The sequence below is a fragment of the Panthera tigris genome, chromosome C2 (assembly GCF_018350195.1).
Source record: "Panthera tigris isolate Pti1 chromosome C2, P.tigris_Pti1_mat1.1, whole genome shotgun sequence".
NCBI lineage: Eukaryota > Metazoa > Chordata > Mammalia > Carnivora > Felidae > Panthera > Panthera tigris.
The window spans coordinates 58774536-58845964 of record NC_056668.1 but is presented as its reverse complement, the minus strand read 5'-3'; the positions used below and the strand labels follow the sequence as shown (position 1 = coordinate 58845964).

Here is a 71429-nt window from a genome sequence, read left to right as displayed (position 1 = left end):
GATTCCGGGGCCATTTATTCCTCGCAGTAACTGGTAGTCTCACGGATCATTGGCGTTGATGTTGATGTACACATCACTAGGCAAAACAAATTCCCTTGTAGAGCTGCAATGGAAATTATATATAGAGTCCAAGAGGGAACTGTCAAAGTCCAGGAAAATCCGCCAAATCAGTACTAAAGGGGATTCAGTCCGGTGGATGGGATGTTGCAATAACACTTTCTGTGTTCTTGTAATATTCTGACTGACATCATGTTTCCAGGTGATCCGGGTGAAGTAGCATCCTCTCCAAAGGATCTAGCTTCCTGCCTAGGCAGGGTGTCAGGGTTTAGATTCAGAATAGGATTTAAATCCCAGTGGGGAAAAGGAATGTGGATTGGGGAACCAAGCAGCCACCTAGTCTTGCAGATTGCGCAAACAGAACATGGAAGTGAGACAGGACTTGTATTGATCGAAGGGCATCGCTCCTCCCAGAGAACTGTGGAAATCCCACCCTCGGTCTAGTTGCACAGCAAGGAGGTTAGGATGTATTTTGCTAAACTGTAGAAGCCAGGGGAGGCCGATAAATGAGGACCGTATTCATATACTGTACTATTATCTACCCTCCTGTATAATACTGTAGTGTATGTTATCCAATAGATGATAAGGCATCCCTGCTAGATTCCATCATTTGTTAATTCATCAAATATGTAATGAGCACCTATTATATGCCAGGCACTGCACTAGGTGCTGGAGATATTATCAGTGAGTAAATAAAAAGAGTTTCTGTCCTCATGTTATTGTCTTGATAATAATGTGATAAATACTAATTAATTTACAATAAATAAAAGACTATATTAGATAACAAATACTTAGGAAATAGCTAAAGCTGAGTCACATGGGTGTGTGTGTGTGTGTGTGTGTGTGTGTGTGTAGAGCTGTCAGGGTGTTGCATTTTAGTGTGATCCTCACTGAACAGGTAATATTTGAGTGCAGACTGATGGAGATGAGAGAAGCATTCCAGATGTAAATGCAAAGGCTCAGAGGCAAGAGTGTGTATGGCTTATTTGAAGAACAGCAAGGAGGTCAATGCGGCCAGAATGCAGTAAACGAGGATGGATGTTGGCAGTGACTCTAGCTATTCCTATCAAATTAGTCTGTATATAAACATTTGAAGTGAATTATGTTGTTTTTCACTGTTCGGCATCCCTTGCACATAGAGGAACCATCTGCTCCCACTCTATGTAGTTCTGTTGGGACTATCGATAATAGAACTCCTCCTGATTACAGGAGATCGGGTTTGGCCATATATTGTATGTATTATGAGAATAATGACTATGTGAGTAATGTGCAAGTGACCCCAACCGAACCAGTCATTATGTTGAAGTTGGATGGGCAACTGGCTCTGCCATTGAGTCAGAGCTGAAATGTGAGTCCAGCACTCATGATGGCCATTCTCCCTAGCTATGTGGAGGACACCCACAGTGCTTTAAGAGACAATGACACAAACATACAAAGAAAAACAATATTGAGAGGCAGCGTGACTCCTGATGAACTATGTTGAATATCATGTTCTGTCCCTCAGCTCTTCAATCACACGAGTCAATATGTTCCTCTCCTTGCTTTTACTGGACCTGATTTGACATGGATTTGACTGCAACCAAGACTCCTGATGAATACAGTATTATAAAATGCTGTGTGGTTCTTCATGTAAATCCACAGCCATCAGACTACAATGTGGGATAGTTGGACGGTCCTATGTAAATTTCAACCCTATTAAAGAGGAGACATGGTAAAGCTTTAGGGCTGCTGGTTTGGCAGGCCAAAGTGTTATTTTCCTGGGGTTTCTGGGTGTCTCAGTTGGTTAAGCATCCGACTCTCGATCTCCTCTGGGGTCATGATCTCATGGTTCTTGGGATGGGGCCCTGAGTCAGGTGCTGTGCTAACAGCGCAGAGTCTGCTTGGGATTCTTTCTCTGCTCCCCCCCTCCTCTTTCTCAAAATAAACAAATAAACTTAAAAACAAATGTTACTCTCCCTAATGTAATGGCTGGACTTCAGGGAGTTCAAGTCTCCCTTCCACTTAGGATATTTCCTCATTCAGTGGGTATTTATGATCTTTGGTAAACATCAGTAATCAAGTACACTGTAAAAATTAACTGAGTTATCCTCCTGAGAAAAACTACCTTCTGTTTGACAGCTTAGGAGATAGTTACCGCAAAGTTAACAAGATTTTACTATTTAGTATGACTTGAAGAGGTATTACATACTTTGCATACATTCCTTAGCATCAGCTTTTATTGCTACAGTCTATCCGGCCTAAATGCCATACTGTTACTCTGCCATGTTCATCTAATGAGGATGAGAGGAACAGAAGTAGAACAGTGGCAAGATCTTATCATTAGGACAGGGTTATCTCAAGTGTTCCATCAGTGACATCTGTCTCTATAATGATTGGCCATTAGTCCCAGAGTGATCTCAATTTATGTTCAAATTCTATAGGTGCCAAGTTTAGGGAATTCATCTAAGATGCCAAGAAGGCAAACATTGTATGCCTAAATAGAATCAATGACATCAGGGAGTCAGCAAGTCATACACATAGATTAACTCTTATCTTGGACTAAAAATGATTTGCATGCTCTGACAGAAGCCAAGGCAGGGATTCTAGGAAAACTGACTTCTAGATGCAATATTCTAGGTAATAGATACAGTTAATCTAGGTAATAGATTAGGTCTCAGTGTCCAGTTTACACAATACATTTTCCTACCATACTCTCCCCTTGCTTTAACAACAGTAATTAACATGTATTAAGTGCCTGCTATGCATTTACCCAGAATACCCAGAATTGATCTAGGTGCCAGGAATAAAATATAAGAACATCATGGGCACAACCTAATTGGGACTCAAACTCTTGTATTAGGAGGAAAATACTGGGGGGAAGGAAGAAAGAAGAGGCATTAAATGAATGAGAGTAACATGAGAGAACTTATCACCTGTAACTTAAGTTGCTTAAATTGTAATAACTACCATCTGAATGAATGCTATAAATTAAAAAAAAATTTTTTTAACATTTTTTTTATTTTTGAGGGACAAAGAGACAAAGCATGAGCAGGAAAGGGGCAGAGAAAGAGGAAGACACAGAGGAAAGAGGAAGACAAAGCAGGTTCCAGGCTTCGAGTTGTCAACACAGAGCCCAATGCAGGGCTCGAACCCATGAACCACAAGATCATGACCCGAGCTGAAGTTGAACACTCGACCAGCTGAGCCACCCAGGCACCCTGAATGCCATAAATTTAAAATGCATTTAATTATGCTTTTCTCAAGTTTTCTGTGCAACAGCTCATTTCATTTAAAAAAAAATGTACATTAGATATCCCTTAACATGTTGACCCTAATTTATGGTGCACACATGCAACATGATGTATGACTTATTTCTCTAATTTTCTGATTGGATTATAAATTATTATTCTTGAAATTTATTATTTTGCCATTACTCAAAAAACAGCAGAGATGTGTTTCCTGTGATCCTCTTCTTTGGGAACTCAACAAATAATTTAGTTTCACTTTATATTTCATTAATGTATCTTTAGAGAATATCTCTAACTTCAGAAAGGGTATTTCCTTCAGAGAAGCCTTTTGAGCTTTCTTTTAAGGTTGTGCCTGCTGTACCACCAGATTTCTTTAAAGCGATGTGGAGATTAAATAGCAGACAGTGCTCATGTGTAGGAGGTGAGTTCTTAGAATGATTTGGGTTTGGAGGAAGGGTAGTGTAGAGCTTCACTTCCTTCAGGGTTGTTTTTCTCAATAGAAAAAAATTGTTTTAGGTAGTCAATTTTTCTCATTGGTAATTGTGTGTTTGATCTTCCTGCCATATTACTGCTATTAAAATATTTTTGAACACTCTTCAACTTGTGTTTTTATATTATTCAGGGTTTTTTTGTTTTTTTGTTTTTTTTGCCAGAAAAAAAAAAACATGGATTTTCCTGTTCTCACGGATAACTTCCTTAACATTTAAATTTTTATTGCCTAAGAGACAAGGTTATTTTAATGGGTAAATTTACCTTATAGTATATCTCTAATCTATATCTTCATTGCTTTATTGTGAATGAATGGTTTGTTCTCTGGCACCCTGGGTAGATGAGATGGCTTTCCAGAGGCAGAGATGTTGACATGCATTCAGACTGTTTAATCCACTTACGGATAGATTTTGTTAGGGGTCCTCAAGACTACTACTCCCCAGATTTGGTGATTCACTAGGAGGACTCCCAGGACTCAGCATGTGATTGTACTTGTGGCTATGACTCGTCATAGTGAAAGTATACAAAGCAAAACTGTTAAAGGGAAAGGTATTCAAGGTAAAGTCTGGAAGAAATGAGCCACAAACTTCTATGAGTCCTCTCCCAGTGAGTTGCATAGGATCCACCTGGTTCTTCCAGTATTGTGTGAAATGTCTACCAGGAATGCTTGCTTGAGCCTAGACTCCAGCATTTGTATCACAGGCTGGTCATGTAGGCACACAGTGCCTGTGAAACTGACTGTACTCACTGAAATTCCAGATTCTCAGAAGGAAAGCTGGTGCATGGCATAAACCTTATTGTTTGTACAAACAGCAGAGGTACAGTGAGCCACTGTTATCACTTAGGGAAAGTTTTCTAATCACGTTCCCAGACACCAGCCAAGCACCAATCTGTAAACAAGCCTTTCTGGGGACTACAGTCACAAGCCTGCTATGTTAATTCTTTTCTGTACGTAGATTAAAAGGTAAACAATTTAAAAACGAGAAGTTTCTCATCTATACTTACGATGAGACTGTTTACTCGCAGGGTAAGTTATATTCTGGGTTCTGCTCTAAATACAAATGATTTCTCTGGAAATTTTCGAGAAAAGTGAGACAAACCTGCTCTAGTCTTTTTAGTGGAACATGGAAAAACTAGAGCTTTGTGGGAGGTAGTTGCATCAGCTCCCTGTAATGAAGTATGGGACCTCTAAACAGCAGTTTACACTAAACATCGGTGGTTGACTTGGTACGAACAGCAGATCCTAGGTTGACTAGGTATTTCCTGGTGTATTTAGCTGGAGTTGAGTGCACCTAGGTCCTTGAACATTCCCTCCAATCTGCTTACTCACCCCCTTCATGGGTTGGATAATACATTATAAAAGATTTTTTATGATTACTTTTAGAAAACAGTAACACCCAGGATAGAGATACCGCGCAGTTAGTTACCTGATAGGCAGGGTCTCATGGGTGGAGGGCAAAGAAGGAGTGGTTAAGCATAGAATGTAATGCTAGATAGTCTTCATGCTGTGATGTACCCTTCTATTGCCTAAACCAGTACAAACCAGGGCCCAGACTTTTACTCTTCTCCCCAGATATTTGTTATTTGCTAGGGTAGCTAACTGATTTTACCACTATCATATGAACTCACAGTCTCACTTTATGAACACAGAAGGAAAAAAAAAAATCATTCTAGAAGTAGTAGAGTGCACAGACCTGGCGCACAAAGAATTTAAAATAAAAGCAGTAAATATCCTCTGAGAGATATGGGAGAATATAGGAAATATGAAACAGAAAACTTCAAAGAAGAACAAATTAGAGATACTGGATATCAATATATTATTGTTGAAGTAAAGATATCAGTGGATGGGTTTAATTACTGGATAGCAGAATGAATACAGCTAAAGAGCAAAATAGGTGGACAATCACACTGGAGAATCTTTTAAGGAAGAGATAAAATTAGGAAGCAGTAATAAGATAAAAAATAAAAAAGCTAAGAACTGCTGGGGATAGGAGAGGCATTGTTAATATTGGTATGATTGGAGTCACTGTAAAATAAATGGAAGGATGTTAGTATTTGAAAAATAATTATTGAAAATTTCTGGAATGGAAGATGTAAGAACCTTGGTTTGAAATGGTTCATACAGGGGCCCCTGGATGACTGGCTCAACCGGTTAAGCATCTGACTAGGTTTCGGCTCAGGCCATGATCTCATGGTTTTGTAAGTTTGAGTCCCTCATTGGGCTCCATGCTGACAGTGCGGAGCCTGCTTGGATTCTCTGTCTCCCTCTCTCTCTCTGCCCCTCTCCCACTCACACTGTCTCTGTGCCTCTCTCAAAATAAATAAATAAACTTAAGAAATAAGAGCTCATACAACAGAATAGATGAGAAAACTTTATACCTAGATATATTAAAATTGACACTTCAGAGCACCAAAGTCAAAAAGCAACTTAAAAGTTTCTAGAGGATAAATACAGGTCAACTACTAAGCAACAAAAGTCAGCCTGAACTTTTTGAGTAGCAACACTGGATGCAAGAAAAGACTAAGTAGCATTTTTAAAGTGTTGAAGAAAACGAAAATCAAACTTAGTAAATTTCATTGACTAAGCAGTGACATCCAAAAACATATTCTAAAATCCAGAACTAAAACTCTAGTCTAGACCAACGCTACTTAAAGGGTCAATCCAAGAATAGTTTGTTATCCATCTGGATGAGATAAGGGGCTTAGGCAGGAATGTAAATCAATATGCTGTTTCTTTTATTGAGAAAATCTTGCTAAGAAAAAAACAAAAGTCAGCAAGACTAAATTGTATGCTTGGTAATACAGTTGATTTACATCACTCAAAGCTTTTTTTTTTTTTTTTTTTTTTTTTTTATTCACAAACTGGTATCAGTTTGTGGACCAGTGCTGGTTCATGGACCACATTTTCAGTAGCACTGCTCTGGATGATATTAGCATAGGATGAGTGTGGATGGTTGTATACAAAACCATAAGGACAATAGAGTGAGCTTAGAGATTTGTCTTTGTTTTTTGGTGGAGAGATTTAGATACTGATAAACTTTAAAACTTCATAGGGAAAAAAAAATAATAAATATGAACTTATTAAGTTGGACTACCCACCATAAGACTATAAACAGGAAGTATTAGGAAAAGATAAGTAAATAAACTTAAAAAGTATGAGAAATAGATAATTAGAAATATCATGGCTGAAATAAGACCTAATATCACAGCAATATAATAAATATAGTCTAAACCAATAAAATGATGATTTTTATATTGATAAAAAAATACGACAGCAAAATACCAGTTTCAAATCTACCAGACAAATCCATATGTTGTCTTGGAGTCAAAGTTTAAAATAAAAATATGTAGACTTTTATCTTCTTTTAAACTATTTAATAAACAGAAATAGGAGGCAGCTGAGGTGATTAATATCTAGAATAAAAGGAAATTTACTATTTTATATATATGTATATATATATGTATATGTATATATATGTATATATATATACACGTATATATGTATATATATATATATACATACTTATACATATACATGTATATATATACATATATATATATATAGTTAACCCAAATAGAGAATATATATATATATATAACCCAAATAGAGAATATATATATATATATATATATATATATATATAGTTAAGCCAAATAGAGAAAAAGCTAGGCAAAGCATATGAATGGTCAGTTCACTAAGGGAGAAACTAAATTGTGTAGAAATAAGAAAAGGATTTATGACATAATTATATAATGGCTTATGAGTTATATATGTTTTATGACTTCCAAACATAGATAGACCATTAAGAGAACACCCAGCCTTACATAATAGTAATTAAATTTGTCTATCTTTGATTTCTTGCCAGCATATGTTCTTATACAAACCACAGGTTTACATTAGAAAAATTTTTGTTTCAAAGGTATATTTATTAAGGTAGGAGGATAGAACATATTTTATTTAACAATTTTTTACCTTGACTTATAACTTTAAAATACTCGGATATGCATATGTGGGCCTATACCTGCACTCTCACCTGACTCCACAAATATTAGGGGTGGGGCTGATAAAGAAGTAGAATTATAAAAGAAAATCATAGCAGGCTTTTATAGACATTGTGGAGGCTATACAATTACCACAGTGTTAAATGATGTATTAATTTCCTATTGCTGCTGCAACAAAGTACCACAAACTTAGCGACTTATAACAACACAGATTTATTGTCTTACAGTTCTGGAAGTCAGAAGTCTGAAACGGCTTTAACTGGGTTACAATCAAGGTGCCAGCAAGGCTGTGTTCCTTCTGGAAGCTCCAGAGGAGAATCGGCTTCCTTGCCTTTACCGGCTTCTAGAGAAGCCTGAAGTCCTTGGCTCATGATTCCTTCTTCCATCTTCCTCCATGATGCCTACAGCATCTTCCATCTCTCTTTTTGACGCTGCCTTTCTGCCCTCCCCCTTTCCCTTATGAGGACCTTTATGGTTATATCGGCCCCACCCAGATAAGACAAAATAATCTCTCCCTTTCAAACTCCTTAATTTAATCACATTTGCAAAATCCCTTTTGCCATCTCAGGTAACACATGCATGTGTTTGTGTCTAGGGAATAGGACCTGTATGTCTTTCGTGAAGACATTACTATGTTCGCCACAAATGGAGCATGGAATGGGAAGGCAAGTGGAAATTGGAGACCTTAGAGGAATATTTTCACTTTTTACTTTAAAAAAAAAAAATTTTTTTTAACGTTTATTTATTTTTTGAGACAGAGAGAGACAGAGCATGAATGGGGTAGGGTCAGAGAGAGGGAGACACAGAATCTGAAAGAGGCTCCAGGCTCTGAGCTGTCAGCACAGAGCCCGACGCGGGGCTCGAACTCACGGCCCCGAGATCATGACCTGAGCCAAAGTCGGCCACTTAACTGACTGAGCCACCCAGGCGCCCCTTCACGTTTTACTTTATATCATTTTATACTACAGTTTAAATTGTTTTTGCCAAGAAGATGTTACTTTTATAATAATAGCTATTTAAAAATATTTGCTCCCTTAGTCATTTTTGTTTCTTTTTATAGAAAGTAATTTTTATATCATGCATCTCTTTGCTTTGTAGAAACATTATTTCTATGGACTCTTGAAGTCATCGGGCTGGAATAATCCCACTTAAGAGACACCCAAATTGGTGTATATAGAGCATAATTGAATTACTTAATATTTGTACTTCCAGGGAATATCTTTTGGAAGAAGAAAAATAGTAAGACATTAAAAAATGAAAAAGATGTTTAGGAAATATTTGAGCATGTCGCTTTCCCCAAACTAGTTCCAATGTGTGTATTGAGTCTTATTCATTAATACTGATATCTCAGGAGACAAGGAGTTGTTATTTGCTTCCAAATAGGCCTAAAACAAGTATTAAGTTTTGTACTCAATGACATATTCCTAATGCCATCTTGGACAATTCTGCCTTGATGACTGCTCTGTGACCTGAAGCCTTCTTGGGTACAGGACTTCCACTCCCACATTCTTTCCTTTTGTTCAGCCACAACCTTTAAGTATACCCTCCAGGCATAACACTGTGATCTGCTCTTAGCCGTCATTATAGTGTATTTTCCTCTTTTCCTGATCTTTTCTTATCATCAGCCAGATTTAAACAGTCATAAAACACATTATCTTGAAACAGAAAAATTTTAAAACATGTACAATGAACAAAGATAAGCAAAGCAGCCAGATCTTCAGGTCATTACCTACTTCCTTTCTTGCAAAGGTAGCTCCCCAAAGTCAGGGGGTCCTCCGTCTGGATGGAAGTGTCTTGAGATAGATATTGTGATAGTGATTGGCCTTTGAAGATAGAGGGATGACGGCTTGTGTTTCCGGTGCTATTGTTTCTGGGGTTCTCATTTTGAAGAATTAGAATTTATAGATCAGCTTGTGGTGTAAGCTCATCTTTGGTTCATTCTCACCAGGGTTGCTGAAACCAGTAGGGGCTCAGTCACAACTGGTTGACTCACTTTTTGGACAAATATGTTAGAAGCAGGGCCTGCTTCTCATTGGTCTGATTGCTTTATCACTGTCAGCCAACTAAAATATAGAAACACTAAATAATAATAATAAAAAAGATCTTATCTACCTTTTCTCAGCACGGCAAATTCAACATGTGAACATTAAAAAAAAATTTTTTTTTACATTTATTTATTTTTGAGAGACAGAGAGGGACAGAGCACAAGTGGGGGAGGGGCAGAAAGAGAGAGGGAGACACAGAATCTGAAGCAGGCTCCAGGCTGTGAGCTGTCAGCACAGAGCCTGACGCGGGGCTCGAACTCACAAACCTTGAGATCATGACCTGAGCTGAAGCTGGACGCTTAACCACCCAGGCACCCCAACATCTAAACCTTTTTAAGTCTCATAACCTGTTTCTTTCCCTCCAAAGGTAAGATAATCTTAAGAGTATTCTTTAGAAAATTCCCCTAGACACACTTTCAAATCATGTTAAACCACTCCAAAACTATTGGCAGCATATTAAATAAAAATAATTTAAGAAGAAGAAATGAAGCATACAAGAAAGATCGCTAGTAGGAAAGCAGTCAATGAAAAATAATTTAGAGAGATGTTAATGCAGCAAAAGCTACTCAAGGAAAAATATCTTAATGTAGGACTTCTGACTTTAAATTTTTTTTACATTTGTTGAACGGAATAGCTGAGCTTTTACATTTCATTGACATAATCAATGCAACAGGTGACCAAAATAAACAAAGATTTGAATAGAGCAGACTGAGGGAAGTTGTATGAAATGCAGCTGATGCCAAACACAGGGTTCTTCAGTTCCTGTTGTCTATCTTTTCGCTGCTGTCCAAAAGTTAAGTGACATAGTGACTGATTTTTAAAAGCCATGCTTTTGAATTCATAATTTTATCCTCTTTTCCTTTCTTCTTTCTTTCTTTCTTTCTTTCTTTCTTTCTTTCTTTCTTTCTTTCTTTTTCTTTCTTTCTTTTCTTTCTAATCCAATATAGTGAAGACTGGTAAAGTGTTCAAGTTCAGGAAATATTTAGATGCATAATCAAAAAGAGTTGTTGAGGGGCTTTGAGAGATGAGGAATAGTAAAGAAGCAAGGGATGAGACTTCTATATCTGGAAATGGCAGACAGAAATTTAGACCAACTTTCCCAGTGAAGAAAGGTAGAAAATAATAATAACTATTATGAGTATAATTCCGCTGGAATTTATCTGGGAACCTGCAAGCTAACAAAGAATTACCTGGCCAAGATCGAGAAAAAAAATACGGATTGGGGCAGATGGCATTTGGAACTGCTTTTACTTTGGGATATTTCTTGATATAGACAAACTGACTAAAAGATTAAGGAGTGTTTTGACAGCTTCTTGGGGCAAGAGAGAGGAGGGAAGAAGGGGGAGAAAATAAAACCATTCCTCACATAGACTGCAATCTAGCTTTGAGACATCTGGTGGTTTATAAAATCTGTCGTTAAAATTGGTTTAAGACAGGGATGCCTGGGTGGCTCAGTCAGTTGAGAGTCCAACTTCGGCTCAGGTCATGATCTCGCAGTCCGTGAGTTTGAGCCCTGCCTTGGGCTCTGTGCTGACAGTTCAGAGCCTGGAGCCTGCTTCAGATTCTGTGTCTCCCTCTCTCTCTGCCCCTCTCCTGCTCGTGCTCTGTCTCTGTCAAAAATAAATAAACATTAAAAAAATTTTTTTAATTTTTTTTTTAACATTTATTTATTTTTGAGACAGGGAGAGACAGAGCATGAACGGGGGAGGGTCACAGAGAGAGGGAGACACAGAATCTGAAACAGGCTCCAGGCTCTGAGCTGTCAGCACAGAGCCCGATGCGGGGCTCGAACTCACGGACCTCGAGATCATGACCTGAGCCGAAGCTGGATGCCTAACTGACTGAGCCACCCAGGTGCCCCCCCAAAAAATTTTTAAATAAAAAAAATTGGATTAAAATGATCCCAGGTTGCTAAATTCACAGATAACTGGCAGAAATAAATGAAATTTGTCTCTGGAGGAAGATAAAATCATTATGGGGCCTCAAATTATTTCCACGGTTTGAAAAACAAAACTCATTAACCGGCACATGAGGAGACCAACTTCACAGAAGGAACCAGAAGAAACAATGGATAATATTTATCCACAGCCACTCTCAATATTGGAGTTATCAGCAACTTTAAAATATCCTTTTAGTGTTCAAAGAGACAAAAAGTAAAATTAAAAGTTTTGGTGGAGAACTAGAAATTATAACAATGACAGCAGATTTGAAAAAAAAAAAAAAAGGAATCAAATAAACATAGATAGAACAGGAAAAAAAGAATAATAGTAACCAAAAACTAAGTGGCAAAACTGAAGTGTGAATTGGAGTTCAACTTAAGGGGCCATATCTTAACAGCTATTTTCAAAACTAGGAAAAAATTTCTAACATTTTTTAAACTTCCAAATTTAACTCCTTAAAGTTCAACCGACTTAGACTGCTTTCTAGTTATTCATTGAAAACATGACATCATCTTATAAAAGATAGGCAGCATGGTAAAAATGTAATTTGGAAACAAAAATTTTAGGTTGCTGATATAGTAAAAACATGACAGTTCAACAAAACATTTGTTATTCTCCTGAAAAAGGTCCATTATAAATTAAGTGAAATCACAGACAGGTATCAGCTTTTCATGTTTCACATTATTTTACTAGAAAGACAAAAATCATTTATTATTAATACTGTCTGAGATATTTAAGATGATCCCATTTGACTCATTCTGGAGTATTTCTTTTTCAAATTTACTGTCCCTTTTTGACTCTAGTAATTGGGGCATTTTAGAGATCAGATGATACCTCTCTTTTTTTAGAATAATTTGCCTGAATGTCAGTTTTTAGCTAAGGTATATGACTTAGCTTTTCATTCTTTTCAGTTCATTTTTGTATTCTTCTGGACTTCCCCTTCCCAGTTGTCACTCATAGATGAAAATAACATAACTGCCTCTAAAGTCCACCTTCATCCCCCACTGTGAGAATTGCCATCTGTTCCTGAAGTTGCCAAAATCATCACTGAAGATTCACCCGAGGGTGCCCAAAGGGAATGAAGAGTCTCAAACACTTGATTGAGGGGCTGGCTGGGAATGTTTAGAAAGGGGTAATGGTGGAGGGACTCCCAGCTATCCTTCCTTCTAATGCCATGGGCAAGTCCTCCTCTGGCCAACTCCCCTCCCCATCCCACATGTCTAGTTTCTCTTTGGGGAGGTGGAATGTGGGGACATGGGCAGAAGGTGTAGTGTGAGTAGCCCCTGGGAAGGGGAGGGTGCTGGGATCAGGGTGGGATCACTTTTTCCTCTGCATCTTAATGCAGAGTTCTCCAAGCTTACATTTTCAAGAAGATTTCTATTTAGTAATTTGGCTTCTTGGGAGTGAAAGACAATTTGTTGAGTGGCATACTACTGTACTTGAGACCAGAGTTAGATTACATTATTTTCCAACATTTATCCACATGGCAGATGTTGTGAGGTACCACCCGATTCCTTCAGTGAAGGATTTTTTGCTCCAGTGTTGGTAGTATTGTCAGTTAAAGTCAGCCCCTTCATGGATTGCCTCAGCCAAGGCCATGCTCTTTCTTAGAGCTATATCTAGTGACTGATAAATGTGGTAGTATAAAAATAGGTCCATTTTAGCATAACAGAGGGCAACTCTAAAGGGCAGTTCAAGCTCCAAAGCTCCCCATGGGGTTAGCTGAACTTGTTGTGGGCCTACCTTATAGTTTTATTTCTGGCTCTGCCCACCCCAATTTCTGTTCCTTCAATTTCACAAGTGATGAGTTTAAGGTTATTCCTTAATAAACATCTTTCACACTAAACTCTGTTTTAGAGCTTGTTTTCCAGGATACTCGACCTATGACAATTTTACTTCAAATTTTCGTAGAATGAGGCATGGAATCCATATTCCATCCACCCATCCATCCATGCATCCATCCACCTAACCATCCATCTATTCACTAATCCATCCATTTCTTTACACTACTGTTTTTATTAAGCCATCCTGACATCTCAGAAGATTATTATTCTTTTCAATAATATTTCTTTAGGTCATAATATCTCTACTACTCATCAAATAGTCATTTGTTATGTTTAACTAGCTTCCAAAATATGTAAATAAATATGCAGTGTGAGGTATGCAATCAAAATCACATCAAAACATTACCAAAATCTCAAAGTGCTGCTGTTACTCAATTTATGAAGTTTATGAAAACATCAGCACCAAATTATCTCCAGGGGGCAGCAGAGTAATCTATATGCAAATAAAAGATTATAGATAGAGCAGTTTCTTTTTTCTCTTTTCTTGCTCCCTTCCTTGCTGCTTCTTTTCCTCCTTCTCTCTCCCCATTTTTCCCCACTCTTCTCTCTCTCTCTCTCTCTCTCTCTCTCTCTCTCTCTCTCTCTCTTCAAAATAGACAACTATGAAGTTATAAGAGTGTCCAACTGGGAAAAGGAATGAGTGAATAGATGAATGATTTAGGAGAGGTGAGAAGTGTAGGAGATGTATTGGAGACAAGGCAGAGAGTTAAAAGAAAAAAAAAAGGTAATAAATAAATTACTTACATACCTAAGGGGTAGACTTCGGAGCGAAATTTCCTGGGCTGAATCCTGTCTCGATCACTCATTAGCTGTGTGACTGGACAATTTACTTAACCCCTCTGGGTTCAGTTTCCTCAACTGTAAAATGGGGATAATAAGGGGATAATAATATGTACTTCACAAGGTTGTAAGAGGATTAAGTGAGGACATATTTATGAAGTGTTTAGAACTAGGGCTTAGATGCTAAGCCAGAGGTTGCACATATGTTGTTTACTATGGATATAATAAGTGAAGTCTAGAGTTAATATTTAAAAAAATATAAAATGCGGTTACTGATTTCTCTGATCTGGTTTTATTTGCTGATGTTGCATACATTTTATTTTTGAACATTTCCAAATTTTGCTTTTTATATAATCTGTGAATTTGTATTAAAAAATGATAATTTGTTTTGAGAGAGAGAGAAAGCACAAGTGAGTGAGGGACAGAGAGAGAGGGAATTCCATGAGGGGCAAAGAGAGAGAGAAAGAGAGAGAAGCAGGGGTCCCCTGAAGCGGGGCTCAAGCTCACCCAAAATGGGGCTTGAATGTACCAACTTTGAGATCATGACCTGAGCTGAAGTCAGATCCTTAACTGACTGAGCCACCCAGGGGCCCTCAAAAAATAATGATTAACTCTCATGTGATATATTTTATGTCAAACTCTTTAAGAAGAATTATAGAAGTGACATAGCATTGGATGTCAAATTGGAAGTGAAATTTTTCAAGGTAAATATCAATGTAATAGTAGAATGGAAAAAAAAATACAAATAACATTTTGTAAGACTCTTTTAAGTTTCTCAGCAGTACGTTAAATGACCGTGCATGGAAGAAGATCCAGGATTTCAGATGAGTTTGAATCCTTAGAGTTTGAATCAATGAAAACTGCAGAGAGATGAATTGAAGAGCGTGAAATAGGGTATGGCCAAGAGAGCAGCCATTTCATGCAATCATATATTGAATCATCAAGCCTCAATGATAGTGGTAATTCATTAGCTTCAAATCTCTAACCTTTGTGCCATGAGGGCAGGGTGAATGTAAAATAAACACTGGAATGTTGTGGAGTTTGAGTTCCTTGAAATTCTTTACACTTCTAGGCATTCTGAAATGTCTTTCACCTCTGTGAAATCATTATGTTGGTACTTGGGGGGTAATAGTAGGACAGGGTAGATTGAGGGATTTGGGACTAAGTGTTTAGTAGTGTGTTTATGTGAAGGTGTGTGTGTGTGTGTGTGTGTGTGTGTGTGTGCATGTGTATATGGAAGGGTAAGTTAAGCCGTGTGTAGAAGCCAGAGAGCTCACAGAAAGTAAAAATGATACGGCAAGTACATATTGGTCCATTTTTGCAAGAATACACATCCAGAAAATTCAGCTAAGAAAGGAGAAGCAGGTAGGTACTTGAGTTCTAGGCAGTCAAGACTCAAATCCAGGAGGAGAAAGGACAGACAATGGAGAAAGGGGTCAGGGGTAAAAGACCATTAGAGTCTGTGCAGTAAGTATTCAAGATCCATGCAAACTTCTACATAATGGACAAGGGAGCAACATCTTCCTAACTGACTTCAGTTGTTGCTAAGTATGAATCTGACATTGGAGACAACTGACTGGAAAACGTTTACTTCAAAAGCATTTATAGGCAGGTAAACGAATTTTTGAGTAAATCAACAGAGCAAATTTGAGGGCATTATACCTTAAAGCTGCTCTAACTTACTGAAACTTACTAAACCTTTTTGTTTTGGCTACCACAACATTAACCAATATAATGTTGTTTTCTTTGTCTCTCATGTGCTTGATTCTTTTTCTTAAAATTTTAGTTCCAGTATAGTTAATACAATGTTACATTAGTTTCAGTGTACAATATAGTGACCCAACATTTCTATATATTTCTCAGTGCTCATCATGGTAAAGCACTTTTTAATCCCCATCATCTCTTTTACCCTCCCCTCCCCACTCCCATTTAGTAACCATCAGTTTGTTCTCTGTAGTTAAGAGTCTGTTTCTTGGTTTGTCTCTCTCTCTCTTTTTTCCCTTTGCTCATTTGTTTTGTTTCTTAAATTCCACATATGAGTGAGATCATATGGTATTTGTCTTTTTCTGGCTGACTTATTTCATTTAGTGTTATACTCTTTAGCTCTATCCATGTTGCAAATGTCAAGATATCATTCTTTTTTATGACTGACTAATATTCTATTATATATATGGACACTTGGGCTGCTTCCACATGTTGGCTATTGTAAATAATGTTGCAGTACACATAGGGGTGCATATATCCCTTTAAATTAGTGGGGTTTATTATTTTGGGAGTAAATATTTATTATTTATTATTTATTATTTTGGGGGTAAATACCCAGTAGTGCAATTATTGGATCATTGGGTAGTTCCATTTTTAACTTTTTGAGGAACCTCCATACTGTTTTCCACAGTGGCTGCACCAGCTGGCATTCCCACCAACAGTGCATGGAGTTCCCATTTCTTCACATTTTCTCCATCACTTTTGTTTATTGTGTTGTTGATTTTAGCCATTCTGACAGGTGTGAGATGCTATTTCATTGTAGTTTTTTTTTTTTTTTGTAATTTTGACTTGCATTTCCCTGATGATGTTGAGCATTTTTTCATGTGTCTGTTGGCCATGTGTATGTCTTCTTTTGAGAAACATCTGTTCATGTCTTCTGCCTATTTTTAAATTGGTTTATTTGGGTTTTTTTTGGCATTGAGTTCTATAAGTTCTTTATACATTTTGTATACTAACCCTTTCTTGCTTATGTCATTTGTAAATATTCTCTCCCATTCAGTAGGTTGCCTTTTAGTTTTGTTGTTTCTTTTAAAAATTTTTTTTAAACGTTTATTTATTTTTGAGAAACAGAGAGACAGTGTGAGTGGGGAAGGGCAGAGAGAGAGAGGGAGACACAGATTCCAAAGCAGGCTCCAGGCTCTGAGCTGTCAGCACAGGGCCCAATGCGGGGCTCAAACCCACAAACTATGAAATGACCTGAGCTGAAGTTGGAAGCTCAACCGACTGAGCCACCCAGGTGTGCCCCAACTTTGTTGACTGTTTCTTTAGCTGTGCTTTTTGTTTTGATGTAGTTCTCATGTGCACTGATTCTTTTTTTTAAATTTTTTTTTACATTTATTTATTTTTGAGAAACAGAGTGAGACAAAACGTGAGCGGGGGAGGAGCAGAGAGAGAAGGAGATATAGAATCTGAAGCAGGCTCCATGCAAGCAGTCAGCACAGAGCCTGATGTGGGGCTCGAACCCACAAACTGTGAGATCATGACCTGAGCCGAAGTTGGATGCTCAACTGACTGAGCCACCCAGGTGCCCCCATGTGCACTGATTCTTAGGTGGCAGTATTGAAGAGGCATTAGAAGGCTGAGGGGGTAAAAGGTTTGGGTTTCTGGTTTGAGCAACACCTTTCTCTTGATTCTGTCTTGCTCTTCCGCCCTACTTTTGTGTTCCTGTGCCAAGGGGCACAGCTAAGGAGAATCTGGGGACTTGAGACTTTTTTCAAAGAGGTGCATTTACTAGACAAGCACATTTTTCTCTTATTATATTGATTTTCATGGCATATCTTTGGTGGATGATTATGCTAGCAATCTCTTGGTCCCTTCATTGTTTTTCCAAGCACTTGCTCTCATTGAGAGGTAAGGGTAAGAGTTGGCAGGTTAGGGAGTGGGGTTTGGGGTGAAGGAGGTAAAGGAATGGGGAAGAAAGTCTCATCTTCCCTATCTGCTTTGAGAATTCTGTTTTTGACACCATTCTCTTGACTCTTAAACTGCTAATTTATAGATGTGGTCTGACTAAGATGGGAATGTGAGACTTGTCTATGAAATTTGTTGTCCTGGAAGTGAAACCAAAGGAGTTGAGTGGAGGGAACACAGGGCTAAGCCAACATGAAACTCGAGTTTTACTCCTCACTATGTCACTGGGTCACTTTGAGATCTTAGGCAGGCCAGTTAGCCTTTCTGTGCTTTAGTTTGGACCGTTGGCATTGAATTGGAATTAAAATATATGATCATCACACTTTTTTGATGATATGAGAAAATGCGCATGTGAACATAATATTAAGTGGAAAGAATAGGTTACAGAATTGAGTAAGAAACTTGCCTAGTATCATCGGACTAGTAATTGCCCAGCAGAGGTTCAGCCCTAGATCTGTTATCAAAACCCATGATCTTAACCTCTGAACCTGAGCCACTATGTGGTAGAAACCAGAATGCTTTATTTTAAATGACATTTCATCACTGATTTTCCAACACCAGGTGAAATATTAGACAGCAGGGAAGTTGTTTTTGCTATAGTCCACCATTGTTAGACAGCACATATGTTCAAATACTCCATGCCCTCAGTGCCTGATTTCACTATCTCAGTCACATTGGTTCACGGGAAGGAAAGGTTGAGAAAGGGAAGAGAAAGGGAAGTGTGTGTGTGTGTGTGTGTGTGTGTGTGTGTGTGTATATATATATATATATATATATATATATATATATATATATACTTTAATGTTTGGCAAGAGGGAATATGAAACTGCTAACCTAAAAGAAAAAAGTGCATGTTGTTTAATCTTTTTCCTGTTTGCGACATTTTCTTCCCCTTCCTGGGGAATTTTGCCTTGGGGTAGAAAATTCTTAGCATGTAGAGGATTTCTTTCCTCCCAAACATAATCTAAATGAATATGAACTGACCACATTAAAGCAGGTTTTTTTTGATAAGTCTGAATTTTTTTGATAAGTTAGATATGTGATAGCTAACAGTGGGTGTTTATTTGTAATTTGGTTCAAATGATCAGTCTGGCTCTTCAAAGGTGAAAGTAAATGGGAGTAAGTACACAATTGTGAGTGGCAGAGTAATGGCCCCCCAAGGTGTCCATGTCCTAAACTCTGAAACTTGTAAATAGGTAAGCTTACAGGGGACAAGGGACTTTGCAGATGTGATTAAGTTGAGGATTTTGAGATGGGGAGATTATCCTGGATTATCTGGGTAGTCAGTCCAATGTACTCACAAGGGTCTTTATAAAGAAGGAGACAGGAGGGTTACCAACCGAGGAGATGTGACAAGGGAACAGAGGTGGGGATGATGTAACCACAAGCCAAGGAATGCTGGTGACCCCTGGAAGTGGGAAAAGGCAATGAACTGGTTCTCTCCATGTGTCCAGAAAGAACAGAGCCTTGCTGACGCCTTACTTTTAGTCCCATAAAATCCATTTTGGACTTCTGACCTTTGTCATGTATGATAAATTCATGTTGTCTTAAGCCACGAGGTTTGTGGGAATTAGTTACAGTACCAGTAGGAAACTAAGACAATTCCGATTCTTCTAGAGTTGTTGACATTAGAGACAGTGATTTCACCCAAGAATATTCAAGGGAGGGTGTTTTATTCCAAACTTTATTACTGAGGCCGTACCCCTCTTCATTTGGAGAAAGTTACTGTGACTAGGAAATTTAAAGGGATGGGTCAGAACAGATAAATAATCCTGTGTTGCTTTGCAATCCAGGCTTAGACAAATCTGTTTATCTTGGGCGCATGCAGTGCCTTACTGTAAAGTTGATCTGTGTAGAGCAGAAGTAAGAGAGGGACCAATGAGCTGACAGAGTCAATCAATCTGCTTCCTCCGTCTCTGCTTCAGTGCTTCATACAGGAAATCTATTGCTGTGTCAAGTTCCAGAGAAGAGTTTCTTTCATTCCAAGTTGCCAACCAGCCTCAGACACAGAGTTGAAGCAAGAGGCCAGAAGAAAAGGAGTGTCCTGCTGCAGATGGGCTAAGAGGATCCAGCACAGAGCAGCTGACCAGAGAGAGCCTCGCCATGTCTGCAGTTCCTCTCATACCTGTGTGGAGGCAAAGTACCAAGTAAAGGGCAGAAAGCAAGACATCAGAAATGCCCTGCACTTTGAGGACTTTTGGCCTATGGCTTCTACTGATTTTGACTGTCTCCTTAGTGGCTGGTAAGTCTGAATTCTGTTTGAAGAGCAACAGGAGAACGACTGGTGAGAAACCTGGCTCAGCTTTTGCTGAGTTTTCTTTGCCTTTCTTGTGGAGCAACGCAAGATACTGCAATGACAAGAGATGGGAGAGGGTGTTACTTTTGGATTTATTTCACTTTGTTGTCCTTACTTTGCTCTTTGTCTTACTTATTTTACTTCGTATCCTATTGCCTTTTAAGTATCTCTATAATTTGCCTCACTGTCCACTTCCTTATTTCCCCATGCTCCCTCCCCCCCTTTTCTGAACGAGGGAGAATAGATGAAATGTATTTTAGTAGCAACCCAGGTCATCTAGGTTCTTTTGACCCTCTTCTCTCTCTCTCTCTCTCTCTCTCTCTCTCAAAAAAACAAAAATTGAATAATAATCCCACCTCCACTTGGGTCAATGTTGTTAACAGTATAAATTAGGAAAGTTTATGGCTTTTGGTAACCGCCTATGGCCAGGTGCCTTTTAAAAATATAACACAGTTTAGTGGTGCATCTGGGATGGGTGTCTGTATTTACCTTTAAGATGTGTAGGCTGTAAAAGACACTTTCTGGATGAAAGGACACACTCTTCAACATCTAGGTTCCTGTAGGAGTTTGTAAAACACTTAGGGCAATTGTGGGGGTGTCCAGGTTTCATTACAGAGGGTTGGTAGGAGTTGATGTGGGAGGGAGTTTTCAGGTTTCACTTTTAGTAAATGGGAGCAGCTGCAAGGGAGCAGTGTAGTTGGCTTTAAATTTTATAATTTTATAATCGAAAAAAGAAAAGACTGAAGTATTGCCTACATTCCAGCAAAAGAAAAAAAGTCTGTTTTCCACATGATAACTTAGTGACGAACACAAGAAAAATAACCATATAGTATTCCTGTACTTTTCTACATTTGATCTTAGCTAAAAGGCCAAGAAGCGATTATTCCTCTACTTTTCTAGGCAGCATTTTCACATACTTTTTGTCCTTTGATCTGTAAAGCAAACCAGTGAAGTAGGCATGGAAGACACTTTTCCATTTTATAAAGGTGAATTGATTTATCCAACACTATTAGTTTGTGGCAGAGTCACACCCGGTCTGGTCTGGAAGCATCGCTAGACATTTGAAGAAGCATTATGCTTTTCACTAAAAAGTACCACTATTTATAACACCACTGAAAAAAGTTATGCCTCGACTTAGTTATAAGCTTAATAGACTACTCACTTAAAAACACATCTGGTGTTCTAAATCTTTCACTAGTTGAGATCTAATAGTAGAAAGCTCTTAGGGAAACCATGCAGGACCCAACTTGGCAAGGAAGGCAGCTAGGCAAGGAGCTATTTATCACTCATGTCAAATTGCGTTATGGCTCTTGGGTAAAGGAAAAAAAAAAAAACAGGATGAAAACGTAATTGATCATTTTGAATTCTAATGGTTTAAAGGTGTGAATTTTAAAACTATTTCCGAATACAACCAGAAGATTTACTGCATAAATCAAATCTCTGAAAGCTGTGCTCGTATAATTATAAAGTTATCCAAATATTTGGAATCAAGATACCAAAGACCAAATTATATTAGATACAGAAATGTGCATGATAAATTCACCGTGAAATAATTTAGTATAATGAGAAACAAACTACTCGGGGCATGACTTTATGTCTTTATTACTAATACTGCATAGTTATTAATACTGCTTAACAGTATTTTGGCAAACATAACACTTTTTTGTGCAAGATAAATTCACAAAGGTGCGTAAGAGCAGACTCAATGTAAAACATGGCATTTAAAAAATCTATTTATTTTTCTGTTGACTTATTTGTTTATAAATTCAAGCAACGTGGTTGTTGGTAGACGAAGTTTATTAAGAAAGCTCCTGAGGGCGGGGAACGAATACAATCTAAATCATCCACTGTACAGCAAGGCTTTCCAACTGGTCTTCTGGTCTTCTTCCCTCATCTGTATTCTACATATTTTTCTTGCTTTAAAATTATATTTTGCTATTCTAATCAATGTGATTCTACCTTTTATAAGTCACTGTTATTAAGGACGTGGTTACTAAAAAGGACTCCTTCTCCACCTTTTTCTCTTCGTCGGGCTAATTTTGATCATTTATCATTATCTTCCACGAGGGGGCAGGCAGTAACAAGAAAAGGAAATAAAAATCAAAACAGGGCTGTTGGTAGATTCGATGGCTTGCAGATGAAAAAAAAAAAGATTAAAAGTAATTGCAAAAAAAGAAGGGGTTAGTCTTCATAAATTTCAGTCCTCTATTCCTTTTCTATCTTGTGATAGTTGTGAATTTACATAATGTTTTCCCCTAACCCTCCATGCTTAATTAATAAAGTAATAAAAAGTCTTTATTAAGAACACTGAATTATTTATGGAGGGTGTGTGTGCGAGCGTGTGAAGAGTGCCTAAAAGTTATTCGGAATATAAACTAGGGAGATGAAGCTGAGATGAAATAATTGGAGAACATTTTAAATCCGTCAGTCTTGAAATTAACTATGAATCTAGTAAAAACCCAAAGATGGGAGAAATTACAGTAGGTTGGAGATGTTAAAGTTTTAATGGAGGAAATGGGTCTTGAATGATAGGCTTGGATAGATGGGGGAAGGCAGATATACACATTGGGAGGAAGAGATGTGCGGCATGAACAAAGGCAACTTGCTCAGGGACAGAAAGAACTCTACCTTGATGGAACAGAGATTGTGTGCTACATGATAGTGGGAAATAAGACTGAATTCCAGGGGTACTTGATAGCTCGACAGAGGAACTTGGATACTGTGCAGTAAGCATTGAGGACCATCTGTTGTTTTGTGAAGCAGGCTCCAGGCTCTAAGCTGTCAGCACAGAGCCCGACGCAGGGTTCGAACTCACAAACCCTGAGATCATGACCTCAGTCGAAGTCAGAAGCTTAAATGACTGAGCCATCAGGCGCCCCAGATATATTATATTATTAAATGCTCTTTGCTTCCAAATTTGATTAATGAATTGAATATTTTGGTGCTTTTCATTTTCTCAATAAGATCTCAATCTCCTTTCCCCAAATTTCTAAATTCTTACATATCTCTCTGTGTTGGGTTTAAAGGTTCATCATAAGGTATAATTTTATCCACCAGCTATGTCATATTTAAGACATTGCTTACTCTCTTTAGACAATAATTTCCTCATTTGTGAAATGAAGGAGATGTATGACAGCTTTTGAGAAGTGTTTTTAGACAGGAAGGACTTTAGAAACCTTCAAATTAAATTCTTACATTTTATACAGGGGCAAATCAAGTCCAGCATCGGTCAAGGAATTACTAAAGATATCACCCAACTTTTTTGTAAATGAACTATGCTTGAAACTCATCTGTAGTACCAAAAATATAGGGTAAAAGAGATGTGGCAAGTGTGTGTGGGAAAATCTATGATTTTTAAATGTGATGCACTTGAAATGACAGGAGGCATTTGCGTGGGGGAGAGATAGCATCTAAAGGGTTGAGATTCTTGTTCAGGAAAAATAAGTCAAGGCTAAAATGTGGGTCAGTTAGTCTGTCAGTTAATAAGTAAGGGTGTGTCTGACATGTGTCAGACACTGTGCTTAATGCTGGGGATACCTGAACAAGATAGAAAATCATGTTCTCACAAAGCTTAGAGTCTCCTAGGAAATGTAGGCATGAAAGAAATCAGTGCCCAAGATTAAATAATGCATAGGTGCATAAGAAGAAAGAGAAGGTGGAATTGGTAAATCTAGTCTGGTCTGAGGGGCAGGGAGGACTTCTGTTTGGAAGGTGATGTGTAAGATGAAGATGAGCAGAAAAGAGCTAGGCGGGAAGAGTTGAGGGATGAGCATTCTAGGCAAGTCAAATAGCTTGTAGGAAGGGCAGAGGGAGCTGAACTATGACTGCAGAGCTAAAACAAGGAGAAGTCAACTGTCTAGAGGCCTAGTTGGGGCTCTGGGGATGATAAGAAAAGGTGCAGAGAGAAAGATTGGCTGATGAGACTTCGGGCAATGCCTGCATTAACGTAGCTAAAGAGAAAGGCTTGCGGAGAAGACAGAGAGGGAGACACAGACTGGCAAAACACAGGAGTAGTGGTACAGGCTAACAAGAGGGTTTTACAAGGAAAGGAAAGTGGTTAATAGCGTCAAAATCTTCCAAATAACCCAGGAGCATGAGCACTGAAGAAAGGCCACAAGTCTGACTGTAAGGTAGCTGGTGACCTTCAAAATTGTGTTCTGAATAGAAAGGTGTAGGAACCACAAGGTTGCTGGTATTGAGGAGAGAGTGGGTGTGGAGGAAATTGAGCCTGTGGTCCAGACCACTCAATTCTAGACACTTGGCAGTAACAAAAGGAGAAAGGATCATAGCTAGAAGGAGAAAGCAGCAACATTTTTTTTTTCTTTCAATCAACATGGGGGAAACCTGTGTGTGTTCAAAGGGTATCATTTGAGAATATTCAGTGATTCAGTAAAGGCACTTCTCCAAACTGGGTGTGTGCACATGTGAGCTGTTAGTTGTTTAATGATTTATTTTCTTTTTCCTTGCCATTTTGTTAGTTTGCCCTGAAATACTACCTTTTCCCAAAGGTTTAACTATTGTATGAGAATATCTGGCTATAGAATCCATTTTATGGTATTGATAATTTTTTGGAAAAAATGCCCAGGTCAACATAATGAAACCTAGTGATTTTTCTTCTCCAAAAAAATCACTCAATCTATCTATCATTCATTGGCTCCCTCCTAGATGTTCCCCAAGGATTATCCTGAACCAGTACATAAACTGGTTGACAGAATCACCTGTATAGCCTAAATTATTAAAGATGCTGTGATGCCATCTCAGACCTACTTAATTGGAATTATTAGGGTACAGAGTCTGAGATCTTGGCTTTCACAAATCTTTGCAAGTAGTTCTGCTGGGAGCCTGGATTTAAACACTGTCTTAGGTAATTTTCACCCAAACTCTTCCTGTTGTCTCTCATATTCAGCAAATGGCTGCTCGCTTCTGACTTACCTATCATCCAATGTGGACTTCTTTAACTTCCCCAAATGATGACCCTTCTGAGAGTGGAGACCTTACCCTTTGCATTGCCAGAGCTCTGCACAGCTACCTGACGCTAAGTAGTTATTCTCCGAAAACGTTTGTCAACATGAGCTTCCTCAAAATGTCTCTCGTGTCTGTAACTTCTTTTGCCCTTTCTGCTTCTGTCTTAGAGACTAAGTGTCAGTCTTTTCAAAAGCACTGCCCCCCACCCCCTGACCCCTCTTTGGCCTCATGTCCTGCTGGTACTTCTAGGATTCTGCTTTACTGTCTGCCTTGTAAGTTCTAGCTCTCCCTCTTTCTATCTTCAAATATGCTATGCTCTTCTCTATCAGATAGCTTCTTGGTTCTCAGTTCCAAATATCATCCCGCGCTCTCTCTCAGGTTTGAGAAAGCCACTTGTCATTCTCCCATACTTCCAAGGCTGAAATTCTTGAAAGAATAAGTCTACCTTTGTTGAGAGTTTCTTTTGCTTGGCTCCTTTCAATCTTGCGTTCATCCCTCTGTACTAACACTACTCTCTTACAGCTCCTAAAGGTCTCTGACCACCTTCTTGTTAGAAAATCACGCTCCTAGTCCTTACTTTAAGACGTTTCCTGAATGATTTGATTTTGATGATTCCTTTCTTGAAATCTCCTCCCTGGTGTAAGGCATTGCATTTCTTTTTTCTTCATTGTTTTTCCTACCTTTGCTTCCTCCAACAGCTTCCTCATTATGAATGTTTCCCACTCTGGCTTAGGCCTCTTCTCTAATTTCCACCTCAGAGACTGCAATTTGGCAGCCCATGGGCGAGACCTGGCTTGCAGGCACGTTCAGTTGGCTCATGTAACATTTTTAAAAATCTGAATTAGTTGCCAATACTTTAAAATTGGGAGATTTTACCCAACACCCCTGACCTAGTGTCTAGGGTTGTTGTGAGGATTAAGTTAAATTTTGTATATAAAGCACTTAAACCTGGGTCTGAATTTTACATTCAATAGATGGTATCTTAATTATAATTTTGCAGTTTTCAAGTATCTTTCATAGATACTATTTTTGAAACTTATTTAATTAGGCCTTACAGATCAACAACTTTCTTGTTGTTTTCAGTTTTTTTTTGGAATTAAGAACTATGCTGGAATTAATATCCTAGTAAATATATCTCTGTATATCAATATGCACGGATATTCACTATCCACTCAGCACATTGTCCCTTGTGATCACTAATACACATTTGTACAACATCTGCCCTGGATCAGGGACCAAATCTGTTTCTATTAACTGGTTTAAGGCTATGTGATGGTAACTGCTGGAAAAAAAATTACCCCAACAATATACGATTTATTAGCATGGTGTCCTAACCCACTGATACAGGCTTTGTGATGATATCATTGTGGAAACTAGGGTCAAATTTATTATTTACCACAATTCTTTTTTCTTTCTAAATTTTATTTATCCATTGAATTCATTATTGAATTCTTATGTTTTAGAGCTTGTTACTTAAACTTTTCTCACTCTTCCTTTTTGTAAACCATCTGGGTGTTGTATTTCTCTCTCTCTATTGTATCTGAAGAGCATAATTATAGTTACCAGCTAAGCCAATTTTCAACATATGACTTAACTTTATCTTTTGTTGTCCTGTTCATATCTTTTGCCCATTTTTCATTTGGGATGTCCATCTCTTTTTTTATTGGTTTATGTGTTTTCTGTATATTTTTTTGAGGATATTAGCCTTTTTTAACACCAATGTTCACAATATTCCATAGGTGTTTGCTAATGTTAGCTTACACATTGTTTTTCTTTTTTGCCATATAGAAGTTTTAAATTATTTCTATAGTCATCTTTCTCAATATTTTATTTTATAGTTTATATTTTGTACCAGGGTTAAAAAAGGTTTCTTTACTTACAGCGACAACTGTCCCAGTCTGCCTGAAACTTTCCTGGTTTTAGCACTGAATGTCCTTTGTCCCAGGAAACCCCTCATTCCCTGGCAAACCGAGATGTTACTCACTCCATGTCCCATTTAAGATTAAAAAAATATATTATCTGTGTTTTCTTCTAGTCTATCTATCTATCTATCTATCTATCTATGTATCTATCTTCTATCTATTATCTATTATTTAAATCTTTGGTTCATTGTATTTATATTTGTGTGAGAAGTGAGATAGCAATCTGTTTTTTTCCTAAATGAAAAGCTAGTTTTCCTAATACCATTTATCAATGATATAAATAATTATCCTTCCCTTTATGAATTGAATGACTACTGTTATCAGATACTACATTCTTATATGTATAGATGAAGCATTGAGGTTCAGGGAGTAATCTGTGCAAGACTGCAGAGGTAATAAATGGAAGAAACAAAATATTAATTGATTTTCTTACTCTAATTTTGGTGCTTTTCTGAATTTGTCTTTGTTAGAACTTTGGGTTTCCACCCATTATTTTGTTTATTGAACACCTAATTAGGTGTTGTCTGCTACCACATTAATACCTTTGAAAATGTAAATCACTTTCATAAATTAAAGCATAAGAACACAGCATCCTTGACGCTATGATACAAGGATCAATTGCTCACATTGTTATGTCAAAAAAATGTAAGTACTAATTATACTTTTTGTGTTTTTTGAACTTACTATTTTAATTTTCTTTTATATTAATGTATATATTGCAGAGTGCATTACATACGTGCATTTCAAAGAACAGATGTACGGTGAATGTTAACGTAAGTTAAGAAATAGACTATTGCCCGTTCTTCCCCAATTATACCCCTCAACCTTTGCTGTAAGGGTAGCCATATTTTTTGGAATGATCATTCCCTGCCTTTCTTTATATTTTGCCAGATATATATCTGGCCCCAAACAATGACATCTATTTTGCTTTTTTTTGTATTGTCATAGATGATATCATACTGTGTATATTATTTTATAGCTGCTTTCATTTGCTGAATATTATGTTTGAGATTTACTCATGTTTAAGTTTGTAGTTATAGCACTTTAACATAAATATTTTTATCCTAAAATTTCTTTTTTTTTAAACATTTATTTATTTTTGAGACAGAGAGAGACAGAGCATGAACGGGGGAGGGTCAGAGAGAGAGGGAGACACAGAATCTGAAACAGGCTCCAGGCTCTGAGCTATCAGCACAGAGCCCAACGCGGGGCTCGAACTCACGGACCGCGAGATCATGACTTGAGCTGAAGTCGGACGCTTAACCTACTGAGTCACCCAGGTGCCCCTATCCTAAAATTTCAAATGCTTTCAAAATAGTTTTTTTCCTTGGAAAAACTCCAAGTGCAGAAATAACAAATATGACTTTAAAATAAGAAATCTCTTATTTTGCATTTCAGTTTCTTTCTTTTTCAGAAGGAAGGATTCATGATCATTGAAATATTAAGCTTTAATACAAATGAAGAAGAAAGTTTTCATTTTAAAAACATGTTACATTTCACATTGCTAAAACGGCAAACTTCTATTTTTCTTTTCTGTTCTCTTTCTGCAGGAAGATACATTTGTCCCAGGAAAAAAAGTTCAGAAATCATGATATGAAATAGCATAATAGCAAAAGATGAGATTCCCTTTTTTTGGCCCTGGTCTTTCTTCAGATCCTAGTTGTCTATAGGCTGTCCAGGCACATGTTGTCTGCACATAATAGTACTTTTATTTAGGATATTCTTCTCTCTCTGTCTCTGTCTCTTTCTCTCTTTCAATCGGCTTCTTGTCTATTGGATCTTGTATTAATTACCTATTGTTCCATTATAAATTATCCCCAAACAAATATTTATTTTCTCACAGAAACCCAAGAATGTGTGTGTGTGTGTGAGAGAGAGAGAGAGAGAGAGAGCACATCAGGACAGAAACCACAGTCTTTTTATAAGTAACTCTCAACAGTGACATCTATCACTTTGCTATATTCTATTTGTTAAGTGAATGAGTGAGTCTAATCCACAGTCAAGAACTTTCTTGTTGTTTTCAAGGAGAAAGTTTTACAGACATGAACACTAAGAAGAGAGAACACTGGGAACCATCTTGGGCATCGCCCACCACCTCAATACTAGGATAAGTTGCTCATGATACATTTTTCACACTTCATTTATCGCTATTGCAATTTCACATAATTATTTATTTGGTTGATGTCTATTGTCCCCAGCAGATTGAAATTCCATGATAAATAGGGATTTATTAAGTGCCTAACCATTGTAATTGAGTAAATAATTAAGGAATATTATTGTAGCTTCCAATTTCCCTCTACCAGTCCAAAAGCTCTAATATAGGGGTTCACTCAGGTGCCATTTGAATGAAAACTACTGTGATCATAATCTGATCCTTATATTAGTAGGTAGAAAAGAAAACATTTCCTTTATTTCCAAAATTTATCATAACATTAACACATTTGTCTTCAGGTACTATTAGTAGAGAAAAGGTTCACATGAGCTTTTATTCCAAGCATTCCTTGTTTGCTATTTATAAATAACAGAATTTTGGGGAAAATTGGTGATGCTTGCAATTATTCCTACAGGATGATACTGCTTTTTAATTATATATCGGAAATAAAATTATAATTTAGGCTCCCTTCTCCAAAAGTTATGAAGTTCATGGATTTTTTTGTTGAATATCATGGACTTTCCCTAGTTCCTAGATCACAATGTGAAAACCACTTCATCAGAGCAGAAATACAGTTAGCCTATTTGGGTGACAATTCATTCTCAGGACCTCTGAGAAAGGACACAATTCCACAACTTCTTATTGAATCCATTTGTAACTGTTGGGAAATAATACTTTTAGGTCTAACCTACATCCATAATATGCATTTCTATAAAATACAACACAAACATTTACTAACTAAAATGTTAATGTTGGTATTTTAAGCTTTCTGGAGCCAGAAGATTGAAAGTTAAGGTTTCTGTATTGTACTGACTACTGTACTGCTGATTAGAAAAAGTTATGTGCTTAGTGTAGCTAAATAAAGGTTGTTCTGGCAATGTAATTTGAATTTATGAGTCTTTGTATGATTAAGGTCTCAGCCTCAAAGTTGCATTTATTTTAGTTTATCTTATTTTATTTTTCAGGCTCAGTAATGAAAATATTTATGTATTTATTTATTTATTATTTTTTCCCTTGAAAACTCCTGTAATGTTTAATTTTTTCTCTTTTTAAAAATTTTTAAATTTTATTTAGATCCAAGTTAGCTAACATATAGTGATTTCGGGAATAGAATTTAGTGATTCATCACTTACATATAACACCCAGTGCTTCTCCCAGCAGTTGCCCTCCTTAATGCCCATCACCCGTTTAGCCCATCCCCCCACCCAATACCCCTCCAGCAACCCTCAGTTTGTTCTCTGTATTTAAGAGTCTCTTATAGTTTACCTCCCAGTCTCTTTTTATCTTATTTTTTCAAAGTTGCATTTATTTTAAACGAAACCTTGAATCTTTGGTGAAGTATACTCAGGGTTTAATACCCTGAGGATTTAATACCTGTTTGCAATGTGCTTTGAATCCCTTTCATCAGTTATTCTTTACTTATTAACTAAGAATGATAGTCTGTTTTGTGGAGGGGAAAACTAGAGCATGTGCATTTATTCAATTACCTAAAATGATTCAGGAAAGCAGAGTAAGAAGTAAAACTCATGTCCTTCCTGTTTTGCAGCCAATGCTTGACCCACGATGGTCCAGAACTGTATTTGTTATAATAACTTGCAGAGTTTTGAAGTTTGAAAGCTTGAAACATCAAATGAAGAATGAAATAACTCTATTATTTGGTTTTCCTTGAGTAAGATATCAGAAGATTCCCACAGATTTCATTGTATTGAAATATATTTCAATGTATTCTGTGTTATGTTTTTAAAAATAGTAAATTAATTAAATATTAATATCAATAAAATTTACAAAGACCATAATAAACAATAAGAATGACTTCTAATTAGTTAGTACTGGCTTTGAGGCCCCAAGTCCTAGAAAGAAATGTCAAAAGAAATGTAAAAATAAAACTATACCACACGATTCTTTTTTGCATAGATATGAGTATCTTATTAGAGCATAGCCAAATATTTTAGGCTCCAGTTTTGCCCTCATTAAAGCATTCTTTTAGCTTAAAACTCATTGTATTAGCCTCCTCACTGCTTTGTTTGCATTCTGCCTGAGAAACCTCCAAATGAATGAAAAGGCAAGAAATCTTTAACTTTTTTTGTTTCCCGTTTCCACACCTTAGAAATAATACACGAATCTTAGCAACTGTAGAAACTTTTTGAGTATAACACAGTCCACGTTCTATTTAGGTTACTAACAGTTACTCACACAGGAGTTTTTATTGGGAGTGGAGATTTATCAACAATGCCTATCTCTCACTTTTTTAGTCAGGAGAACACAGCCAACCACAGGATTTTAGAATAGTTAAAAACTGTTTAACCTCACACACAAAAAAACCTGTGCTCTTTCTGAGAGCTTTTTTCTTTTTCCCCCTGAGAGCCTTCTCCCCCCTCCCCCCCCACTGGAGGAAGCCTTTAGAGTATGGCTTTGCACAGTCATGCCCATACAATGTCTGTTATGTGGGTGGATGGTATATGCTTTCTCAGGCATATGACAATGACGATTTGGGAAAGGAAACTTCTGGTGCTCAAAGTGAGTAAGAGGTTTCATTTGTACTAAAATCACAAAACAATCTTATTTCTACTGATGCTTTTGACTTAGATGGAAAAGTTTTGTTTTTTTTTTAAACATTGTTTTCAGTGTCAAGGGTTTTTCCACCTGCATTTTGTTTTGTGTTTGTTTGTGTGGATGCATCTTCTAATGTTACATGTGTTAAAATCTCATGTTTCTGATACTGTATTTAATTAAACTGAGGGGCAATTTGTATGCAGTTAACTGCGTCTATTCAAAAGTTACAGTTTGTGAGTCATCACAAACAAGATACAGAACATTTTCATTGTTCCCCAAATATTCTTCCATGTATGTTTGCAGTCCATCCTTGCCTTTGTCTTCATCTGCAGGCAACCACTGATGTGTTGTTTGGCACCACAGATGAGTTAGCATTTTATGTTAGTAGCATTCTTTCGTGTGGTGTATACTGTATTCTCTTTGTGTCTGCTTGTTTCATTCAACAGAATGAGTTTCAGAATCATCAATGTTGTGTGTTCCTTTTGTTACTGAGTATTATTCCAGTGTATGGACAATTTATCCACATACATGTTGATTGGTATTTAGGTTGTGTCCAGGTTTGGCTATTATGATTGAAGGTGCTATGAACATTCATGCACAAGTCTTTGTGGGGACATATATTTTCGTTTCTTTTGAGTAAATATCTAGGATTGAAATGGTCAGGTTATATGGTGGGCACGTGTTTGACTTTTTAAAAAACAGCCAGATATTTTCCAGTGTAGTTTCTACTATCACCAACAATATGATTATTGGGGATAATTAAAGATTTTTTTTTTTTTGCAATTTATCCTTAAGTTAAAATCTACTAGAGGCACACAGTCAAATTGCTGTGTTTTGAAAGTCAGTTGGAATAGCTGCTCTCTATGTGGTCATGCAACCAATTATAACAAATGCAGTTGGGTACATTTGTTTCACTTTGCTTTATAATCTTAGTGCTTACAAATAGCTTGGTTATGCTTTCTTTAAAAAAGTTTTTTAATGTTGATTTATTTTTAAAAGAGAGAGAGAAAGAGAGAGACAGAGTGTGAATGGGAGAGGGTCAGAGACAGAGGGAGACACAGAATCTAAAGTAGGCTCCAGGCTCTGAGCTGTCAGCACAAAGCCCAATGCAGGGCTCAAACCCATGAACTGGGAGATCATGACCTGAGCCAAAGTCAGATGCTTAACTGACTGAGCCACCCAGATGCCCCAAATATTTGGTTACGCTTTCTAATTATGTAAAATGGCTACCTGATTCCAAAGTCAAATCTATTAAACCAGGTATATTCAGAGACATATTATTTCTATTCCTGTTCCCATTTTATCCATTTAGTTTTGAAATTATAAGCAAGGAAAGAAAGAACACACATGTATCCCTCCCATGGGATTAATGGTAGTGTAATATATACAATTTTATGTATCCTGCTTTTCTCACTTAACAATACTTCTTGGAGATCATGCCATAATAGTTTATAGAGCTTTCTTTTGTTCTTTTTTTTTTAAACTTAAGAAAAAGTTTATTTGTTTATTTTTGAGAGAGAGAGGGTGTGTGAGTGGGGAAGGGACAGAGAAACAGGGAAAGAGAGAATCCCAAGCAGGCTCCACATTGATCAGCATGGAGCCCGATGCTCCATGAGCATCAGCGTGGAGCCCAATTAACCATGAGATCATGACCTGAGCTGAAATCAAGAGTCAGATGCCTAACTGACTGAGCCATCCACGAGCCCCTAGCTACCCCTCATTCTTTTTAAAAGTTTCATTACGCTTCATTTTCTGGATGTACCATAGTTTAGAACACTAATCCCCAATGAATAGCCATTGAGTTACTTTTAAAAATCTTCCAATTACAATGTTGTAATGAAGAGATTTGTGCATATATTCTTTTCATACTTTTGCCTGTGTATCTTTAGGATAGATCCTGACAATTGGTATTGCTGGGTTAAAAGAAAAATTCATATGTAATTTTGCTATATTTTTCCAAATTTTCCTCTGTTGAAGTTGTAACATTTTACATTCCCATGAGCCTATCGACATGCCTATCTCACTATAGCTCCAAAGTATTGTCAAATTTTTAGACTTTGGCAGCATAATAGGTGAGAAATGGTATTTCTGTATAGTTTTAATTTGCATTTCTTTTGCTATGAATAATGTTTAGTATCTTTCTATATGACTAAGAGACTTTTGTACTTCTTTTTCTGCAAACTAACTGTTCATATCTTGTTACAGTTTGCTATAAAGTTGTGTTGACTTTTATCTTTTTAATGCAGCTTGAGCTAGCTACATGCCAGGTAGCTGTGCAAAGCACTCATCTAAGCATGTGGAAAGAAAAACATAGATGAAACTCCCTACCTTCATGGAGCTTACAGTCTACTGAGGGAGTGATAGCCCACGAATTTCGACCCTCCTGAATGATTTCCATTCAGATCCAGAATTCATAATGGTTGTGTTCATAGGCCATTAAAATCTTAATTCCATGGACTTGTCATTTGATGTGCTCTTTCCGATCTTTGTCTCTCAGTGTTTCCCCCACAACATGATTTGGGCTTGCTTCTTCAACTCTCTTAATTTGGACTGATTTGGGTAGTGTATTTATTCTAGCGCATTTCTTAGGATCCAACCTTTGCTTTCTATACACTGAGGTAGGACCTAGTTGCATAAGAATAATTGGGCAATTAGAGCAGCTGACAAGCTGGGTGGGTGGCTTTGGCCAAACTGCTTCATTACTGTTGAGTCTGCATTTCTTTATCTGTAAAATGCGGTTATAAATACCTGTCAGCATGGAGAGGCTGTAATAAATAACATCTGCTAGTTATCCCAAGTTTCTTCCTAGTGTAAGTGTTCAAAAATTGTTATTTTAAAACAATGTTTTATTGAAGAAAATGGTCGTTAATGGGAGCAGTGGATTCAAAATTTCTCCAGAAAAAACACTGTGCATTAAATTTTACTCTAAAATGTGTCTCTTTGCCGATCAGGTACATTTACTGTAGATGTATTAGAAGTGTATCATTTCCTTGTGAACACTTTCTAGGCATTTTGTGCCTTCCACAGTGAGAACCTGCCACTATCTCACCTCAACTCTAATTATACATCTGTTTTTTTCTCACTTAAAGGCAATTCTGAACTATTTGTAATTCCTTGAAAATCCCATGTGGCTTCATATCTTCTTCTAAATGACTTTCTTTCTGTGTGCAAAAAAGATTTCCTTCTATCTTCCTGCAGAACTCTTCATCTACTGAGATGCAGTTCAAATATCATCTGTTGTAGGGAGTCTTCCCCAGTCTCCTACCCCTGCTCTCTTAAACATTTCTTCTTTTTAACTCCTGGACGTTATGTATACTTCTGTCACCACTCTGAAAACTTTACCTTATAATTATGTACATAGCTGCTTCCTCATCTGGATCTTAAGCTCTTGGAGAGTAGAGGGCATCGTTTACTATGATGTCTCTATGCCTGGTGAATACTTTGCCAGGAGTTGCCGCTCAAAAAAATGTTTATTGGCAATTCCCACTTAGAGTGGGATTCCCACAAGGCAATTCCCACTTGCCTTGCAAAATTTGAACTTAACAGTCAGTTGTCTTTGTGATGTAATTTCAACAATGCTTAGAAATCCTTTTTTGTTCCATACTAGAACCCAATGAATATATCACTACTAAACTTTCTTGAACTACTCACTGGTGCCTAAACAGTCTGTAATACATAGTACCCTCCCCCACCCCTTTTCTTCACAATTGGAGGTAGACTAAATGCACATAAGCCAGAATGAAGAAATAGTTTGACTTGAGGGGTGCCTGGGTGGCTCAGTCGGTTAAGTGACTGACTTCGGCTCAGATCATGATCTCACAGTTCATGAGTTCAAGCCCCACATCAGGCTCTGTGCTGACAGCTCGGAGCCTGGAGCCTGCTTCGGATTTCTCTGCCCCTCCCCTGTTCTCTCTCTGTCTTTCTCAGAAAGTAAAATAAACATTAAACAAAATTAAGAAAAAAAGAAATACTTTGACTTGAATGTAAAGACAGGAGGGTGCAGACCCTCTGGATCTAAGGTAGGGGTATGCCAAACAGGTAGGAAGTTCAGGCCAAAAATTCATCCTGGGGCAAATTGTTCTGAGACTTGCTTGCCTGTCATAATTTATGTTTTTATTGGTAACCGCAATCCAAACATGGCCTGAAGAACATGAAAAAAGTGTGATTTTAAGTAGGAGTCAGAAATACTAATGTGTATTCCTCTGATTACCCCATCTGTCTTTTTGGAATGTGTAAATGCAGAAATGAGAACTCTGGTTACACCAAGCAACGGATTAAGGCCAAAAATGAGCAAGGACAATGACAGTGCAGGTAATGATCATCTTTTAATGACAATTCTACTAGACATGGGCTTGATGCTGGCAAAATTTTCATGTTTTAGGATCTTGAATTCTTATACGTATTTATAGACTGTATTGTCTAAAACTGTCTACATAAAATATTTATTTTATTATTTAAGACTGCTCCTAAATTTTTCATTCTAAAATTATTTCTGTGCTTCTTTAATACAGAATATGCTTTATTAGTCAAGAATGTGATCCCTAAACGGACCAATGGCATATCAAAAATTTTTTCATTTAATTTTTAAAACATGTTATTATGTTTCAAACATGGATTTAAAAAATTAGGTCTTAGCAGATATTAGTAATTTATTTTCTGTGTTCCTCACCCAGGTCTACTGTCTCCCAAAGTTGCCATTACAGTTAGTTTTTTTAATTTTTACTTTAAAATTTTATTTTTGTTATATATCTTACTTCATTAAAAAATAATTCCAGCCTTTCCTGGAAATGCATTCCTGGACTTATAAATATACTTTCTAATTTCATTCAATTACTCATTATCTAGAAAATTTCAGTTTCAGGTCAACTACAGAGTAAAATATATTTTAAAAAGTATAAGTAAAATAATTATATAAACTATAAATCTAACGGTTGGGGACAATGCATAGATGGTGCCCCCTCCCCAAAATGGTAGGTTGAATGTCATCCCTCTTCCCCCAAAGAAATATCCAGTTAGCACCTGTGAGTGTGGCCATATTTGGAAAACGGGTCTTCGAAGATGTTATTAAGCTAAAGCTCTTGAGATGAGATCACCCTGGATGAGAGTTGGGCCCTAAAGCCATGACAAGAGTCCTCAGAAGGGAAGAGAAAAGACAGGAAGAAGGCAGTGTGAAGAAGGAGGCAGAGATTGAAATGATACATCTACAAGCCAACAAACACCAAGGATTGCTAGCAGCCACCGAAAGCTGGAAGAAGCAAGAAAGGATTCTTCCCTAAAGGTGTTGGAAGAAACACAGCTCTGCTGACCCCTTGAATCAGACTTCTGGCTTCCAGAAATATAAGGGGGAACATTTCTATTGTATTATGTGACCACGTTGGTTATTATATGTTAAGGCAGCCTGAAGGGACTAACATAGTGAGTAATTAAGTTACTTTTGTACTATAGATATATGTAAAAAAACACAATTCACATTTCTCTATCTCTCCACACACACACACACACACACACACACACACACACCACATTGTGAAAGAGTTAAATTGGACTTCTGACATTAACAATGTGAATTTATAATCTTTGTTTAATGTACATTTATTTTTGAGAGACAGACAGAGCATGAGGAGGGGGAGGGGCAGAGAGAGAGGCAGACGCATCATCAGAAGCAAGTTCCAGGTTCTGAGCTGTCAGCACAGAGCCTGATGTGGGGCTCGAACTCATGAACTGTGATATGACCTAAGCCGAAGTTGGACACTTACCCAATTGAGCCACCCAGGTGCCCCGAAAACTATAACCTTTCTGAACTTCCAGGAAAAATTTGGTTTCAGATAAAGAAATTAAAGAAAAAAATCACAGGACTATTCATTGATCAGAAGTTTTACACATTTATTTTGCTACTTTGATGTATACAGAGCTTCAAGGAAGACTGCGTAAGAATGGTTTCTATTTTCAGTGAAGATGTGATACTTGATATGAAGTCAGCCTTCTTGGGCAACTAGCTGCCAGTCGAGATAATAAAACTAAAGGATTCATATATCAACAATTAATGAAACTTAAAAAGTATTTCCAACATCATAAAAATAATCAGGAATATTTGTGAAAACAAGTATTTTTTTTCTCCCTCTTCTGAAAATAATTATTTTGCACACTTAAGAGTACCTAAGAACTTGTGGGTTTTATCTTTGGTATGAGAAGTTTCAGGGGTAATTGACTGGTATTTCTTCTCAGGGCATTCTTTGGAAGGAGTAATATTTTGCTCAATTGTAGGAGGGTTTGGTATCTGATTCTAGAGGCAGATTTCTCCATGCACCTCCACTCACTGGAATACCTTTATTAACCAGAAGGTCTCTTTCTTTCTTGTTTTTTTATTTACTTTAAGTTTTTTATTTATTTTGAGAGAGAGAGAGATGCAAGGAGGGGCAGAGAGAGAGGGAGAAAAAGAATGCCAAACAGGCTCCACACTGTCAGTGCAGAGCCAGCTGTGGGGCTCAAACTCATGAACCGTGAGATCATGACCTGAGCTGAAATGGAGAGTCAGATGCTCAACTGACTGAGCCACCCAGGCGCCCCAGCAGAGGTCTCTTTCACACTCCAGCCTACTGGGAGATCATTCAACACAATGCTTGAAAACTTCTCTCAAATCAGTTACGAAAACATCACTTAATGCAAGACCAGGCTCTTCTAAGAGAATCCCATACGATCCAGACATGGATTTAGTTATATCTGCTAAGAACTAACTTGCTAATATTCCCACATGAGATGGCTAAAATGAGAAGCCGGTGAAATGGTAAAAAGATAACAGTTTGTAGCATGAACATTATGTACTTTATCACTAAAAGTAACAATGTCTACAGGGCATATGAAGTAAAATCCAAAGGATACAAGAAAACCCTTTAAAGGTATCAATCATGACTAAATTCTTTGAACTTTCCATAGACAACAGTCTGTATCTTTAAAATAGGAGGAGTTCTCAGGGCTGTAGAGGCCAAAACGCCCATGAGAGAAATCCCTCATGTACTGAACTAACCTTTGTCTGTCATGGTGGCCTTAATCACCAGACAGTTCCCTTAGCTAGGGATGGGGGGGGGGCGCTCATTGCAGTTTCTTATTCATATCAGTCCTCTTAGTTGCCCTCAACACTTCACTTAAGGCAAGGAAAAAGGAAGGAAAGAAGGAAAGGATGAGAAGGAAGGAAAGAAGGAATGATGAGAAGGAAGGAAGGCAAGAGGGAAAGAAGGAAAGAGTTACCATTTATGGTAAAAATAAAATGGGAAATTTACTTCACTTGAGGGAGAACTTGGAGTTGTCAGTGGAGATTTGGTTTATTTTTTACACATAATGATGGGATAACTTCTAATTTCTTCTTTGTAAAGCTTTTTGTGGAATTAGGTTACAGTTAACTAATTTTCTGTCATGTTGTATGTATGATGTGGATAAACAGTGGCTTGCACTCCATTTAAGTCTCTAAAATTGCTTTCATGTACTTTTCTCTCAACCTTTTCTAGCTTCAACCAACAGTTCACTTATGGACAGACAACAGAATAGTTTCATACTTCCTGTGGAAGGTAATGTTTTTTAATTTTTTTCTAGAGGCCAGAACTAAAGGGAAAAAGTGTTGAACTTCCTTAGCAACACGGTTGATGGGCTGGTCAGGGGGCCATCCTGAGCCTGGTTGAAGAGTATGGTGGTCTGAGTGCCGAGGTGTGAGGGACCCTGAATGACCCCGGGCCGAAGTCGGACGCTTAACCGACTGAGCCACCCAGGCGCCCCCTTTTTTTTTTTTGGAGAAGCGACGGTGGACGACTAACTGAACTACGTGGGGAGGCTAAAGGATGATGAGGATTTTAAAACCAACGAAACCAACCAACCAACCAAGATCTGTTCTCCTCTAGAATTCTCTCCACTTCTCCTCCTGTCCTTGAGGATAAGAATGTCACTCCCCTGGTGGCATAGGAAAGACATGGGGGGGGGGCGCTTCCAGGGAGAAAAGGAGGAGTATGGTGGTCTGAGTGCCGAGGTGTGAGGGACCCTGAATGACCCCCAGGCAGTGCACATTCCGTCTGAGGATTATGGAGCTCTCCCTGTCAGGCACTGTGCTAGGCCATGGGGGAACACGGGGACAAACAAGAGTAGCTAGAGCCCCACAGCGCCCTAAGGGGCTCATTTCGCGGGGGAGCCCAGATGTCAGCACAGATGGCATTTGACGGAGGAGATGAGCACTCACATCAAGTGTGCTGGGAGTGTAGAGGAGAAGGCGAAGCAGCAAGGCTCTGAGAAGGCTTCATGGCAGGGGCAGCGTGTGAAATGGCTCTTAGGGGAAGAGGAGCGTTTTCGTGGACAAAGAGTGGTCTGTAGGCCACCCCAGTCTGCAGGAACGATGTGAGGAAAGACCCAGATATGCAGCGGTGCTTGGTGTTTTCTTTGCGAAGTGTGGGGGTGACTGAGGGGTGATAAGATGGCAAAGGTGAGTCCATCTGCAAAAGAGGGCTTTCAAAGGCAACACAAGACATGTAAGTACTGTCTTCGGGCATGGAGAGGTCTCTGAGGGGTGTTAGATGGAGGGGATCACACCCGTGTCCCAGAATCCTGGACCTGCTGCAAGGTCAGGTGTGAACCGAAGAGGGGAGAGATTGGAGACGGACACAGACATCAGGAGACTTCTGCAGGAATCCAGGTGTGTGGTGATGGGGTCGTAATCTAAGATCTGGCAGTGAGGACAGAAAGGAAAAGCCCCAAATCTCATAGGGATTGGTCTGTGTGCAGAAGGGCTGGAGGAGACTGGAGGAGAGTCATAGACACAGGATGCAGAGAAGCTGGAAGGTGACTGCTGGTTCTGGAGCCAATAGGAGAATCCACCCGCTATCTCCCTGTGATGCAGGAGGTGAAATGACGGTAGCTGATCACAGGGCTGTGAGATCATATTTGTTAGACAGGTGCCAACCCCACTGAGTTTGGGGGAGTGACTGGTCACTGGCAAATTATCGCAACAGGTGTGAATAGAGAAAGAGGAGGACAAAGAAAGGGTGACTGACAGGAATCACAGAAGTCCCATCACAGGTGAAGGGGGATTGCTGGAGGGTCCTAGAGCAGAGGAAGGTGAAAGAACAGAGATTGTCCATGGTGCTTGGGATGCTCACCCTGGGAGCTACTTCTCTGGAGACAGCGCCCCTGTTAAAATGTGTACGATTATTTGATTATCTAGTAATTTCCTTTAAAAGAATAGAGTCTGATCTTGAGGCTCAATATCGGGCAAAATATTAAAACCTTAGACTGTTCACAAGCAGAGGTGCAAACCCCTGAGAACACAAAAAAACATTTACAACGTCCTCCTCACCAGCCTTTTCCCTTTCTGGTTTCATCTTTAGCATCCTGCCCTTGAGCACCTGAATGTTCACCCACACCCACCTCTAGCTGCTCTCCAAGCAGCCACCTTCGTTCTTATTTATAACCTTGGCGAAGGTGCATTTTCCCTGTGCATGCGGGTTGCCACTTAAGTCATGGATTTAACTGCTCTTTTAGATCTGCTTTCAAATCCTCCCCCTTGCTTCACATAGTTATGGGATTGTGATTTGTTTGTGAAATGCAAGCGTGTGAGTTCATCACACAAGAAGCAAGTGACACCAGAAGAGGAGAGGAGAGATTTCAACCGCAGGGTTTAGCACTCACAAGCGCCATCTGGGTAGCAGCTTTGCCCTCTCACAGCTGGTTTTGCTCATGTGAGAGTGATGAGCTCCCTGCCACTCACCTGAGTCACTGGTGCGTCCCAAGTGATGCCCCCAATCCGCTCTCAGCAAACCCCTCCCAGCCATGGACACATTATTTTGGTTTGTGAGAGAGCCAGAGCTTATATATTGCAGAATACTTGTAGGTTGCAGGGCTTAATTTTTACTTCAAAAGATGGACAGAAGGAGTGAACTTCTCCCTTTATTCCTCGTAATTAGGTAGAAAGTCAGACACAATCTGTGAGCTAAGTTCACAGGCGGACTGTTTGGCAGGATACGTGTGATTCAAAGGGAAGGAAGGATGGAAGATCTTGTTGATTTTATGACTGTGTGATTCTCCAAATAAAAACAACTCAAAAACTGTGCAGCTTGGTCAACCGGAATGCCATGCTATTTATAATGAAAGTACCACATGCTTCTTATATTTATGTTTGTCTGAATTCCCACCTTTGGGGATAGGCATTTCATTCTGACATTAAGTGATTTATTGTCTCGCACTGAAACGTAGGAGAGAAAATTTTTCTCCTGGCTCAACTTTTCCACTTTTTATCCTGAGAAGCTTGAGTTATTAGAGAAACCTAATAGTCTCTATGGCCAAAATATTAGATATAATGATTTTGTCCATTAATTTTATATTGTGTTTTTTGTTTGTTTCTTACATATCAAAACTTCTGAATCAGATTTAAGCCCTTAAAAATTTCTTTAATTTTTTTTAAGTTTATTTATTTGGTGAGAGAGAGACCAGGGAAGGGGCAGAGAGAGAGGGAGAGAGAATCCCAAAGAGGCTCTGTGCTGTGAGTGCAGAGCCTGATGTGGGGTGCAAACTCACAAACTGTGAGCTCTTGACCTGATCTGAAATAGAGTCACTCAGCTGACTGAACCACCAGGGGCCCCAGGCCTTAAAATATTTCTAACACATATAATAAATATAGATTATCTAAAAACACACAGTATAGGAGAAAATGAGTTTATCTTTGGAATACTTTTAATATGTTATATACATTTTGTGCGTAGAAAATCATGTTCCAGTATACTTTATGGAATATGTTGTAGAAAATTTAACATGGATTTCTTTATCCCCCTTTTCTTTCATCATTCGCTTTGTGTGTGTGTTCAGCTAACACTTCCCTGTCTGAACCTGTGAATACAAAGGCTGTGCTCTCTTGCCCTCCGATCACCCAGAAAGCTGTGCTGGTAACAATAAGATGGGAAATAATCCTCAGAGACAAGCCTTCCTGCACCAGAGCCTACAGAAGAGATACAAATGAGACCAGGGCCATAAACTGTAGTGACGAGACAATATCCTGGGACTCCAGACCTGATTGGAATCTCGCCCTTCAGATCAATCCAGTGGCCATCACTCATGATGGATATTACAGGTGTGAAGTGGTCACAACTCATGGGCATTTCTATCATGGATATCACCTGAAAGTGTTAGGTAAGGAGCATCGTATATTGTGGGATGTCAGATAACCAGATTTGGACTGAAACAGATGTCTCTCTCTATTCCATATCCGTGTGTTAAGACTGAAGCATTTTCCCCTGCATCTCTGCAGTGCCCCCCGACGTGACCCTGTTTCAACTTGAGAATGGAACTATCGTGTGTAGGGCAGCTGCAGGGAAGCCAGCGGCGCAGATCTCCTGGACCCCAGGGGGAGATTGTCACACTGTGGAAGAGCCACTGGGCAACGACACAGTGACCGTCCAGAGTTCGTGCCGCTGGGAGGACCACCGGGTGTCTAATGTGTCCTGCTCTGTGTCCCATCTGACTGGCAACACGAGTCTGTCCATTGAGAGGAATTCAGGTTAGTAATTCCAGCTTTTGTATGATGATTTCATTCCTTCAGAGAAGCTATGGAAGAATGAAAAAGGAGTGTATGGTCAATTTCACTCAAGGATAATCTCTCCAGCTCCTCTTTTATGTCCTTCTCCACCATTCAGAATTATGTCCAGAAGACTAATGCAGAAGTTTGTTTTAAGAAGCCGTATTTTAAATGATGTTTACTTTTTAATAATTATAATAAAATAATTTAATAATTTAAATTATTAAATGTAATTATTTCTGTTCTGTGCAAGTAGTAACTTGCCTTGAGTAGTGAATGTACTATTAAAATAATACTTATGGTTTTAGGAGAAGAATAAAGTGTATTTTTAAATGAATATTTATGCTTTTTAAGAAGGATCCAGTCACTCATACGGCAGGCTGCTTAGTCTCCACTCACCTCCCTCTGCTGGGGGACCCATTCAGGGAACAGCAGGAGCCAGGTCTTAAAATCACTGCCTCTCAGAGCTGGCAATTCCTTTGGTGACTTCTACTATTGTCAGACTGAGTTTTATATGGCTGACAGCGTTTAATACATGATGGAAATTTGCCTCCATGCCTTCAGTCAGTTTCAAGGCCCTGGAAGAACAGTGACCTCAGAATTAGGTTATTTTTCCAACTACTGCCATTACAACTCCCCATTTATTTCTGAATTGTGGAGATGAGAAACACCCTGCTATTACTATTGCCAAGAAATCTACTTTCCATATCTGTCCTATATGAATTCACCAGTCATGAATCCTTAAAGCCACAAAATCCTGACTTAGGATGATGTCTTGCCAGAAACCTTAGGATCAGAACAGATAAAGCAACTTTATTATAACCATTATTTGGATTCTTAATGGCTCAGAAATGTTTACAATAAAATCACAGAAGTGAATTTCATGAACTATGAGACATCCTTGAAACATTTTATATATATATATATATATATATATACACACATACATACACACACATATGTGTGTGTGTATGTGTGTGTGTATATTTATACATATATATTATAATTTTATGAGTATATATTTATTTTCAATAAACTTTAGTTTTTAGAGAAGTTTTAGGTTCACAGCAAAATTGAGTGGAAATCACAGAGTTCCCATATAACCTCTGCCCCACTACATTCACACCCTCCTCCCCTGCCTCCATCACTTATGCCACCCGGGTACATTTGGAATAGTTGATGAGCCAACGTTAACACAACATTATCACTCAAAGTACATAGTTTAATTAAGGGTCACCCTAGGTGTACCTTCTGTGAACTTTAGCAACTATGCAGATGGCAGGGATCCCCCCATTGTAGTTTCACACAGAGTAGTTTCATTGTCTTAAAAGTCCTCCAGGCTTCACCTATTCCTCCCTCCCTCCACCCTAACCTCTAACAACCCCTGATCTTTTCACTGTCTCCATAGTTTTGCCTTTTCCAGAATGTCATGTACTTGGAATCATACAGAACGTAGCATTCTCAGACTGGCTTCTTTCACTTAGTAAGATGCATTTAATTTCTTCCGTGTCTTTTCATGTCTTGGCAGCTCATTTCTTGGTAGTGCTAAATAATATTCCCTTGTCTGGATGCACCACAGATAAACCATATATTTTTTGTGTCTATTTTTACAGGAGTCCAGTCAGTAGTAAACGTCAGAACCGTATATATCATCTTGCCTATTTTGATTATCTTGGTCATTGTGGGATCCATTTACCTTTGGAAAATCCGTGTCTGCAGGTATTGACTGATGTTTTTTCTTCCTCGGCTTTATTGGGCTAGAAGGGGTCAGAAATTGGGAACTGATAGGTGAAATTAATATGCTAACACCAACCTCCCATAATCAAGAAGCACATCCTAAATATGTTAGATTTGGACTACTCTAAACGACAGGGGGATTTTGCTTGGTCACTTAGGCATGCAAGCACAGTCAATTAGGCCCTTTAGGACAGGATCTTGGGAGAGATAGCATATGCTAAATTTTTATATCAGTAACGGATTATAATAATTTAGGTAATAAAATGGAGGTATCACATTTATTCCTGTATATCAAGCTCTGTTGCATAATTTCATCCTCATCCCAGCATCCAGAATTATCTTGTCTACATGTATTAACTAAAAGCAGCATTCTTATTTCTGGTAGTTCAGTTCTGATTTATTTTGAATTCTATCAAAAAATGAATCACACTTGTCAATAGTATACTGTTTTGTTTTCTCATTTTCAATCTAAATAATGATGTTTCCTTCATTGACTCCAGCTTGTTATTTTTTTATAGAAAATGCAAATTAAAAAAAAGAAAAGCTAATTCAGTTGTTGAGGAGGTAAGATAATATTAAAAGAATATTTTCAAATTTGTACATCACATGGTCTGAAAATATAGCCACATAGTTTGTAATTTGCATCATGTTAGTATTTTAATTGGAAAGTAAAAATTCTAAGTTTATGATGCTAATAGTCAGGCATACTTATTTCGTTAATTATCTACCATGTTACTATTTATATGCACCCTAAACCATTTTTTCATTTCAAGAACTATATCTTATAAAACACAGAATGTTTTCCTCATTTAGCCTGTAATCCTAGAAAAACTGAATCGTTCTTTCCTCCCCCACGAAACCATCTCTAATCCTTGACTTCCCTTTCTCAATACCATCATCATTTTCCTCTTACATGGTCTTAAATCCTATCCTGCTCCAAATTTCACAACTAGTAGCTTACCAAGTCTTTGACCTTCGCCTTTGAAATATCTCTTGTATTACTTCAATTTCTCTCCATTCCTACTTTCACGCAATCTTTTTCATCTGACACTGAGACCTACATAACCAACACAGTTTTTGATAAAATAATAGAAAAAAGTCTTTCTCTTATGTCCATGTAAGCCCAGAGATACAAATACAAGCACTATTGGTAGAAACTAAAGCTGTGGGCAGCAGTTAGGAAATGATTCTGGCTTTTTTGAATTGATTTTGACTTTGAGTTCTTTCTTAGGATGAAATGCAGCCCTATGCCAGCTACACAGAGAAGAACAATCCACTTTATGATACTGTGAGCCAGGTGAAGAGGTCTGACGTGTTACAAAATGAAGCTGATGGGCTGTGTCTCCATACTTCATACATTACTGGAATCTAGCACTAGGTCAAATGAAGAAAGATACAGTACAGCTACCATGTTTAGTTTCTTGGTGTTCTACAATGCAAAACCTATTCTGAGATTAGCTTTTCAAAGATTCTGAGAAGATAGAGACTTATAAAGTGTGTGCTTCCATATCCTTACTTATACAATTGATATTTTAGAATGTGAGCTGCTATTAACTAGTCCTTTGAAGAACTGATATCATTACAAAGAAAGCAAATGCTCATGATAAAATATTCTAATTGCTTAGTACAGTAGATCATGAAAACTGAATTTCCTCAAGAAAGAACTCTGCAGAAGGAACAACCATCAACAGCTTTTATGTGTCCTCCAGAAAATTTTGTGTATATACATATGCTGAAGGTATGTATGTGTGTACATTTATAAGACTTTACATATATACCCATATCCTTGTCAAGATACATATGGGAACATACCGTGATGCTCTTCTGTACTGATAGAAAGCTATAATATAATAGGTCTTGGAGATCTTTTCCATGAATACAAGCAGAGCTACCTCATTCTTTTTAATAGCTATAAAGCATTCCATTGTATGGTTATGTCATAATTTAAATAGCCACAGCCCTAGTGACAGACATTTAGATTGCTTTAAGCTTTGTTTGTATGTTTTGCTGTTATAACCAATACCACATAGAATGTTTCTTATGGATATATCTCTTTATATTTGTTTCAGTATATTTATAGAGTAATTTCTCTCAGTGGAATTACCAGGTCAAAAGGGTTTGTGCTATAAACATTGGGGTGCATGTGCCCCTTCGAAATAGCATACCTGTATCCCATGGATAAATACCTAGTAGTGCAATTGCTGGGTCGTAGGGTAGTTTTGTTTTCAATTTTTTGAGGAACCTCCCTACTGTTTTCCAGAGTGGCTGCACCAGCCTGCATTCCCACCAGCAGTACAAAAGAGATCCTCTTTCTCCGCACCCTCGCCAACATCCGTTGTTGCCTGAGTTGTTAACGTTAGCCATTCTGACAGGTGTGAGGTGGTATCTCATTGTGGTTTTGATTTGCATTTCCCTGATGATGAGTGATGTTAAGCATTTTTTCATGTGTCCGTTGGCCATCTAGCCAAGGTATGGAAAGAGCCCAAATGTCCATCGATGGATGAATAGATAAAGAAGACGTGGTGTATGTATATATACAATGGAGTATTACTCGGCAATCAAAAAGAATGAAATCTTGCCATTTGCAACTACATGGATGGAACGGGAGGGTATTATGCTAAGTGAAGTTAGTCAGAGAAAGACAAATATCATGTGACTTCACTCATATGAGGACTTTAAGATACAAAACAGATGAACATAAGGGAAAGAAGGCAAAATAATATAAAAACAGGGAGGGGGACGAAAACATAAGAGACTCGTAAATATGGAGAACAAACAGAGGGTTACTGGAAGGGTTGTGGGAGGGGGGATGGGCTAAATGGGTAAGGGGCATTAAGAAATCTATTCCTGAAATCATTGTTGCACTATATGCTAACTAACTTGGATGTAAATTAAAAAATAAATTAAATACAAATCAAAACAAAACAAAACAAAAAAAAGGGTTTGTGCATTTTTTATTGACTGATATGTCAAATTGTATCAATTTACTTTCCCCTCAACCGTGTTTGAATGTGTCTTTCCATATACTATCATTTCCAAGTATGCAAGATTACCACTTCTTGTTTTCAATCAACCAGTTAACTAATGTGTGTAAGATTATAATAAAAATTACACTATTTAACAAAACTGGATTTATGTTTTTCTGTCATGTTTATGAGAAAGAGCATGAATGAGAGCGAACACATGATGAATTAGCTTTCTGAACTCATTTGACGTCAATAGAGATTTTGATAGCTAATGCCTAATAGTTTTGCAGATGCAGTAAATCTAAATTGACTAGTTTAATGAAGTACATTTTATTGTGAAGTATTTAGCAAATAACGGATGTTCATTGATTATATAAGCAGCTAAATTTACATTTTGAAGAACTTGGGTATCCATAAAATTGGTTCATATGCTAAGAGAATACCTAATGAATGACATGACCCTTCCCCTCAATTTTTCTGTGGAACATAGTCTTAAGAATGTATATATTTATTGTTTTTAATATTATGAAAATCATTTTTTACTTATGAAAATTTATGAAAAAATCAGTCTGCTTCTCCATAGTAGGAAAAACATTAAAAATTTTCATCATGGTAAAAACTGAAACAAAATTCATCCACTCTTCAGTTATGCTATTTGAAATACTTATAACAGCTCTTTTGTCACTGTTTTTCTCCCTCCAGACATTTTGGCTACACTAGGCTTTATACTTAAAAAGATTTTTACTTTATTTTGGAGGTAAAACTAATGTAATGACATTTGTCACATGATTTTGACTAAACCATTTTGACACCATTTGACTATGCCAAAACCAAAAACAAATCCAGTCCATTAAGTTTCCCCATATAAGTATTACCAAGTAGTGCACACAACAGACACCATGACCCTGTCCTTGACCTTTTCTTAATTTTTCATCCATCCCTGGTTGGGAGGAGACTCACAGTTAAATGGGTTCAAAAATATCTCTTTTAATATTACTAAAAAACAAAGCAAAGCAAAATTGTATTTACATCTTAACTTGCTAATGTCAAAACAGTCATGTAAATGACACTTTAAAGACTTCAAGATAGTGTATAATGCTAAATTACATTGTACAGGAAATGATTGTATTAAAGTCTTCCATTACAGGGGTGCTAAATGCGGTTGAACATCAGAATCATGTGAGGAAATACAAAATTATGTAGATCACCCAAATGCAGTTTAGATCCGCTGAATCAGAAAAACATGGAAACTAAAACAGGGTCTCCGGGAAGCAGAGGCTGAGATGGAGTTAGGAGCAGTAAAGGTTAATTGGGAGAGAGGGGTTATACCTGTGAAAGATGAAAGGGGCAGGAAGTAGGAGAGGAGAGGCAAAGCCTTCAGCCCCTGCTGCTGATCTGAATCAAACCTGTGAAAGGAAAAGGAGAGGGAGCAGGATACAAGGGCCTCAGATCACATACAGAACTGCCAAATTCTTCACCAAACCCATGAGAAGCCCTGGAGCAAAGATGACTTGTATGAAGTATCTTAAAAGAGCAGGAATGGCCAAACCCTAATGTGCCTTCATGCATAGTCATTGTCTGGAAAGAATATGGCCTCAACTCAAAAGCTGAAATGGAGGAGCGCCTGGGTGGCTCAGTCCAGATGAGCATTGGACTTCAGATCAGGTCATCATCTCGTGGTTCAGGAGTTCCAGACCTGCATCAGGCTCTGTGCTGATGGCTCAGAGACTGGAGCCTGCTTTGGATTCTATGTCTCCCTCTCTATCTGACCCTCCCCCACTCATACTGTCTCTCTCTTTCTCAAAAATAAATTAAAACATTAAAAAAAAAGCTGAAATGGATCCTGAAGCCATTAACTGCTGGAGACCATCAGCTCATTGCATTCCTTGTGTTTGAATGGTGAGTTCTCTATTGATGGGAAATGTGAACCACTTACCTCCCTGGCTGCCCAGTCCATCTTTTCCAGCTTTCACTGGTTAGTATTTGCCTGGTATGTCATCGACTCTGTATCTTCAACTTCTCTGTGACATTTTATTTTAGGTATACCTGTTACAAAGAGCTACAGCTTTTTAATAAAGTAGATATGGCTGCTTTTTATTAACTCTTTGAAAATTTTAACTTTTAAGACAAGAATTTAAACCATACACATTTGTGGTAGTTACTTACATATTTGGTCATATTTCTACAATCTTATATGTCTTATTTAGTATGTTTTTTCCCCCTGCCTTGTTTTATTTTTTTCTCTTACTCTGACTTGCTGGATTGGCTAATATTTTTCCTCCTTTCATTCTTTTCCCTTGGTAGTTTAAAAGATATCCATTGTAGTATATGTATTAGTGTTTTTGCTTTATTTCAGAACATCTAAAAACAGCTTTACTGTGGTATAATTGATGTAACAATTTGTTAAATTCTGCACATCTTTCAAGGGTACAGTTTGTTAAATTTTGACATAGTTTTACATTTGTGAGCCATCAGCACAATCAAGATAACTTATCCATCACCCCTGAGTTTTCTTATTCTTTGTAATCCTACCCATACTATTGCCCTCTTTCCTCCCCAAACAACCACAGACCTGCTTTCTATAACTATATATCAGTTTTAATTTTCTAGAATTTTATATAAATGTGATCATACAATGTGTACTCCTTTTTGGGGGAACAGTCCTGGCTTCTTTCACTTATCATAATTATTTGAGAGAAGTTCACACATTAATAATTCTTTTTTATTACTAAAAATTATGTTTATTACTATTTCATTGTCTGGACATACCACAGTTTATCCATTTACCTGTTGATGGGCATTTGAGTTTTTTCCAGTTTTAGGCTATTACAAATAAAGCTGCAAACATTCTTGTGCAAGTATTTTTGTGGACCTGTACTTCTATTTTCCTGGGTAAAAAGCTGTGAAGGGTTTAGTTTTATCATACAGTATGCAAATATTTAACTTTTAAGGAAATTACCAAATTGGGGCATCTGGATGGCTCAGTTGGCTAAGCATCCGACTCTTAGTTTCAGCATAGGTCATGATGTCATGGTTTGTGAGTATGAGCCCCTCATTAGGCTCTGTGCTGACAGTGCAGAGCCCTCTTGGTCTTCCTCCCCCTCTGCCCTTTCCCTGCTCATGCTTTCTTTCTCTCTCTCAAAGTAAATAAACTAACCAAATAAATAAATAAATAAATAAATAACCAAACTGTTTTCAAAATGATCATACGATTTTACAATCCATGCACCAATGTCCAAGATTTCTAGTTCTTGCATATTTTATCAATACATGGTATGGTCAGTCATTTTAACTTTAGACATGACAGTAGATGTGTATTTCTCTCTCATGACTTTAAAAATGTTTTATTAATGGGGTGCCTGCATGGCTCAGTTGGTTAAGTGTCTGAATCTTAATTTCGGCTCATGTCACGATCTCACTGTTGTGAGATCGAACCCTTGTTGGGCTCATGCTGAGTGTGAAGCCTGCTTAAGATTGTCTCTCCCTCTGCCCCCTCCCCTATTCATGCTCTCTCTCAAAAAAAAAAAAAAAAAGATGGGGCGCCTGGGCAACTCAATCAGTTAAGCATCTGACTTCGGCTCAGGTCATGCTCTAGCAGTTCATGGGCTCAAGCCCCACGTCGAGCTCTATGCTGACAGCTCAGAGCCTGGAGTCTGCTTCAGATTCTGTGTCTCCTTCTCTCTCCGCCCCTTCCCTGCTCTTGTTCTGTCTCTCTTTCTTGCAAAAATAAATAAACATTAAAAAAACTTAAAAATTAAAAAAAGAAAGAAAAGATTTATTATCAAAGTATAGTTGACATGCAATGTTATTTTAATCTGTGGTTTTAATGTATATATCCCTAAACACTAATGATGACTGTCTTACCATATATCTATGTATCACTCATATATTTTATTTTGTAAGTGCTGAAATGTTTTTCTCATTTAAAAAAACGGAGTAGTTTGTTTATTGATATTTCTTTGTATTTTCTGAGTAAAAGTCCTTTCATTCTCTTTGCAGTGTTCACTGTCTTTTGAAGAGATGTTTTTGTTGTTGTTTATTTGTTTTGTTTTTAAGAGAAGACTTTTTGCTGAATAATTTATTGAGTTTTTCCTTTATGGAATATAGTTTTGGTATTGTATTTAAGAATTTTTTTTCTAATTCATAGGTTAAAGTATTATATTCTAGAAGTTTTGCAGTCTTACATTATACATTTAGGTCTATAATCCATTTTAATGGAATTTTTATATATGGTGTGAGATACAGACTGGAGTTTTTGTTTTGTTTTCTTTTGTTTTTTTGCGTAGTGATATTCATGTGCATATTCCAGCACCACCAAATTACCTTTTATCTTTGTCAAAATCATTTGTGCCCATTAATATGTCTCTATTTATGGACTCTTTATTCTGTTTTGTTGAATAGTGTGTTTATTGTTGTGCCAACATCACACTGTCTTCTAGCTTTGTAGGTCTTAAAATCAGGTAGTGTTAGCTCTCTGACTTTGTTCTTTTGCAAAACTTTTTTGGCTATACTAGGTACTTTTGTTTGTAAATTTCTGCAAAAAAAGACTTTTTGGATTTTCACTGGATTATGTTGAAGTAAACGTCATTTTGAGGAGAATTGATGTGTTCGCAATAATGAGTCTTCCAATCTGCAAACATTGTAGAACTCCCATTTCTTTAGACCTTCTTTCATTTCTCTCTGCAATGTTTTATACTTCAGAGCTTTTATACATCTTGGTCAGGCTTATCCCTAAGTACTGTATTTCATACCCTTGGATGCTACTGTAAAGGGTACTAGTTTTTAAATGTCAATTTCTGATTGTTCCTCGATATTATATAAAAATACAATTGAGTTTTGTATATTGGCCTTATATATTCTACAACCTAGATAAATATACTTAGTGGTTCCAATAGTTTTTGAAGGTTCTATCAGATTTACTACAGAGATGATCATGATCACGACTTATGCAAATGCAGACAGTTTCATTTCTTCCTTTCTCATCTGGATGAGTTTTATTTGTTTTCACTTACTGAATAATAACTTTCTTTACTCATGACATTTCTGATACAAAATATGTGGATTTTCTATACCAAGTATAATTCTCCAGTTCTCTGTGGACACCAAATGGGTGATCTACAATTCCATTCAATTTTGACACTAATTGTCTAGAATTAGCCCAGACCCCATAGATACAGGCTCGGTACCAAAAGACATTCCCCTACTTCAGATACCAATTGCAAGTGGTGGGTCTCCAGGTTACTCACACTTCTCTCCAACATGGCTACAAATTGAAGGTTCCCATGAGGCCCCTTCCTCCAAGTTTGATAATTTGCTATAATGGCTCACAGAACTCAAGGCAACACTTTATAATTATTACTGGTTTATTATAAAGAATATTAAAAAGGATACAAAGGAAAGGCCAGATGAAGATGTATACAGTCTGGATCTGAAAAGTTCCCAAGCATAGGGGCTCTGTTGTCCCCACGATGTCTGGGGTGCTTTCACCAAAACAGAAGCCTTCTGAACCCCTTTGTTTAGGATTTTTATACAGGTTCTATTGTGTAGGCATGGTGATTAAATCATTGGTTCTGGAGGTCATGAGATAGGCCTGATGTTGCCAACCCGGTAATCATGTGGTTGCTTCCCCTGGCAAGCAGCCACCATCCTGAAGCTATTCAGAGGCATGTCAAAGTCACTTCAGTAGCATAAACTCAGGTATGTTTGAAAGGGACTTGTTATGAATAATGAAAGGCACTCCTCTCACCTCCATCATTCAGGAAGTTGCAAGGGTTTTAGGAGCTCTGTGCAAGCAACCAATTATATATTTCTTATTATCACCCAAGATCGTGCTTACCTATTGCACTGGCTAAACCCTTTAGTGGAAGGTTGGTTAGGAGTAGCGAAAATGGACATCCTTTTCTTATTCATGGTCTTAGGGGAAGTCATGCAGACTTTCACCATGAAATACAATGTTAACTGCTGGATTTTGTTTTGTAGATGCCCTTTACTGGGTAGAAGAGTGTTTCTTCTATTCCTAGTTTCTCAGAGTTTTAAATAGGAATAGATGTTTGATTTTGTAAAAAAGCTTTTTTGTATGTGTGCCAATTGAGATGATAATTTTTTTTTAGCTTTTAATATGGTAATATTGATTTTTTTGAACATTAAATTCAGCTGGCATTTTTGGATAAACCCCACTTGGATATATGTATCATCCTTGATTTATATATTGTTAGATTCTATGTACTACAATTTTCTCTAGTATTTTTGCATCTATGTTCATGAGAGATACTAATTTTTAGTTTTCTAGTAATATTTTCCCTTGTTTTATCTGGTACCAGGGTCATGCTGGTGGTATTGAATGAGTTGGCATAGGGATATGGGCTGATGTTTGTGTCCTTTTGAAATTCAATTCAACCCCCCAATGTAATGTATAGGAAGTTAGGGTTTGGGGTTGTAATTAAATTTAGATGAGATTCTGAGGGTTCCATGATGGGAAAAGTGTCCTTATAAAAAAAGGAGGAGAGAGATGAGCACTCTCTCTACCACTAAGGACACAGTAAAAAGGTAGCTGTCTACAAGCCAGGAGGAGAGATCTTACCAGGAACCAAACTGGCCAGCATCTTGATGTAGAACCTCCCAGCCTCTACAATTGTGAGAAATAAATAACTGTTGCCTAAGCCATCCAGTATATGGTATTTTGTTATAGTAGCCTGAGCTGATTATTATCAGAAGTAATCCATGTATTTTAATTATCTTAGAAGAATTTGTGGATAATTGGGGATATTTTTTGAAATATTGGTTTCAGAGGGAGGTCATTGTACTTTACTGATAGTATTGTTGAAGTTGACCGTAGGGAATCCTTTGGAAGTAAGTCTTTTGTTCTATATGTGGTAACTTTTTAAATTTTTTTTAATTTAATTTTTAATTTTTTAAAATTTACATCCAAATTAGTTAGTGTATAGCGCAACAATGATTTCAGGAGTAGATTCCTTAGTGCCCCTTATCCATTTAGCCCATCCCCCCTCCCACAATCCCTCCAGTAACCTTCAGTTTGTTCTCCATATTTATGAGTCTCTTCTGTTTTGTCCCCCTCCCTGTTTTTATATTATTTTTGTTTCCCTTCCCTTATGTTCATCTGTTTCGTCTCTTAAAGTCCTCATATGAGTGATGTCATGTGATTTATGTCTTTCTCTGACTAATTTCACTTAGCATAATTTCCTCCAGTTCTATCCACGTAGTTGCAAATGGCAAGATTTCATTCTTTTTGATTGCCGAGTAATACTCCATTATATATATATATATATATATATATATATATATATATATATACATACACCACATCTTCTTTATCTATTCATCCATTGAGGGACATTTGGGCTCTTTCCATACTTTGGCTACTGTTGATAGTGCTGCTATAAACATAGGGGGTGCATGTGTCCCTTTGAAACAGCACACCTGTGTCCCTTGGATAAATGCCTAGTAGTGCAATTACTGGGTCATAGGGTAGTTCTATTTTTAGTTTTTTGAGGACCCTTCATACTGTTTTCCAGAGTGGCTGCACCAGTTTGCATTCTCACCAACAATGCAAAAGAGATCCTTTCTCCACATCCTCGCCAACATTTGTTGTTGCCTGAGTTCTTAATGTTAGCCATTCTGACAGGTATAAGGTGGTATCTCATTGTGGTTTTGATTTGTATTTCCCTGATGATGAGTAATGTTGAGCATTTTTCATGTGTTGGTTGGCCATCTGGATGTCTTCTTTGGAGAAGCGTCTATTCATGTCTTTTAAATTAAGACACTGGATTTCTTCACTGGATTATTTGTTTTTTTGGGTGTTGAGCTTGATAACTTCTTTATAGATTTTGGATACTAAACCTTTATCTGATGTGTCGTTTGCAAATATCTTCTCCCATTCTGTCGGTTGCCTTTTAGTTTTGCTGATTGTTTCCTTCGCTGTGCAGAAGCTTTTTTTTTGATGATGTTGCAGTAGTTCATTTTTGCTTTTGTTTCCCTTGCCTCCGGAGACGTATTGAGTAAGAAGTTGCTGTGGGCAAGATCAAAGAGGTTTTTGCCTGCTTTCTCCTTGAGGATTTTGATGGCTTCCTGTCTTACATTGAGGTCTTTCATCCATTTTGAGTTTATTTTTGGGTATGGTGTAAGAAAGTGGTCCAGGTTCATTCTTCTGCATGTTGCTGTCCAGTTTCCCAGCAGCATTTGCTGAAGAGAGTGTCTTTATTCCATTGGCTATTCTTTCCTGTTTTGTCAAAGATTAGTTGGCCCTAAGTTTGTGGGTCCATTTCTGGGTTCTCTATTCTGTTCCATTGATCTGAGTGTCTGTTCTTATGCCAATACCATACTATCTTGAAGATTACATCTTTGTAGTACGTCTTGAAGTCCAGGAGTGTGATGCCTCCAGCTTCGGTTTCATTTTTCAAGATTGCTTTGACTATTTGTGTTCTTTTCTGGTTCCATACAAATTTTAGGATTATTTGTTCTAGCTCTGTGAAGAATGCTGGTGTTATTTTTATAGGTATTGCATTGAATATGTAGATTGTTTTGGGTAGTATCGACACTTTAACAATATTTGTTCTTCCTATCCAGGAGCATGGAATCTTTTTCCATTTTTTTTTTGTGTCTTCTTCAATTTCTTTCATAAGATTTCTATAGTTTTCAGTGTATAGATTTTTCACCTCTTTCGTTAGATTTATTCCTAGGTATTTTATGGGTTTTGGTGCAAATGTAAATGGGATCGATTCCTTGATTTCTCTTTCTGTCACTTCATTGTTGGTGTATAGGAATGCAACCGATTTCTGTGCGTTGATTTTATATCCTGCAAGTTTGCTGAATTCATGAATCAGTTCTAGCAGTTTTTGGTGGAATCTTTTGGGTTTTCCATATAGAGAATCATGTCATCTGCGAAGAGTGAAAGTTTGACCTCCTCCTGGCCAATTTGGATGCCATTTATTTGTGTCGTGTGATGGCAGAGGCTAAGACTTCCAATACTATGTTGAATAACAGTGGCGAGAGTGGACATCCCTGTCTTGTTTCTGACCTTAGGGGGAAAGCTCTCAGTTTTTCCCCAGTGAGGATGATATTAGCATTGGGTTGTTCATATATAGCTTTTATGAGCTTGAGATATGCTCCTTCTATCCCTACTTTCTTGAGGGTTTTTGTCAAGAAAGGATGCTGTATTTTGTCAAATGCTTTCTCTGCATCTATTGAGAAGATCGTGTGGTTCTTGTCCTTTCTTTTATTGATGTGATGAGTCACATTAATTGTTTTGAGGATATTGAACCAGCCCTTCATCCCAGGTATAAATCCAACTTGGTCGTGGTGAGTAATTTTTTTAATGTATTGTTGGAGCCGATTGGCTAATATCTTGTTGAGGATTTTTGCATCATGTTCATCAGGGAAATTGGTCTATAGTTCTCCTTTTTAGTGGAGTCTCTATTTGGTTTTGGAATCAAGGTAATGCTGGTTTCATAGAATGAGTTTGGAAGTTTTCCTTCGAGTTCTATTTTTTGGAACAGCTTCAAGAGAATAGGTGTTAACTCTTCCTTAAATGTTTGGTAGAATTCCCCTGGAAAGCCATCTGGCCCTGGACTCTTGTTTTTTGGCAGATTTTTGATTACTAATTTGATTTCTTTACTGGTTATGGGTCTGTTCAAATGTTCTATTTCTTCCTGTTTCAGTTTGGTAGTGTATGTGTTTCTAGGAATTTGTCCATGTCTTCCCGATTGCCCATTTTATTGGCATATAATTACTCATAATATCTCTTATTATTGTTTTTGTTTCTGCTGTGTTGGTTGTGATCTCTCCTCTTTCATTCTTGATTTTATTTATTTGGGTGCTTTCCTTTCTCTTTTTGATCAAACTGGCTAGTGGTTTATCAATTTTCTTAATTCTTTCAAAGAACCAGCTTCTGGTTTCATTGATCTGTTCTACTGTTTTTTGTTTCTTGTTTTTTTTTTTTTTTTTTGGTTTTGATAGCATTAATTTCTGCTCTTATCTTTATTATTTCCTGTCTTCTGGTTTTGGGTTTTATTTGCTGTTCTTTTTCCAGCTCCTTAAGGCATAAGGTTAGGTGTGTATCTGAGATCTTTCTTCCTTCTTTAGGAAGGCCTGGATTGCTATATACTTTCCTCTAATGACTGCCTTTGCTGTGTCCCAGAGGTTTTGGGTTGTGTTATCATTTTCATTGACTTTCATATACTTTTTAATTTCCCCTTTAACTGCTTGGTTAGCCCATTCATTCTTTAGTAGTATGTTCTTCAGTCTCCAAGTTATTTGTTACCTTTCCAAATTTTTTCTTGTGGTTGATTTCGAGTTTCATAGCATTGTGGTCTGAAAATATGCACGGTATGATCTTGATCTTTTTGTACTTACTTAGGGCTGATTTGTGTCCCAGTATATGATCTATCCTGGAGAACATATCATGTGCACTGGAAAAGAATGTATATTCTGCTGCTTTAGGATGAAATGTTCTGAATATATCTGGTAAGTCCATCTGGTCCAGTGTGTCATTCAAGGCCATTGTTTCCTTGTTGATTTTTTGATTAGATGATATGTCCATTGCTGTGAGTGGGGTGTTGAAGTCTCCTACTATTATGGCATTACTATCGGTGAGTTTATGTTTGTGATTAATTGGTTTACATACGTGGTTGTTCTCACATTTGGAGCATAAATGTTTACAATTGTTATGTATTCTTGGTGGATAGACCCCTTGATTATGATATAATGCCCTTCTGCATCTTTTGATACAGTCTTTATTTCAAAGTCTAGATTATCTGATGTAAGTATGGCTACTCCAGCTTTCTTTTGTTGACCATTAGCATGATAGATGGTTTCCATCCCCTTATTTTCAATGTGAAGGTGTATTTAGGTCTAAAGTGGATCTCTGGTAAACAGCATATAGATGGATATTGTTTTCTTATCCATTCTGTTACCCTATGTCTTTTGATTGGAGCATTGATTCCATTGATGTTTAGAGTGAATACTGAAAGATATGAATTTATTGCCATTATGATGCTTGTAGAGTTGCAGTTTCTGGTGGTGTTCTCTGGTCCTTTCTAATCTTTTGTTGCTTTTGGTATTTATTTGTATACATATATATATACATATGTATATGTGCATGTATTTGTGTATATATATATATTTGTATATATACATATACATTTGTATATATATACACATATGTATATGTATATGTATTTGTATATATATATTTATATATATATACATATGTATATGTATTTGTGTGTGTATATATATATATATACATATATATACATGTATATATATATATATATATTTTTTTTTTTTTTCATTTCTTCTCCTCTCAGAGAGTCCCCATTTAAAATTTCTTGCAGGGCTGGTTTAGTGGTCACAAACTCCTTTAATTTTTGTTTGTCTTGGAAACTTTCTATCTCTCCTTCTATTTTGAATGACAGCCTTGCTGGATAAAGAATTCTTAGCTGCATATTTTTCTGATTCAGCACACTGAATATATCCTGCTACTCCTTTCTGGCCTGCAAAGTTTCTGTGGATGGGTCTGCTGCAAACCTGATCTGTCTTCCCTTGTATGTTAGGGACTTTTTTTCCCTTGCTGCTTTCATGATTCTCTCCTTGCCTAAGTATTTTGTGAATTTGACTATGATATGCCTTGTTGATGGTCAGTTTTTGTTGAATCTAATGGGAGTCCTCTGTGCTTCCTGGATTTTGATGTCTGTGTCTTTCCCCAGGTTAGGAAACTTTTCTGCTATGATTTGCTCATGTAACCCTTCTGCCCCTATTTCTCTCTCTTCCTCTTCTGGGACCCCTATGATTCTGATGTTGTTCCTTTTTAATGAGTCACTGATTTCTGTAATTCTTAAATCGTGCTCTTTTGCCTCCATCTCCCTCTTTTTTTCTGCTTCATTATTCTCTACAAGTTTGTCCTCTATATTGCTGATTCTCTGTTCTGCCTTATCCATCCTTGCTGCTGTGGCATCCATCCGTGATTGCAGGTCAGTTACAGCATTTTTAATTTCATTATGACTATTTTTTACTTCTTTTATCTCTGTAGAAGGGGATTCTAATCTATTTTTTACTCCAGTTAGTATTTTTATTATCATGATTCTAAATTCTGGTTCAGACGTCTTGCTTGTATCTGTGTTGGTTAAATCCCTGGCTGTCGTTTCTTCATGCTCTTTCTTTTGAGCTGAATTCCTTCGTTTTATCATTTTGAAGGGAGAAAAGGCATTAATGAGGTAGAAAAATTAAAATTAAAAAATTAAAATTAAGAAAAATATTAAAATTAAAAAATTAAAAACACACACACTCAAAAATAGAATAAATGATGCTAGTTCCTAGGTGTGTTTTGGTCTGGGTGTTGAAATTGGTTTGACAGATCAGAGAAAAAAGGGGGGGGAGGAAATCATTCGAGATTTTGAGAAAATGAATACACTGAAGTATACTAAAATGAGATAATGGGAGTAAAATAGAATTTGAAAAAAATTTACACAAAAGTAAAGAATATAGTAGAAAAAAGTTAAAGAAAAATATTTTTAATAACAATTAAATATAAAAATGATTTTTTTCTTTCTGTTCAAGAAAAAGAAAAGAAAAAAAAGAGAAAGAAGAGAAAAAGAAAAAAAAAGGAAATCATTTGAAAATTTGATAAAGTGAATATACATAGTAGACTAAAATAAAATGATGGAAGTAAAATAGAATTTGAAAAGTTTACATAAAAGTCAAAAATATAGTAAAAAAATTGAAGAAAAATATTTTTAATAGAAATTTAAGGTAAAAATGAAGTTTTTCTCTTTCTGCATTCAAGAAAAAAAGAAACGAAAAAGAGAAAAAAGAAAAAGAAAAAGGAGATCATTTGAAAATTTGAAAAAGTGAATACACTGAAGTAGACTAGGATAAAATGATAGAAGTAAAATATAATTTGAAAAAATTTACACAAAAGTAAAAAATATAGTAAAAAAATTAAAGAAAAATATTTTTAATAAAAATTGAAAATAAAAATGAATTTTTTCTCTTTCTGTATTCAAGAAAAAGAAAAGAAGTGAAAAAGAAAAGAAAAAAAAGAAAATTGAATAGATGGACCCTCTAACAGATTGAAATAGGACTGAAGTTACTTCCTTTTCCTGTAGAAGTCAGACTATGAAGCACTTTATAGTCCATAAACTAAATAGGCATTGAGACTTGTGTTCTTGAAGAGTGAGGTTGCCCCAGTTGGGCGGGGCTCAGTGTAACAGCACTGTTCTACACCAGGTGGCGCTGCTAGCCTACTGGGGTGGAGTGTTGTGGCGTTCGTAGGTGCGTATGAACATGCGCAGGAGCAGTGAACATGGCGTTACCCAGCTACCCAGTCTCCAGTATCAGAACTCTGTTCTCCCCAATCAGCAATTGTACACCCATCCTCTGTCTTAAGCTTTCATCCACTCCCCACTTTGTCACTGTCCGTGACCAGGCCCCAGGCAGTACCTCTCTCCCGAGTTTTGTCTGAGATGCAGCTGTTTTCCCCGGCCCCTTACTTCTGAAGGACTGTGGCTTTGACCTATTCCACCCCTCTGTGGGAGGGTCTTACCGAGCAATGGCTGAAGGAGCAATAGCCAAATGTCAGCTGTACCCAGGAACACTTGCTTGACCCTGCTGCTGCTGGTGCCTGGAGACTGCGGCCAGGTGCCAGTCCGCCCCAGAAAAAAATCGTGAGATAGTGTAGCAGCAGCATTTTAGGGATTATGGAAAATCACAACACACATCTGGTACCAGGCTTCACCCTTAATGACCTTGTTCCAGCACCAGCGAAGGTGGCCATTTTCTGGGGTCTGCCGGGACCAGGTGGCTTCAACAGTCTCTACCAAATGTCCTTCCAGCAGTGGAACCGCTTTTCCCTCTGTGGTCTGAAAACCTCCCAGACCCCACTCTGTTCCTGGGGATTCACCCTTCCCACCAGAGCACCACCAGGTATCGAGCTGCAGAGTTGCAGACTTTGCGCTCCCCTTGTTTACAGTCTTAATGGAATTTAAACCCTCTCCTTTCTCTTTTCTCCTTTTTTAGTTTAGTCCCTGTGGCTGTTTCCAATTTTCCACTTTCTCTCCAGCTGCTTTTGGGGACGGGTGCTTTTCCTGTATTCTCCCCCCCATCTCCATCCTCTCCCTGCCCTCAAAAGCACCTCCCTTCCCACGGCTTCTTGCTCCCCAAGTTCACCGTTCTGTGCTGTGTACCTGCTGAATTCTGTGGTTCAGGCCGTGCAGATTGTTGTGTTAATCCTCCAATCAGTTTTCTAGGTGTGCAGGATGGTTTAGTTTTGGTCTGGCTGTATTTCATGGATGTGAGACACACAAAAAACTTCCATGCTGTTCCACCATCTTGGCTCTTCCTCCTCTTGAACATTTCTTGTAGTGTGGTCATCAGGTGATAAATTATTTCAGAGTTCCTATGCCCCCTAAAGCTTATTTTTCCTCCTTGTTTTAAGTTATATTTGCTGCTTATAGCATCCTAGATATCAGGTTTTTTACTTTTTTTTTTTAAGTTTATTTGTTTATTTTGAGAGAGAGAGAGTGTGAGCGTGTGTGCGAATTTGGAGGAGGGGCAGAGAGAGTGGGTGGGAGAATCCCAAGCAGGCTCTGCACAGTCAGCAGGGAGCCAGATGTGGGGCTGAACTCAGGAACCACGAGATTGTGACCTGAGTCAAAATCAAGAGTTGGATGCTTAGCCACTGAACCACCCAGGTGCCCCAGGTTTTTTACATTTTGTTGCTCCATTTTCTCTTCACTTACATTGCTTCCTACGAGAAATCTGTGATTGTTTTGACATACTTCCTGTGTGTCTTTTTTCTCTGGCTGCTTTTTGGAATTTTTTGTGCCCCTGGTTTTAAGCAATTTGATTACAATGTGCTTTGGTGTAGTTTTCTTCATACTTCTTTGTGCCTGGGATTCTTTAAGCTTCTTGCATCTGTAAATTTGTACTTTTTAACAAACTAGAAACATTTGTTTCACTATTATTTCCTTAAAAATTTTCTGTCTCCTTTTCTCTCTTCAGTCCTTTGGTTATTCCAAATATATACATATATACATATAACTAAATGTAACTAAAGGTAACTAAATCTAAACAGTTATTTTCCCTCAGCACTTTGAAGATATTCTATTTATTTTGACCTTCATTATTGTTGTTAAGGATCCTACTCTTGATGCTCGGGTGGCTCATTCGGTTGGGTGTCTGACTTTTGATTTTGGCTAGGGTCATGATCACAGCATTGTGGGATTGAGCCCCATGTTGGGCTCTGTGCTGTGCTTGAGGTTCTGTCTCTCCCTCTCTCCATCTCTTCCTCTCTCCATCTCTCTTTATTTCTAGGAAAGAGAAAGAAAGAAAGAAAGAAAGAAAGAAAGAAAGAAAGAAAGAGGGAGGGAGGGAGGGAGGGGGAAGAATTCTATTGTTGGTACAAGTGTTATTCCCTGGTAAGTAATCTGTCTTGTTTTCCTAACAGTTCTTAAGACATCTCTTTGTCATGAGTGTGTTGTAGTTTCACTGTTGTGCATCTAAATACAGATTACTTTTTATTATTCTGGCTTAGGATCTGCTCTGTATTTGAGGTTTCTGCTTTTTTTTTAAATTCAATACTGGAAAGCTCTTAGTTATTATTTCTTTCAACATTAAGTCTCATCATTTTTAGCTGTTCTTTTCTTCTGGAAATCTAATGAAGTCTTTTCTATCTTCCATGACTCAACATATGTTTCATATTTTCTATATTTTTGTCTCCCGTGTAGTATTTTATGTATTTTTTTTTCATATGTCTCTTAGAGACCACAAATTCTTCCTCACTTCTGTCTAATCTACTATTTTGTCTGTTCATGGCATTTTAACGTTTATCAAAATTAAATTTCATTCTTTAAGTTCTATTCAGCTTCTTTAAATCTCTTTTTATGTTTGAATATCATTTTGAATTTGTATAAACATGTTAAAATAATTATTCTGTAAATATGTTTCGTATATTCTATAAATTTATTTGACTGTTATAATACATCTTTTTGTATGTCTTTTTACTTTCTTTCTTTTGTCATCTTCTACTATGGCTATTTGTCTTGATGTTCTTTTTGTTTTTATAATTTTGGATTGCAAACTCACATTTAACTAACCTATATCTGTGGGTATCATGTGGAATCTGGAATCTTGGGGGAGGGGTTTCTTCCAAAGAGGATTTACTGTCTTGGGATTGCTATGAAGATGGGAATAGTGTATTGCAATTTCTAGATTACAGTTTCTTAGATAACACAAGTTAGATAACACAAATTCAATCCCTAGACCCATGTGAAGGCAGTGTAGTAACACATTCATGGTGGAAAGCTTTCTATTGTTCTTGTAAGACATAAGAGTATGACAAGTAATTTCTCCTTTTTTTCAAATAATAACTTATTTAAACTTTATCCTGTCTTTATTTAGTGGAGGGAACTCTCAGTTTCTACTTACTTTTCATGGGCCCAGTGTTCTGCTCTCTAAATGGCTCTTAAAACCCTAGCCTCTAGGTTCCTAATACCTCTCCTGACAGTTTTTGGGTTATCTCAATCTTTCCACTCCATATTTGCTGACTTTCAATGTTGATTCCAGAAGTTCTCCTTTATTACTTGTGAGCTTAGTTAAACATTAAAAACTTATTCAAATTTCAGCCCTCATTTTGGTGTTTTTAATTATAGATTTTTTTCAGAGTACATAATTAGTAATATTTCCAGAAATAGAAGTCCTAAATAGAACTAAAATCAGATCCTTCTTTAAGTGTATTTCCTACATTAGATCTAATTTTTCAGCAATCAGTTGTTAGTAACATGAAGATATATAAAAGCATGAAATATACTGACAATGATAAACATATAGTCAAATTCAGACTATTCTAACACTGTTAATGCTGATATGTAAATCATGTAACTCTAGTATAGAGATGAACAGACAAAAGAATTCAAAGTTACTATAGCTATGATAATATGGTAATGGATACACAATATAAAGAGATGTAACTTGAGACATCAAATACTTAAAATGTTTGGGAAGCAGTAAAAGAGTAGAGGTTTTATGTAAGTAAAGTTAAATCATCATCAGCTTAAAATAGACTGCTATAAATATGTTTTATATAAACCACATGTAACCACAAAGGGAAAACCTCTAGTAGATACATGAAACATAAAGAGAAAGTAATGAAAGAATAACAATATGGACGCTCATCAAATCACAAAGCAAAACTGCAAGAGAGGCAGAAAGGTACAAAGGATCCACAAAACAACTAGAAAACAATAAAAGTACAGTTTTAAGTCCTTACTTTTCAATAATTACTTTAAATGTTAATGGATCAAGTTCTTCAATCTAAAGACAGAGAGTGGCTGAATGGATTAAAAAAACAAAATCCAACTGCATGCTGCCTGTGAGACTCACTTCAGCTTTCAGGATACACATAAGCTGAATGTGATGAGATGGGAAAAGATATTCCACACAAATGGAAACCAAAGGAGGGCAGGGGTGACTATGCTTATATCAGATAAATAGATTTTAAGATAAAAATCTTAATAAGAGACAAAGAAGGTCATTATTTCATGATAAAGGGGTCAGTTCTTAAGAGGATATAACAATTATAAATATGTATGCCCCTAAATATATTAAGCCAATACTAACATATCTGAAATACAGCAATACAATAATTATAAGAGACCTCAATACCCAACTTAGGGTATTGTAATACCCTTAGGAAATTAAAAGGAAACACTGAACCTGAACTACACTGTGGCCTAAATGGACCTTACAGACATAAACAGAACATTACATCCAGCAGCAGCATACACATTCTTTTCAAATGTACACGGAGTATTATCCAAGATAGATCACAAGTTAAGGCAAAAACAAGTCTTGTCAAATTTAAGACGTTTGATCATATCAACTATCTTTTCCAACATGGTGGTATGAGACTAGAAATTGATAACAAGAGGAAAATTGGAAAACTCACAAATATCTGGAAATTAAATGCACACTCCAGAACCAATAATATGTAAAAGAATAAATCAAAAGGGAAATAAAAAAGTATATTGAAGCAAGTGAAAATGGAAACACAATGTACCAAGACTCTTAAGGAGCAGCAAAAGAAGTTCCAAAAGGGAAGAGAGAAAACAATAACCGTCGTATTCACTGGTGAAAAGCTGCAAACTTTCCCCTAAGATCAGGAGAAGACAAGAATGCCCACTTTTGCTACTTCTATTTAACATCATACCAGAAGTTCTACCAGGACAATTAAGCAAAGAAAAGAAATAAAACATATCCAAATTGCAGAGGAAGACACAGAACTATCTGTTCACCTAAGACATGATGTTATATATGGAAATTCCTAAGCATACTACCAAGCCCCACCCCCAATACAATTAGGGCTGATAAACAAATTCAGCTAAGTTGCAGAATACAAAATCAAAAGCAATATACAGAAATTAGTTGTATTTCTATACATTAGCAATGAACAACCTGGAAAGGAAATTAAGAAAACAGTTCCATTTACAATAGCATCAAAAAGAATAAGATATTGAGGAATAAATTTAGCCAAGGAGTTGCAAGACGTATACACTGAAAACTGTAAAACATTGCTGAAAGGAAGTAAAAAAAGATATAAATAAATGGAAAGATTTCTTATATTCATGGATTAGAGACAATATTGATAAAACAGCAATACTCCTCAAAGAGATTTACATATTTAATGCAATCACTATCAAAATCCCAATGGCCTTTCCTGGCAGAAATGGAAAATCCTCTAATTCATGTGGAATTTCAAGAGACCCCAAATAATAAAACCAATATTGAAATATGAGAATAACTGACATTCACAATTTTAAAACTTCCTACAAAGCAGGGGCGCCTGGGTGGCTCAGACGGTTAAGAGTCCAACTTCAGCTCAGGTCATGATCTCAGTGTTCATGAGTTTGAGCCTGGCATCAGGGTCTCTGCTGACAGCTCAGACCTGGAGCCTACTTCCGATTCTGTGTCTCCCTCTCTGCCCCTCCCCCACTCACCGGGAGCTCTCTCTCTGGCAAAAATAAACAAACATTAAAAAAAAAAAAAAACCTTCCTACAAAGCTTTAATGATCTAAACCATTTGGTATTGCCCACAGCATAGGCATGCAGATCAATGGAAAATAATTTAGAGTCCACAGATAAAACCATCCTTTTATGGCTCATTAATTTTCAACAAAAGTGCCAAGACAAAATGGGGGTAAGAATAATCTCTCCAACAAGTGAAGAAACTGGATCACCACCTGCAAAAGAATGAAGCTGGATCTTTTTTTTTTTTTTAATTTAAAAAAAAAATTTTTTTAACGTTTATTTATTTTTGAGACAGAGAGAGACACAGCATGAACGGGGGAGGGGCAGAGAGAGAGGGAGACAAAGAATCGGAAGCAGGCTCCAGGCTCTGATCCATCAGCCCAGAGCCCGGCGCGGGGCTCGAACTCACGGACCGCAAGATCGTGACCTGAGCTGCAGTCGGACGCTTAACCGACTGAGCCACCCAGGCACCCCTGAAGCTGGATCTTTATCTGACCCCATATTCAAAAAATAACCCCAAGTTAACCTCCTCCTCCTCCTCAGTGTGTTGTCATCAAAGTCATACATCATGAGTTCATTTAAGTTCTGCGAAATTTGACTAAACCATTCTAAAAGAATTCAAAGTTTATGTATTTTTTGAGACTGTATTATAAACTGTATCTCTACCATTTAAAGTTGTATATTGAAGAATAGTTCAGAATAATTTTTTGGCAATATTCTCATGTGCTGTGAAAAGATTAAGTATATTTGTTCCTTTAAGAAATAATGTTATTGAGGCACCTTGGTGGCTCAGTTGGTTGAGTGTCCAACCGTTTATTTCAGCTCAGGTCAGGATCCCAGGGTCATGGGATCAAGCCCCACACTGGGCTCCGTGCTGAGCATGGAGCCTGCTTAATATTCTCTCTTTCTCCCTTAGCTGCTTACACACACACACACACACACACACACACACACACTTTAAAAACATAAGATACATTTTTAAAAAGATAAAATTTTAAAACAAGGGAAGAATGCTATCAGAAAATTTTTGAGCATCATAAGGTCCATAAAAACAAATAATGCTCTAAAATGATGACATCCAATATCTTATTTGTCATCCAGGAGGGATGGTGTCTACTTGAAACGTGGCCAATCAGTTGAGATGTAAGATGTGGCAAACTGTCTTGGGAGATGTGCTGAGGATGTGTACAACTGGCCTGCACACATTCCTGCAATGGTAGGAATGAAAAATGGCACTATTAGTTTGGAAGAGTATTAGTTTTCTAGGGCTGCCTCAATAAAGGACCAGAATCTAAGTGGCTGAAACAACAGAAATGACTGTGTCACAGTTCTGAAGGCTAGAATTCCAAGATCATGGTGTCAGCAGGGTGGGTCCTTTCTGAGAGCTATTTGAGACAGATTTTTCCATGCTGTCTTTGTTCAGTTTTGAGGCCCTGGCTAGAGGCAGTTAGTTCCCCCTCTGGAGCACTTGATTAAGTCCCCATCCCAACCACTTCCTTATGAGGGATCCCACTCCAGAGTGCTATCCAACATGCACCTACCCTGATAGCCCCAGGACCCAAACCTAGACCACTAGGGAGAGTCCTTGTTCTCTGGATCCCATGAAATCATTCCAATTAGCCAATGCATGGGAACCCAGGACACCAAGTGAACTCCACTCCATCTGCCATACAAAAGCTTCTCCCCCTACAGTTCTCACTATTACCAGAACAGAACCTGGTTCATCCTCTGTGTGGCCAAGCATGGCAGCCATCTTTTATTTGGAATTATAGATAGTTTGCCTTTCATCTACCTGAGTGTCATTGTGTTGTGTCCCATCATCAAAAAAAATCTTTGATCTTATAAAACATTGGCACTGTGGGCAAGATTGCATGGCCACAACTGCTTACTCTTGCATAGCTTCTTGGGGGTCTGCTCTTGCCTTACTAATTTATTCCAAATCACCAGGAGAACAGCTTGGGAAGTGTTGCCTGTTGGTAAGCTTGTGCTTTAACTTGCAGCTTGCTGCTGTGTCTGCTGGTGGTTTCCATGTGTCTCCTTACCCAAATCTTCTTGGTGTTGGAGGATTAAGAAAAAACAAACAGTCCTAAATGGCTAGACTCCACTTCCTGGATACAATTAGTGCAATAGGAGCAATAGGCCACATGGGTCACACTTTCCAGGTCCAACCTTAAGTTGTGTTTTCAGTCTGCTGTAGACTGTGTATTTGTGTCTCCCTCACCCCAATTTTTGTATTGAAGCCTGTTTTTCCAGTGTGATGGCATTTGGAGGTGGAGACTTTGGGAGCTGATTAGGTTATAAGGACATAGCCTTCATGAGTGGGAGGAACGTCCAGAGAAACCGCAGAGAGCTAGCTCATCCTTTCTACCATATGAGGACATAATGAAAAATTGGTCTACGAACTAGCAAGCAGATTCTCAGCAGACACCAAATGTGTTTGGCATCTTGTTCTTAGACTTCCCAACTCTAGAATTGCAAGAAATAAATTTCTATTGTTTATAAGTCACCCAGTCTATGGTGTTTTGTTGTAGTAGCCTGAAGAGACTAAAATAGGGGCATACACACTCTGATGCAATAAGCTATCAGTTTAAATTAATCAATTAATTAATAAGTAAATAAATTATGTCACAAATTAAGTTAGACAAAACAGGATGTTGTGGCCTTTAATTAAAACAGTTAATATGGCTCAATGTAGGTTAAAATAGGTCCTTTAATGATTGAAACATTCTATAAGACCTAATCAATAATTACGTGATTATTCCCACTGGGCCCCCATTTGACACCTCAATTGCACCTGTTCTAAAACATGCAAAGAATAAATGGTGCCTCAGGGTAGCTTATTGCAACCTTAGTGCCAGTGCTGCATCCATTAAAACCCACATGCCCCAAATACAACATTATTAAAATTAGTAATGACATCTGATACGTTTTATTCAGTGCGTATTTCAGCAGTCTTTGAGTTTGCCGTAATCTCTAAAGGGGCACAATACACCTCTACTGGACTGCCCTTGGATGATCTCAGCAGCCCTGCTGTCACACTCAGGCTTTGCAGGGAGGATTTTAACTGCATCCACCTTTCCCCACAAACACAAGTATGATATTACATTAATAACATTTTCATCCAAGGAGTTTTGTTTAAGATACTCACTAAGGACATACAAGTCCAACAACTTTTAATCCCTTTTGGGTTCTGGAGGCAACAGATTCTCATTTACTAATTTTACTTAATCTCCCTGATGCTGCTAAAAACAAATGACCTTACATTAACACTCATCCCCAATAAAAGGCAACTGTTTAGGGCAACTTATGTACTCAAATACCCCAAATAATCAAGATTAAAACTGACGTAGAGATCAATGGGTCAATTTTAATACAGTTCTTAATTAAAAAAAATATTGTCTAGGTCCATTTTTAAGGCTCTGTCTAGAGGAGTCAGTTTCCCTTCCTGAGCAACTGATTAAATCATTTCCCACACCAATTTCCCTTATCTGGGCTTTCCCAGTTCAGGCCCCAGGACTAAGTACCAGACAACTAGGAACAGGCCCATATACAGTTATGCACAGGAACCTGGAAAAGTATTCAAGTTAGCCTTTCTGGGAGCCCTTCAAACCTAACTCCACCCCACTTGCCATGCATTTGCTGCATTCTACAGCTCTAGCTTGGTGTTACACTGTCTATGAGGGCCCTGTGTGGTCCTCTGTGGCAGTCTTCTCTTTTTTGGAGCTGTAGGTAAGAAAGAGTTCTGCTTCTCATCTATTCAAATGTTTTTTGTGTTGTGTCTCACCATCAAATGAATCTTGAAATCTTCTAGAGCAAGAAGAAAGAATGTGTTCCTTGCTTCTCTCTTAGCTTCTGGTGGTGTGCTGGAAATCTTTGAAGTTCATTGGCTTGTGGAGGGTGTGCCTTGATCTCTGCCTTCATTTCTACATGGCATTCTCCATGTGTGTATGTGTCCAATTTCCCTCTTTTTGTAACGACACCAGTCATTGGATTAGGGTTTAACCTAATCCTGTGGCCTCATTGTAACTAATTAGATCTGCAATGACCCTGATCAAAATAAGGTCACATTTGAGTAAATGAGGGTTAGAATTTCAACAGAACACAATTCAACATAATAGGAAGACTTCATTAATCCACACATTATCTCTATCCTATCTGTGGCCATCAATTTTAATTTTTTGGTATGTACCCAAGAAAGTAAA

The 71429-nt window shown here is 37.5% G+C and overlaps 1 protein-coding gene and 1 long non-coding RNA gene across 4 annotated transcripts; one reads left to right on the top strand and one right to left on the bottom strand.

Annotated features, from left to right (window-relative positions):
• The first annotated feature begins 19929 nt into the window (after nucleotides 1-19929).
• Nucleotides 19930-47520, top strand: LOC102949485 (cell surface glycoprotein CD200 receptor 1-like). Of its 3 annotated transcripts, XM_007098611.3 has the most exons (9): nucleotides 19930-20298; nucleotides 36187-36255; nucleotides 39447-39506; nucleotides 42781-43101; nucleotides 43220-43468; nucleotides 45100-45205; nucleotides 45742-45787; nucleotides 46455-46961; nucleotides 47484-47520. In XM_007098611.3, the coding sequence occupies exons 1-8, from the start codon at nucleotides 20232-20234 to the stop codon at nucleotides 46593-46595; spliced, it is 1059 nt and encodes a 352-aa protein (XP_007098673.2). In that variant the 5' UTR covers nucleotides 19930-20231; the 3' UTR covers nucleotides 46596-46961; nucleotides 47484-47520. The 3 variants fall into 3 exon arrangements, with proteins under 3 accessions (XP_007098673.2, XP_042812232.1, XP_015400474.2); XM_042956298.1 differs by lacking the exon at nucleotides 36187-36255; XM_015544988.2 differs by lacking the exon at nucleotides 45742-45787.
• On the bottom strand, nucleotides 43395-47410 carry LOC122230491. The gene is made up of 4 exons (XR_006207470.1): nucleotides 47036-47410; nucleotides 45183-45243; nucleotides 43886-44064; nucleotides 43395-43515 (listed from the first exon to the last, which is right to left on the bottom strand). It is a non-coding gene; the product is annotated as an uncharacterized LOC122230491 (long non-coding RNA).
• Nucleotides 47521-71429: the final 23909 nt, after the last annotated feature.

What these genes read in the sequence shown, in the direction of transcription:
- LOC102949485 (XM_007098611.3), top strand. Translation starts at nt 20,232, where the DNA reads ATGCCCTGCACTTTGAGGACTTTTGGCCTATGGCTTCTACTGATTTTG. An exon ending in GACTGTCTCCTTAGTGGCTG is followed by an intron (nt 20,299 to 36,186) that starts GTAAGTCTGAAT and finishes GTGTAAATGCAG; the next exon opens with AAATGAGAACTCTGGTTACA. An exon ending in ATATCACCTGAAAGTGTTAG is followed by an intron (nt 43,102 to 43,219) that starts GTAAGGAGCATC and finishes GCATCTCTGCAG; the next exon opens with TGCCCCCCGACGTGACCCTG.